This window comes from Electrona antarctica (assembly GCF_951216825.1).
Source record: "Electrona antarctica genome assembly, chromosome: 7".
NCBI classification, from domain to species: Eukaryota; Metazoa; Chordata; class Actinopteri; order Myctophiformes; family Myctophidae; genus Electrona; species Electrona antarctica.
This window is the reverse complement of record NC_136812.1, coordinates 315,829-387,917: the sequence shown is the minus strand read 5'-3', so window position 1 is coordinate 387,917 and position 72,089 is coordinate 315,829. Positions and strand designations below refer to the sequence as shown.

Genomic DNA, 72,089 nt, shown 5'->3' with positions numbered 1-72,089 from the left:
TACTGTTACTATGGGAGTGAATGGGAGTGAATGGGAGTGAATGGGAGGTACTGTTACTATGGGAGTGAATGGGAGTGAATGGGAGTGAATGGGAGGTACTGTTACTATGGGAGTGAATGGGAGTGGATGGGAGTGAATGGGAGGTACTGTTACTATGGGAGTGAATGGGAGTGAATGGGAGGTACTGTTACTATGGGAGTGAATGGGAGTGAATGGGAGGTACTGTTACTATGGGAGTGAATGGGAGTGAATGGGAGTGAATTGGAGGTACTGTTACTATGGGAGTGAATGGGAGTGAATGGGACTGAATGGGAGTGCATGGGAGTGATTGGGAGGTACTGTTACTATGGATGTGAATGGGAGTGAATGGGAGTGAATGGGAGGTACTGTTACTATGGGAGTGAATGGGAGTGAATGGGAGCTACTGGTACTATGGGAGTGAATGGGAGGTACTGTTACTATGGGAGTGAATGGGAGTGAATGGGAGGTACTGTTACTATGGGTGTGAATGGAAGTGAATGGGAGTGAATGGGAGGTACTGTTACTATGGGTGTGAATGGGAGTGAATGGGAGTGAATGGGAGGTACTGTTACTATGGGAGTGAATGGGAGCTACTGTTACTATGGGAGTGAATGGGAGGTACTGTTACTATGGGAGTGAATGGGAGCTACTGTTACTATGGGAGTGAATGGGAGTGAATGGGAGGTACTGTTACTATGGGAGTGAATGGGAGTGAATGGGAGTGAATGGGAGGTACTGTTACTATGGGTGTGAATGGGAGTGAATGGGAGTGAATGGGAGGTACTGTTACTATGGGTGTGAATGGGAGTGAATGGGAGGTACTGTTACTATGGGAGTGAATGGGAGTGAATAGGAGCTACTGTTACTATGGGAGTGAATGGGAGGTACTGTTACTATGGGTGTGAATGGGAGTGAATGGGAGTGAATTGGAGGTACTGTTACTATGGGAGTGAATGGGAGTGAATGGGACTGAATGGGAGTGAATGGGAGGTACTGTTACTATGGGAGTGGATGGGAGTGAATGGGAGGTACTGTTACTATGGGAGTGAATGGGAGTGAATGGGAGTGAATGGGAGGTACTGTTACTATGGGAGTGGATGGGAGTGAATGGGAGGTACTGTTACTATGGGAGTGAATGGGAGTGAATGGGAGGTACTGTTACTATGGGAGTGAATGGGAGTGAATGGGAGGTACTGTTACTATGGGAGTGAATGGGAGTGAATGGGAGGTACTGTTACTATGGGAGTGAATGGGAGTGAATGGGAGGTACTGTTACTATGGGAGTGAATGGGAGTGAATGGGAGGTACTGTTACTATGGGAGTGAATGGGAGTTATTGGGAGGTACTGTTACTATGGGAGTGAATGGGAGTGAATGGGAGGTACTGTTACTATGGGTGTGAATGGAAGTGAATGGGAGTGAATGGGAGTGAATGGGAGGTACTGTTACTATGGGTGTGAATGGGAGTGAATGGGAGTGAATGGGAGGTACTGTTACTATGGGAGTGAATGGGAGTGAATGGGAGCTACTGTTACTATGGGAGTGAATGGGAGTGAATGGGAGCTACTGTTACTATGGGAGTGAATGGGAGGTACAGTTACTATGGGAGTGAATGGGAGTGAATGGGAGTGAATGGGAGGTACTGTTACTATGGGTGTGAATGGAAGTGAATGGGAGTGAATGGGAGTGAATGGGAGGTACTGTTACTATGGGTGTGAATGGGAGTGAATGGGACTGAATGGGACTAGATGGGAGTGAATGGGTGTGAATGGGAGTGAATGGGAGTGAATGGGAGTGAATGGGAGTGAATGGGACTGAATGGGTGTGAATGGGAGTGAATGGGAGTGAATGGGAGGTACTGTTACTATGGGTGTGAATGGGAGTGAATGGGAGTGAATGGGACTGAATGGGAGTGAATGGGATTGAATGGGAGTGAATGGGAGGTACTGTTACTATGGGTGTGAATGGGAGTGAATGGGAGTGAATGGGACTGAATTGGAGGTACTGTTACTATGGGTGTGAATGGGAGTGAATGGGAGTGAATGGGAGTGAATGGGACTGAATGGGAGTGAATGGGACTGAATGGGAGTGAATGGGAGTGAATGGGAGTGAATGGGATTGAATGGGAGTGAATGGGAGGTACTGTTACCCTTTTGCAGAAAGTGCCCTTTCCCTAAAAAAATAAAAAATAAAAAATAAAATGTTTTATTTTTTTATTTTTGTTTAAGTAATGATAATGGGAGTGAATGGGAGGTAGTGTTACTATGGGTGTGAATGGGAGTGAATGGGAGTGAATGGGAGGTACTGTTACTATGGGAGTGAATGGGAGTGAATGGGAGCTACTGTTACTATGGGAGTGAATGGGAGGTACTGTTACTATGGGTGTGAATGGGAGTGAATGGGAGGTACTGTTACTATGGGAGTGAATGGGAGCTACTGTTACTATGGGAGTGAATGGGAGTGAATGGGAGGTACTGTTACTATGGGTGTGAATGGAAGTGAATGGGAGTGAATGGGAGTGAATGGGAGGTACTGTTACTATGGGTGTGAATGGGAGTGAATGGGAGTGAATGGGAGCTACTGTTACTATGGGAGTGAATGGGAGTGAATGGGAGGTACTGTTACTATGGGTGTGAATGGGAGTGAATGGGAGTGAATGGGAGGTACTGTTACTATGGGAGTGAATGGGAGTGAATGGGAGCTACTGTTACTATGGGAGTGAATGGGAGTGAATGGGAGGTACTGTTACTATGGGTGTGAATGGGAGAGAATGGGAGTGAATGTGAGGTACTGTTACTATGGGAGTGAATGGGAGTGAATGGGAGCTACTGTTACTATGGGAGTGAATGGGAGGTACTGTTACTATGGGAGTGAATGGGGGTGAATGGGAGTGAATGGGAGGTACTGTTACTATGGGTGTGAATGGGAGTGAATGGGAGTGATTGGGAGGTACTGTTACTATGGGTGTGAATGGAAGTGAATGGGAGTGAATGGGAGTGAATGGGATGTACTGTTACTATGGGTGTGAATGGAAGTGAATGGGAGTGAATGGGAGGTCCTATTACTATGGGAGTGAATGGGAGTGAATGGGAGTGAATGGGAGGTACTGTTACTATGGGAGTGAATGGGAGTGAATGGGAGTGAATGGGAGGTATTGTTACTATGGGAGTGAATGGGAGTGAATGGGAGCTACTGTTACTATGGGAGTGAATGGGAGTGAATGGGAGGTACTGTTACTATGGGAGTGAATGGGTGTGAATGGGAGTGAATGGGAGTGAATGGGAGGTACTGTTACTATGGGAGTGAATGGGTGTGAATGGGAGTGCATGGGAGCTACTGTTACTATGGGAGTGAATGGGAGCTACTGTTACTATGGGAGTGAATGGGAGTGAATGGGAGGTACTGTTACTATGGGAGTGAATGGGACTGAATGGGACTGAATGGGAGTGAATGGGAGGTACTGTTACTATGGGAGTGAATGGGAGTGAATGGGAGTGAATGGGACTGAATGGGACTGAATGGGAGTGAATGGGACTGAATGGGAGTGAATGGAACTGAATGGGAGTGAATGGGACTGAATGGGACTGAATGGGAGGTACTGTTACTATGGGAGTGAATGGGAGTGAATGGGAGTTACTGTTACTATGGGTGTGAATGGGAGTGAATGGGAGTGAATGGGAGGTACTGTTACTATGGGTGTGAATGGGAGTGAATGGGAGTGAATGGGAGTGAATGGGAGGTACTGTTACTATGAGTGTGAATGGGAGTGAATGGGAGGTACTGTTACTATGGGTGTGAATGGGAGTGAATGGGAGTGAATGGGACTAGATGGGAGTGAATGGGAGTGAATGGGTGTGAATGGGAGTGAATGGGAGTGAATGGGTGTGAATGGGAGTGAATGGGACTGAATGGGAGTGAATGGGTGTGCATGGGAGTGAATGGGAGTGAATGGGAGGTACTGTTACTATGGGTGTGAATGGGAGTGAATGGGAGTGAATGGGAGGTACTGTTACTATGGGAGTGAATGGGAGTGAATGGGAGTGAATGGGAGTGAATGGGACTGAATGGGAGTGAATGGGATTGAATGGGAGTGAATGGGAGGTACTGTTACTATGGGTGTGAATGGGAGTGAATGGGAGTGAATGGGACTGAATTGGAGGTACTGTTACTATGGGTGTGAATGGGAGTGAATGGGAGTGAATGGGAGTGAATGGGACTGAATGGGAGTGAATGGGATTGAATGGGAGTGAATGGGAGGTACTGTTACTATGGGAGTGAATGGGAGTGAATGGGAGTGAATGGGAGGTACTGTTACTATGGGTGTGAATGGGAGTGAATGGGAGTGAATGGGACTGAATGGGAGTGAATGGGAGGTAATGTTACTATGGGAGTGAATGGGAGTTACTATGGGTGTGAATGGAAGTGAATGGGACTGCATGGGAGGTACTGTTACTATGGGTGTGAATGGGAGTGAATGGGAGTGAATGGGACTGAATGGGAGTGAATGGGACTAGATGGGAGTGAATGGGAGTGAATGGGTGTGAATGGGAGTGAATGGGAGTGAATGGGAGTGAATGGGAGGTACTGTTACTATGGGTGTGAATGGGAGTGAATGGGAGTGAATGGGAGGTACTGTTACTATGGGTGTGAATGGGAGTGAATGGGAGGTACTGTTACTATGGGTGTGAATGGGAGTGAATGGGAGTGAATGGGAGGTACTGTTATTATGGGAGTGAATGGGAGTGAATGGGAGTGAATGGGAGGTACTGTTACTATGGGAGTGAATGGGAGTGAATGGGAGTGAATGGAACTGAATTGGAGTGAATGGGAGTGAATGGGAGGTACTGTTACTATGGGTGTGAATGGGAGTGAAAGGGAGTGAATGGGAGTGAATGGGAGTGAATGGGAGGTACTGTTACTATGGGTGTGAATGGGAGTGGATGGGAGTGAATGGGAGGTACTGTTATTATGGGAGTGAATGGGAGTGAATGGGAGTGAATGGGAGGTACTGTTACTATGGGAGTGAATGGGAGTGAATGGGAGTGAATGGGAGGTACTGTTACTATGGGAGTGAATGGGAGTGAATGGGAGTGAATGGGAGGTACTGTTACTATGGGAGTGAATGGGAGTGGATGGGAGTGAATGGGAGGTACTGTTACTATGGGAGTGAATGGGAGTGAATGGGAGGTACTGTTACTATGGGAGTGAATGGGAGTGAATGGGAGGTACTGTTACTATGGGAGTGAATGGGAGTGAATGGGAGTGAATTGGAGGTACTGTTACTATGGGAGTGAATGGGAGTGAATGGGACTGAATGGGAGTGCATGGGAGTGATTGGGAGGTACTGTTACTATGGATGTGAATGGGAGTGAATGGGAGTGAATGGGAGGTACTGTTACTATGGGAGTGAATGGGAGTGAATGGGAGCTACTGGTACTATGGGAGTGAATGGGAGGTACTGTTACTATGGGAGTGAATGGGAGTGAATGGGAGGTACTGTTACTATGGGTGTGAATGGAAGTGAATGGGAGTGAATGGGAGGTACTGTTACTATGGGTGTGAATGGGAGTGAATGGGAGTGAATGGGAGGTACTGTTACTATGGGAGTGAATGGGAGCTACTGTTACTATGGGAGTGAATGGGAGGTACTGTTACTATGGGAGTGAATGGGAGCTACTGTTACTATGGGAGTGAATGGGAGTGAATGGGAGGTACTGTTACTATGGGAGTGAATGGGAGTGAATGGGAGTGAATGGGAGGTACTGTTACTATGGGTGTGAATGGGAGTGAATGGGAGTGAATGGGAGGTACTGTTACTATGGGTGTGAATGGGAGTGAATGGGAGGTACTGTTACTATGGGAGTGAATGGGAGTGAATAGGAGCTACTGTTACTATGGGAGTGAATGGGAGGTACTGTTACTATGGGTGTGAATGGGAGTGAATGGGAGTGAATTGGAGGTACTGTTACTATGGGAGTGAATGGGAGTGAATGGGACTGAATGGGAGTGAATGGGAGGTACTGTTACTATGGGAGTGGATGGGAGTGAATGGGAGGTACTGTTACTATGGGAGTGAATGGGAGTGAATGGGAGTGAATGGGAGGTACTGTTACTATGGGAGTGGATGGGAGTGAATGGGAGGTACTGTTACTATGGGAGTGAATGGGAGTGAATGGGAGGTACTGTTACTATGGGAGTGAATGGGAGTGAATGGGAGGTACTGTTACTATGGGAGTGAATGGGAGTGAATGGGAGGTACTGTTACTATGGGAGTGAATGGGAGTGAATGGGAGGTACTGTTACTATGGGAGTGAATGGGAGTGAATGGGAGGTACTGTTACTATGGGAGTGAATGGGAGTTATTGGGAGGTACTGTTACTATGGGAGTGAATGGGAGTGAATGGGAGGTACTGTTACTATGGGTGTGAATGGAAGTGAATGGGAGTGAATGGGAGTGAATGGGAGGTACTGTTACTATGGGTGTGAATGGGAGTGAATGGGAGTGAATGGGAGGTACTGTTACTATGGGAGTGAATGGGAGTGAATGGGAGCTACTGTTACTATGGGAGTGAATGGGAGTGAATGGGAGCTACTGTTACTATGGGAGTGAATGGGAGGTACAGTTACTATGGGAGTGAATGGGAGTGAATGGGAGTGAATGGGAGGTACTGTTACTATGGGTGTGAATGGAAGTGAATGGGAGTGAATGGGAGTGAATGGGAGGTACTGTTACTATGGGTGTGAATGGGAGTGAATGGGAGGTACTGTTACTATGGGAGTGAATGGGAGTGAATAGGAGCTACTGTTACTATGGGAGTGAATGGGAGTGAATGGGAGGTACTGTTACTATGGGTGTGAATGGGAGTGAATGGGAGGTACTGTTATTATGGGAGTGAATGGGAGTGAATGGGAGTGAATGGGAGGTACTGTTACTATGGGTGTGAATGGGAGTGAATGGGAGGTACTGTTACTATGGGAGTGAATGGGAGTGAATAGGAGCTACTGTTACTATGGGAGTGAATGGGAGGTACTGTTACTATGGGTGTGAATGGGAGTGAATGGGAGTGAATTGGAGGTACTGTTACTATGGGAGTGAATGGGAGTGAATGGGACTGAATGGGAGTGAATGGGAGGTACTGTTACTATGGGAGTGGATGGGAGTGAATGGGAGGTACTGTTACTATGGGAGTGAATGGGAGTGAATGGGAGTGAATGGGAGGTACTGTTACTATGGGAGTGGATGGGAGTGAATGGGAGGTACTGTTACTATGGGAGTGAATGGGAGTGAATGGGAGGTACTGTTACTATGGGAGTGAATGGGAGTGAATGGGAGGTACTGTTACTATGGGAGTGAATGGGAGTGAATGGGAGGTACTGTTACTATGGGAGTGAATGGGAGTGAATGGGAGGTACTGTTACTATGGGAGTGAATGGGAGTGAATGGGAGGTACTGTTACTATGGGAGTGAATGGGAGTTATTGGGAGGTACTGTTACTATGGGAGTGAATGGGAGTGAATGGGAGGTACTGTTACTATGGGTGTGAATGGAAGTGAATGGGAGTGAATGGGAGTGAATGGGAGGTACTGTTACTATGGGTGTGAATGGGAGTGAATGGGAGTGAATGGGAGGTACTGTTACTATGGGAGTGAATGGGAGTGAATGGGAGCTACTGTTACTATGGGAGTGAATGGGAGTGAATGGGAGCTACTGTTACTATGGGAGTGAATGGGAGGTACAGTTACTATGGGAGTGAATGGGAGTGAATGGGAGTGAATGGGAGGTACTGTTACTATGGGTGTGAATGGAAGTGAATGGGAGTGAATGGGAGTGAATGGGAGGTACTGTTACTATGGGTGTGAATGGGAGTGAATGGGAGTGAATGGGAGGTACTGTTACTATGGGAGTGAATGGGAGTGAATAGGAGCTACTGTTACTATGGGAGTGAATGGGAGTGAATGGGAGGTACTGTTACTATGGGTGTGAATGGGAGTGAATGGGAGGTACTGTTATTATGGGAGTGAATGGGAGTGAATGGGAGTGAATGGGAGGTACTGTTACTATGGGAGTGAATGGGAGTGAATGGGAGGTACTGTTACTATGGGAGTGAATGGGAGTGAATGGGAGTGAATGGGAGGTACTGTTACTATGGGAGTGGATGGGAGTGAATGGGAGGTACTGTTACTATGGGAGTGAATGGGAGTGAATGGGAGTGAATGGGAGGTACTGTTACTATGGGAGTGAATGGGAGTGAATGGGAGTGAATGGAACTGAATGGGAGTGAATGGGAGGTACTGTTACTATGGGTGTGAATGGGAGTGAAAGGGAGTGAATGGGAGTGAATGGGAGTGAATGGGAGGTACTGTTACTATGGGTGTGAATGGGAGTGGATGGGAGTGAATGGGAGGTACTGTTATTATGGGAGTGAATGGGAGTGAATGGGAGGTACTGTTACTATGGGAGTGAATGGGAGTGAATGGGAGTGAATGGGAGGTACTGTTACTATGGGAGTGCATGGGAGTGAATGGGAGTGAATGGAACTGAATGGGAGTGAATGGGAGGTACTGTTACTATGGGTGTGAATGGGAGTGAAAGGGAGTGAATGGGAGTGAATGGGAGTGAATGGGAGGTACTGTTACTATGGGTGTGAATGGGAGTGGATGGGAGTGAATGGGAGGTACTGTTATTATGGGAGTGAATGGGAGTGAATGGGAGGTACTGTTACTATGGGAGTGAATGGGAGTGAATGGGAGTGAATGGGAGGTACTGTTACTATGGGAGTGCATGGGAGTGAATGGGAGTGAATGGGAGGTACTGTTACTATGGGAGTGAATGGGAGTGGATGGGAGTGAATGGGAGGTACTGTTACTATGGGAGTGAATGGGAGTGAATGGGAGGTACTGTTACTATGGGAGTGAATGGGAGTGAATGGGAGGTACTGTTACTATGGGAGTGAATGGGAGTGAATGGGAGTGAATTGGAGGTACTGTTACTATGGGAGTGAATGGGAGTGAATGGGACTGAATGGGAGTGCATGGGAGTGATTGGGAGGTACTGTTACTATGGATGTGAATGGGAGTGAATGGGACGTACTGTTACTATGGGAGTGAATGGGAGTGAATGGGAGCTACTGGTACTATGGGAGTGAATGGGAGGTACTGTTACTATGGGAGTGAATGGGAGTGAATGGGAGGTACTGTTACTATGGGTGTGAATGGAAGTGAATGGGAGTGAATGGGAGTGAATGGGAGGTACTGTTACTATGGGTGTGAATGGGAGTGAATGGGAGGTACTGTTACTATGGGAGTGAATGGGAGTGAATGGGAGCTACTGTTACTATGGGAGTGAATGGGAGGTACTGTTACTATGGGAGTGAATGGGAGTGAATGGGAGCTACTGTTACTATGGGAGTGAATGGGAGTGAATGGGAGGTACTGTTACTATGGGAGTGAATGGGAGTGAATGGGAGGTACTGTTACTATGGGTGTGAATGGAAGTGAATGGGAGTGAATGGGAGTGAATGGGAGGTACTGTTACTATGGGTGTGAATGGGAGTGAATGGGAGGTACTGTTACTATGGGAGTGAATGGGAGTGAATAGGAGCTACTGTTACTATGGGAGTGAATGGGAGTGAATGGGAGGTACTGTTACTATGGGTGTGAATGGGAGTGAATGGGAGGTACTGTTATTATGGGAGTGAATGGGAGTGAATGGGAGTGAATGGGAGGTACTGTTACTATGGGAGTGAATGGGAGTGAATGGGAGGTACTGTTACTATGGGAGTGAATGGGAGTGAATGGGAGTGAATGGGAGGTACTGTTACTATGGGAGTGGATGGGAGTGAATGGGAGGTACTGTTACTATGGGAGTGAATGGGAGTGAATGGGAGGTACTGTTACTATGGGAGTGAATGGGAGTGAATGGGAGGTACTGTTACTATGGGAGTGAATGGGAGTGAATGGGAGGTACTGTTACTATGGGAGTGAATGGGAGTTATTGGGAGGTACTGTTACTATGGGAGTGAATGGGAGTGAATGGGAGGTACTGTTACTATGGGTGTGAATGGAAGTGAATGGGAGTGAATGGGAGGTACTGTTACTATGGGTGTGAATGGGAGTGAATGGGAGGTACTGTTACTATGGGAGTGAATGGGAGTGAATGGGAGCTACTGTTACTATGGGAGTGAATGGGAGGTACTGTTACTATGGGAGTGAATGGGAGTGAATGGGAGCTACTGTTACTATGGGAGTGAATGGGAGTGAATGGGAGGTACTGTTACTATGGGAGTGAATGGGAGTGAATGGGAGTGAATGGGAGTGAATGGGAGGTACTGTTACTATGGGTGTGAATGGAAGTGAATGGGAGTGAATGGGAGTGAATGGGAGGTACTGTTACTATGGGTGTGAATGGGAGTGAATGGGAGTGAATGGGAGGTACTGTTACTATGGGAGTGAATGGGAGTGAATAGGAGCTACTGTTACTATGGGAGTGAATGGGAGTGAATGGGAGGTACTGTTACTATGGGTGTGAATGGGAGTGAATGGGAGGTACTGTTATTATGGGAGTGAATGGGAGTGAATGGGAGGTACTGTTACTATGGGAGTGAATGGGAGTGAATGGGAGTGCATGGGAGGTACTGTTACTATGGGAGTGAATGGGAGTGAATGGGAGGTACTGTTACTATGGGAGTGGATGGGAGTGAATGGGAGGTACTGTTACTATGGGAGTGAATGGGAGTGAATGGGAGGTACTGTTACTATGGGAGTGAATGGGAGTGAATGGGAGGTACTGTTACTATGGGAGTGAATGGGAGGTACTGTTACTATGGGAGTGAATGGGAGTTATTGGGAGGTACTGTTACTATGGGAGTGAATGGGAGTGAATGGGAGGTACTGTTACTATGGGAGTGAATGGGACTGAATGGGAGTGCATGGGAGTTATTGGGAGGTACTGTTACTATGGGAGTGAATGGGAGTGAATGGGAGGTACTGTTACTATGGGAGTGAATGGGAGTGAATGGGAGCTACTGTTACTATGGGAGTGAATGGGAGTGAATGGGAGGTACTGTTACTATGGGAGTGAATGGGGTACTGTTACTATGGGAGTGAATGGGAGTGAATGGGAGGTACTGTTACTATGGGAGTGAATGGGAGTGAATTGGAGGTACTGTTACTATGGGAGTGAATGGGAGTGAATGGGAGGTACTGTTACTATGGGAGTGAATGGGAGTGAATGGGAGGTACTGTTACTATGGGAGTGAATGGGACTGAATGGGAGGTACTGTTACTATGGGAGTGAATGAGAGTGAATGGGAGGTACTGTTACTATGGGAGTGAATGGGAGTGAATGGGAGGTACTGTTACTATGGGAGTGGATGGGAGTGAATGGGAGGTACTGTTACTATGGGAGTGAATGGGAGGTACTGTTACTATGGGAGTGAATGGGAGTGAATGGGAGGTACTGTTACTATGGGAGTGAATGGGAGTGAATGGGAGCTACTGTTACTATGGGAGTGAATGGGAGTGAATGGGAGGTACTGTTACTATGGGTGTGAATGGGAGTGAATGGGAGTGAATGGGAGTGAATGGGAGGTACTGTTACTATGGGTGTGAATGGGAGTGAATGGGAGTGAATGGGTGTGAATGGGACTGAATGGGAGTGAATGGGAGTGAATGGGTGTGAATGGGAGTGAATGGGAGTGAATGGGTGTGAATGGGAGTGCATGGGAGTGAATGGGACTGAATGGGAGTGAATGGGTGTGAATGGGAGGTACTGTTACTATGGGAGTGAATGGGAGTGAATGGGAGTGAATGGGAGGTACTGTTACTATGGGAGTGGATGGGAGTGAATGGGATGTACTGTTACTATGGGAGTGAATGGGAGGTACTGTTACTATGGGAGTGAATGGGAGTGAATGGGAGGTACTGTTACTATGGGAGTGAATGGGAGTGAATGGGAGGTACTGTTACTATGGGAGTGAATGGGAGTGAATGGGAGCTACTGTTACTATGGGAGTGAATGGGAGTGAATGGGAGGTACTGTTACTATGGGAGTGAATGGGAGGTACTGTTACTATGGGAGTGAATGGGAGTGAATGGGAGGTACTGTTACTATGGGAGTGAATGGGAGTGAATTGGAGGTACTGTTACTATGGGAGTGAATGGGAGTGAATGGGAGGTACTGTTACTATGGGAGTGAATGGGAGTGAATGGGAGGTACTGTTACTATAGGAGTGAATGGGACTGAATGGGAGGTACTGTTACTATGGGAGTAAATGGGACTGAATGGGAGGTACTGTTACTATGGGAGTGAATGGGACTGAATGGGAGGTACTGTTACTATGGGAGTGAATGGGAGTGACTCACCTGGTGATGCCAAAGGAAAGACCCTTTAGACTCACCTGGTGATGCCAAAGGGAAGACCCTTTAGACTCACCTGGTGATGCCAAAGGAAAGACCCTTTAGACTCACCTGGTGATGCCAAAGGAAAGACCCTCTAGACTCACCTGGTGATGCCAAAGGAAAGACCCTTTAGACTCACCTGGTGATGCCAAAGGAAAGACCCTTTAGACTCACCTGGTGATGCCAAAGGAAAGACCCTTTAGACTCACCTGGTGATGCCAAAGGAAAGACCCTTTAGACTCACCTGGTGATGCCAAAGGAAAGACCCTCTAGACTCACCTGGTGATGCCAAAGGAAAGACCCTTTAGACTCACCTGGTGATGCCAAAGGAAAGACCCTTTAGACTCACCTGGTGATGCCAAAGGAAAGACCCTCTAGACTCACCTGGTGATGCCAAAGGAAAGACCCTTTAGACTCACCTGGTGATGCCAAAGGAAAGACCCTTTAGACTCACCTGGTGATGCCAAAGGAAAGACCCTTTAGACTCACCACACATCATCATGAGCCTGGCTCTGCTTCCAGCTGCTTGCGGAGAAACACAGGAAGCTCAACGGCTACTTCCTGTTGTTGATCCTCCAACGCCTGACTGTTCCTCTGGGGAGAAAACACTAAGCCGACTTCACAACATCCTACTATAAATACTATCTGTCTGCGTGTGTCTCTGTGTGTGTCTCTGTCTGCGTGTGTCTCTGTCTGCGTGTGTCTGTCTGCGTGTGTCTCTGTCTGCGTGTGTCTCTGCGTGTGTCTCTGTCTGCGTGTGTCTCTGTCTGCGTGTGTCTCTGTCTGCGTGTGTCTCTGCGTGTGTGTCTGCGTGTGTCTCTGTCTGCGTGTGTCTCTGCGTGTGTCTCTGTCTGCGTGTGTCTCTGTCTGCGTGTGTCTCTGCGTATGTCTCTGTCTGCGTGTGTCTCTGTCTGCGTGTGTCTGCATGTGTATCTGTCTGCGTGTGTCTCTGCGTGTGTCTCTGTCTGCGTGTGTCTCTGTCTGCGTGTGTCTCTGTCTGCGTGTGTATCTGTCTGCGTGTGTCTCTGCGTGTGTCTCTGTCTGCGTGTGTCTCTGTCTGCGTGTGTCTCTGTGTCATAGCTGGCTCATGCTATGGCAACGATTGGGAGACAGGAGACAGCGTAACAGTATAAGAAACTGTATTTATTCACAAGTAGGCCTATACATACAACTTGGAGTACAACATAACGGATCCTATGAGGTGTGGAGTCAGCAATCAGTGGTGTGGTGGTGATGGATGTGTGGCACATGGTGTGGTGTGTGTGTGGATGGAAAGAATAAGGTAAACATAGTTCTATAAGGGCATGGAGGCAAGCAGGCAGTGGAGGCACAGACAGCAGGTCTGCCTCTTCTGGATCTCTCTGTGGGAATGGCAGGGGGATTGCTTTTATAGAGGCACCGGGCCCAGGTGCTCTCCAATGAGCAATCCAGATGGAATGGAATGCCCCACCCAGGCTCACCTATAGGGAGACAATTAGGCAGGTACTCCCTAACCACTTCACAGTCTGTGTATCTATGTGTGGGGCATCACACTCTGCGTGTGTCTCTGTCTGTGTGTGTCTGTCTGCGTGTGTCTCTGTCTGCGTGTGTCTCTGCGTGTGTCTCTGTCTGTGTGTGTCTCTGTCTGCGTGTGTCTCTGTCTGCGTGTGTCTCTGCGTGTGTCTCTGTCTGCGTGTGTCTCTGCGTGTGTCTCTGTCTGCGTGTGTCTCTGCGTGTGTCTCTGTCTGCGTGTGTACAATGTAGGCATTAATACTAAACCGACTTCACAACATCATTTACATTGTAGGCTTTTAGCAGATGCCCTTAATCCAGAGTTACTGTACATAACACTAAGCTAACTTCACTCTGTTCCACTGGGGACAAAACACTAAGCTAACTTCACTCTGTTCCACTGGGGACAAAACACTAAGCTAACTTCACTCTGTTCCACTGGGGACATAACACTAAGCTAACTTCACTCTGTTCCACTGGGGACATAACACTAAGCTAACTTCACTCTGTTCCACTGGGGACAAAACACTAAGCTAACTTCACAACAACCTGAATGTTCTGTTCCAAAACTAAACCAACTTTACTTCACAACATACTGTAACAACCTGACTGTTCTGTTCCTCTGGGGACTAACACTAAACCGTCTTCCTGACTGTTCCTCTGGGGACTAAAACTAAACCGTCTTCCTGACTGTGGAGAAAACACTGATAATAAACAGGAAGTGTTCCTCATTCATATTAAACTATAACTTCACACCATGAAGGCGTAGCTACTGTTTCTACTGCATGGACTTCACTTGAGGACAGACAGACAGACAGACAGACAGACAGACAGACAGACAGACAGACAGGCAGGCAGGCAGGCAGGCAGGCAGGATGTCACTGATCTTCATCATCTTGCTGTTGAGGTATGAAATTTAATCAATAATATAATGAAATGTGTGTGAGTACGTACTGTATTACTGTAGTACTGTTATAATGTATATTGTACTGTATTACACTGTGTTATAATGTATATTTATATGTACTGTATTAAACTGTATACTGTGTTATAATGTATATTTATATGTACTGTATTAAACTGTATACTGTGTTATAATGTATATTTATATGTACTGTATTAAACTGTATACTGTGTTATAATGTATGTATATTGTATTGTGTATCCACAGTTCAGGTCAGATCAGAGATGTGAACATGAGAGCTGCTGTCTTCAGTCCAGAGATACAACCTTCTGACGGTAAGGAATTATAAGTTATAACTAGACCTGTACGTGGCCGTCGCAGTCGGCCATCGGCCTACTGTACGTGGCCGTCGGCCTACTGTACGTGGCCGTCGGCCTACTGTACGTGGCCGTCGGCCTACTGTACGTGGCCGTCGGCCTACTGTACGTGGCCGTCGGCCTACTGTACGTGGCCGTCGGCCTACTGTACGTGGCCGTTGGCCTACTGTACGTGGCCGTCGGCCTACTGTATGTGGCCGTCGGCCTACTGTACGTGGCCGTCGGCCTACTGTACGTGGCCATCGGCCTACTGTACGTGGCCGTCGGCCTACTGTACGTGGCCGTCGGCCTACTGTACGTGGCCGTCGCAGTCGGCCATCGGCCTACTGTACGTGGCCGTCGGCCTACTGTACGTGGCCGTCGGCCTACTGTACGTGGCCGTCGGCCTACTGTACGTGGCCGTCGGCCTACTGTACGTGGCCGTCGCAGTCGGCCATCGGCCTACTGTACGTGGCCGTCGCAGTCGGCCACGTACAGTAACCAATACAAATACAAAATAGAGCACAAAATATGCTTGCTGAAGTTAAAATACTTTTAACCATGGCAGTATCTGGCTGAGGGGAAGGTAACCCTGTCAGTATCTGGCTGAGGGGAAGGTAACCCTGTCAGTATCTGGCTGAGGGGAAGGTAACCCTGTCAGTATCTGGCTGAGGGGAAGGTAACCCTGTCAGCTCTGAGGGGAAGGTAACCCTGTCAGTATCTGGCTGAGGGGAAGGTAACCCTGTCAGCTCTGAGGGGAAGGTAACCCTGTCAGTATCTGGCTGAGGGGAAGGTAACCCTGTCAGTATCTGGCTGAGGGGAAGGTAACCCTGTCAGTATCTGGCTGAGGGGAAGGTAACCCTGTCAGTATCTGGCTGAGGGGAAGGTAACCCTGTCAGTATCTGGCTGAGGGGAAGGTAACCCTGTCAGTATCTGGCTGAGGGGAAGGTAACCCTGTCAGTATCTGGCTGAGGGGAAGGTAACCCTGTCAGTATCTGGCTGAGGGGAAGGTAACCCTGTCAGTATCTGGCTGAGGGGAAGGTAACCCTGAGGGGAAGGTAACCCTGTCAGCTCTAGCCCTAATGCACAACAGCACCAGCTTGTTTGGAGCTCCACCTCTCAGAGGCGGAAGGCCAGCCCAGACCATCGTCCCCCCAGCATATGAAACTACCACACTGTGGCATGATGTTTCACCATCTAAAGCTGCCAGCAGCCTTGACACGCCAGTCTCCCACAAGGCAAACAGAGACATTACACATTTTAACAATCAGCAACACAAAAGTGCTATATGTCAATTCATTATTATTATTTTTAAGGATGGGAACTGTGGGGGGGTGGAACGCGTGTGTCGAATGTGAAGTCGGTGGGTCAAACGGTTCTCGAGTTACGTGCATTACTCATCATAATGCTCTGAGCTCATCATAATGCTCTGAGCTCATCATACATGCTCTGAGCTCATCATAATGCTCTGAGCTCATCATAATGCTCTGAGCTCATCATACATGCTCTGAGCTCATCATACATGCTCTGAGCTCATCATAATGCTCTGAGCTCATCATAATGCTCTGAGCTCATCATACATGCTCTGAGCTCATCATAATGCTCTGAGCTCATCATAATGCTCTGAGCTCATCATACATGCTCTGAGCTCATCATACATGCTCTGAGCTCATCATACATGCTCTGAGCTCATCATACATGCTCTGAGCTCATCATACATGCTCTGAGCTCATCATACATGCTCTGAGCTCATCATAATGCTCTGAGCTCATCATAATGCTCTGAGCTCATCATACATGCTCTGAGCTCATCATAATGCTCTGAGCTCATCATAATGCTCTGAGCTCATCATACATGCTCTGAGCTCATCATAATGCTCTGAGCTCATCATACATGCTCTGAGCTCATCATACATGCTCTGAGCTCATCATAATGCTCTGAGCTCATCATAATGCTCTGAGCTCATCATACATGATGCTTTACTAGAGCCTACTGTAAACATGCCTATCTGCTACACAGAGGAATAATTCATTAAATAATGTGAGAGCTTCTTCAACCCCAGTTAAGCCCAGCCCAGCCCAGCCCAGCCCAGCCCAGCACAGCCCAGCACAGCCCAGCACAGCACAGCACAGTACAGTACAGTACAGTACAGTACAGTACAGTCAGAATGGGTTCTCTCTTTTTGACTTCCCAGAATAAATCACTGAATCATTTTCCTTCTTCTCTTCCTGTCTTTGTTCTCACGGCTTCCTTAATGTTTCACACATTGAGCTTTTATTGTGATGTAATCTCTCTATAAATGCACCATTTATTTACCACCTGTTCTTTAAGGTTCACACATTGAGCTTTTAAGTGTTTTTTGTGGCTTTTGCCTTTATTTTATATATTTTATGGAGGGACAGACAGTAGGCTGACAGGAAATGGGGAGAGAGATGGGGGGGGGGGGGAAGAAGACATGCAGTGAAGGCCGTCGGGATCGGGAGTCGAACCCGCGGCACACTGCCAGACTGGGTTACCAGCCAAGGTGCCTGGACCGCTGAGCCACGGCCCAGGATGGACCGCTGAGCCACGGCCCAGGATGGACCGCTGAGCCACGGCCCAGGATGGACCGCTGAGCCACGGCCCAGGATGGACCGCTGAGCCACGGCCCAGGCCACACGTTGAGCTTTTATTGTGATGTAATCTCTCCTCTTCAAGACCCTAGCAAATTTAGTCGACTAAAACTAGACTAACACTAAAACATCCCAGGTGACTAAAATGTGACTGAAACTAAATGAAAACTATTCAAGGGACTAAAACTAAAATAGAAATTTGCTACCAAAAACCACACTGGTTGCTACTGTACACACTGCACACACTGTACACACTGTACACACTGTACACGATGTACACACTGTACACGCTGTACACACTGTACACACTGTACACACTGTACACACTGTACACGATGTACACACTGTACACACTGTACACGCTGTACACACTGTACACACTGTACACACTGTACACGATGTACACACTGTACACACTGTACACACTGTACACGATGTACACACTGTACACACTGTACACACTGTACACACTGTACACGATGTACACACTGTACACACTGTACACACTGTACACGATGTACACTGTACACACTGTACACACTGTACACACTGTACACACTGTACACGATGTACACGATGTACACACTGTACACACTGTACACACTGTACATACTGTACACACTGTACACACTGTACATGATGTACACTGTACACACTGTACACACTGTACACACTGTACACACTGTACACGCTGTACACACTGTACACACTGTACACACACTGTACACACTGTACACACTGTACACGATGTACACGCTGTACACGATGTACACACTGTACACACTGTACACACTGTACATACTGTACACACTGTACACACTGTACACGATGTACACACTGCACACACTGTACACGATGTACACTGTACACACTGTACACGCTGTACACACTGTACACACTGTACACACTGTACACGCTGTACACACTGTACACACTGTACATACTGTACACACTGTACACACTGTACACGATGTACACACTGTACACACTGTACACACTGTACATACTGTACACACTGTACACACTGTACACGATGTACACTGTACACACTGTACACACTGTACACGCTGTACACACTGTACACACTGTACACGATGTACACTGTACACACTGTACACACTGTACACACTGTACACGATGTACACTGTACACACACTGTACACACTGTACACGATGTACATGCTGTACAGTACAGTAATATGTTTTTAGACTCGGCCCTAAAGGGTTCAGGTTAGACTAGGTGTTCTTGTTGCTACTGTACAGTACAGTAATATGTTTTTAGACTCAGCCCTGACGCTGACGGTTCAGGTTCAGGTTGTGTTTTCATTCTGATTGTAATCTGTTCTTTCCTCTTTATTCTCTGTAAACAATAGAGGATGTTGGAGCTCTTTCAGAAACGCTCTGCTCCACGCCGCGCCACTCCCCTCCCCTCCCCTCTCCTCTCCGCCAAATAATTACAGGCCAGGAGATTCTTCTAGAAGTTCTAGGGTTAGGGTTAACTAGGGTTAGGGTTAACTAGGGTTAACTAGGGTTAACTAGGGTTAGGGTTAACTAGGGTTAACTAGGGTTAACTAGGGTTAGGGTTAACTAGGGTTAACTAGGGTTAGGGTTAACTAGGGTTAACTAGGGTTAACTAGGGTTAGGGTTAACTAGGGTTAGGGTTAACTAGGGTTAGGGTTAACTAGGGTTAACTAGGGTTAGGGTTAAATAGGGTTAGAGACCAGGAGATTCTTCTAGAAGTTCTCAGGCGTGCGGCGGCGTGTGGCGGCGTGCGGCGGCGTGCGGTGTGCTCACGTCTAACGAGGGAAGGAGCTCGTTCATTTATTGATAACGAGCACCTTATCGATCAGGAAAGACGGGAGACAATACACTGTAAACAGAACCAGTATCTTTAACAGGGCCTGTAAATACAGTAGAGACAATACACTGTAAACAGAACCAGTATCTTTAACAGGGCCTGTAAATACAGTAGAGACAATACACTGTAAACAGAACCAGTATCTTTAACAGGGCCTGTAAATACAGTAGAGACAATACACTGTAAACAGAACCAGTATCTTTTACAGAACCAGTATCTTTTGTGAGATCTTAGGATCTCACACAAATAGCATCTGGAGTGGGACTGACAGAGCGGTCAGCAGAGTGGGACTGACAGAGCGGTCAGCAGAGTGGGACTGACAGAGCGGTCAGCAGAGTGGGACTGACAGAGCGGTCAGCAGAGTGGGACTGACAGAGCGGTCAGCAGAGTGGGACTGACAGAGCGGTCAGCAGAGTGGGACTGACAGAGCGGTCAGCAGAGTGGGACTGACAGAGCGGTCAGCAGAGTGGGACTGACAGAGCGGTCAGTGGAGTGGGACTGACAGAGCGGTCAGCAGAGTGGGACTGACAGAGCGGTCAGCAGAGTGGGACTGACAGAGCGGTCAGCAGAGTGGGACTGACAGAGCGGTCAGTGGAGTGGGACTGACAGAGAGGTCAGTGGAGTGGGACTGACAGAGCGGTCAGTGGAGTGGGACTGACAGAGAGGTCAGTGGAGTGGGACTGACAGAGCGGTCAGTGGAGTGGGACTGACAGAGAGGTCAGCAGAGTGGGACTGACAGAGCGGTCAGTGGAGTGGGACTGACAGAGCGGTCAGTGGAGTGGGACTGACAGAGGTCAGTGGAGTGGGACTGACAGAGCGGTCAGTGGAGTGGGACTGACAGAGAGGTCAGCAGAGTGGGACTGACAGAGCGGTCAGTGGAGTGGGACTGACAGAGAGGTCAGTGGAGTGGGACTGACAGAGCGGTCAGTGGAGTGGGACTGACAGAGAGGTCAGCAGAGTGGGGCTGACAGAGCGGTCAGTGGAGTGGGACTGACAGAGCGGTCAGCGGAGTGGGACTGACAGAGAGGTCAGCGGAGTGGGACTGACAGAGAGGTCAGCAGAGTGGGACTGACAGAGCGGTCAGTGGAGTGGGACTGACAGAGCGGTCAGCTGAGTGGGACTGACAGAGAGGTCAGCGGGGGGGACTGACAGAGCGGTCAGCGGAGTGGGACTGACAGAGCGGTCAATGGAGTGGGACTGACAGAGCGGTCAGTGGAGTGGGACTGACAGAGCGTTCAGCGGAGTGGGACTGACAGAGCGGTCAGCAGAGTGGGACTGACAGAGCGTTCAGCGGAGTGGGACTGACAGAGCGGTCAGTGGAGTGGGACTGACAGAGCGGTCAGTGGAGTGGGACTGACAGAGCGGTCAGTGGAGTGGGACTGACAGAGAGGTCAGCGGAGTGGGACTGACAGAGCGGTCAGTGGAGTGGGACTGACAGAGCGGTCAGTGGAGTGGGACTGACAGAGCGGTCAATGGAGTGGGACTGACAGAGAGGTCAGCGGAGTGGGACTGACAGAGAGGTCAGCGGAGTGGGACTGACAGAGAGGTCAGCGGAGTGGGACTGACAGAGCGGTCAGTGGAGTGGGACTGACAGAGCGGTCAGCGGAGTGGGACTGACAGAGAGGTCAGCGGAGTGGGACTGACAGAGCGGTCAGTGGAGTGGGACTGACAGAGCGGTCAGCGGAGTGGGACTGACAGAGCGTTCAGGCAGATATGTTGTAAATACATTGGGTCTCTTCCTTACCTCCTTCACAGGTGTTAGCCATGATGACGCTAACGAAGGCTCTGCAGTCCGCTCCGGTTCTTCAGAAGCGGTCCAGTCACTCCGGTCCACTTCTCTAGATCCAGTCCAGCTAGTCCGGTCCAGTTCTCCAGATCCAGTCCAGTTAGTCCGGTCCAGTTCTCCAGATCCAGTCCGTTCCGGCCCTCGGGTCCAGATCCTGTCTTCCATGCAGCCAGATGAAGGGTCCACGCACTACTTCCTGGTGTGCGTGGTGACTACATTACCCAGAGTTCCCTGCAGGGTGGACGTGGTGTGGTGGGTGGATGACAGCGTGGTGCAGGTGGAGCGCCACAGCGCCTCCTCTGTCCTGGAGGTGTTAGTGTCCTCAGGGAGTTCAGTGAGGTGTGGAGTCAGTCTGGGAGGAAAGCTCTACACAGACCAATACACACTACAGTACCCCTAACCCTAACTACACACACACACACTGTAGACACACACACACCACACACACACACACACACACACACACACACACACACCACACACACACACACACCACACTGTAGACACACACCACATACACACACGCACACACACACACACACACACGGTAGACACACACCACACACACACACTGTAGACACACACACCACATACACACACTGTAGACACACACCACATACACACACACACACACACATACACACACACTGTACACACACCACACACACACCACATACACGCACACACACACACAGGAGGAAACGTCTACACACACACCACATAGACACCCTGTAGGCACGCACGCACGCACGCACGCACGCACGCACGCGCACACACACACACACACACACACACACACACACACACACACACACACACACACACACACACACACACACACACACACACACACACACACACACACACACACAGCAAATCATCTTCATCGTCTTCATCATACTCTCGCGGACGCTCTGAAGATCCCAAAAAGTTTCATAATTTCCCCACATTTGTTTTCCAGATTTTCACCTTGTGAGCTATTTTTTTTAAGCAGCCATTGTTTTAAATAATTAATAATTATCCTAAGTAGTGTTTAAATCTGCTTATTGTAACTATACATACAACATTGTTACATTGTAACATCTTATTGTAACTGCTTTGTTGTAAAGAAATAAAACTTTGATGTGTTCAAGATGTCTAACATTTTTTATTCTTTAGTCTAATTCATGTATTTGTGGAACTCCTGCCTGCCAATGTAAAGGCAAAATATAGGCTTTGCTGCCACCTTGTGGTGATAACGGTACATAGCAGAATGCATTTTAACAGTTGGTGGAAAAAGTGCTCAATGTTTTTACTTAAGTAAAAATATCAATACTGTAATATAGAACTAGTCTACTTCTGTACAAAGTCCAGAAAAGAAAATACAAAAGTATTGAAATTAAACTTTACTTAAGACTGCAAGAGGTTTGGGTTGTGTAGTTACCTTATAGACCACTATGGGGTTGTGTAGTTACCTTATAGACCACTAGGGGGTTGTGTAGTTACCTTGTAGACCACTAGGGGGTTGTGTAGTTACCTTGTAGACTACTAAAGGGGGTTGTGTAGTTACCTTGTAGACCACTAGGGGTTGTGTAGTTACCTTATAGACCACTAGGGGGGGTGTAGTTACCTTTTAGACCACTAGGGGGTTGTGTAGTTACCTTGTATACCACTAGGGGGTTGTGTAGTTACCTTGTAGACCACTAGGGGGTTGTGTAGTTACCTTGTAGACCACTAGGGGGTTGTGTAGTTACCTTGTAGACCACTAGGGGGTTGTGTAGTTACCTTGTAGACCACTAAAGGGGGTTGTGTAGTTACCTTGTAGACCACTAGGGGGTTGTGTAGTTACCTTATAGACCACTAGGGGGTGTGTAGTTACCTTGCAGACCACTATGGGGTTGTGTAGTTACCTTGTAGACCACTAGGGGGTTGTGTAGTTACCTTGTAGACCACTAGGGGGTTGTGTAGTTACCTTGTAGACCACTAGGGGGTTGTGTAGTTACCTTGTAGACCACTAAAGTGGGTTGTGTAGTTACCTTGTAGACCACTAGGGGGTTGTGTAGTTACCTTATAGACCACTAGGGGGTGTGTAGTTACCTTGTAGACCACTATGGGGTTGTGTAGTTACCTTGTAGACCACTAGGGGGTTGTGTAGTTACCTTGTAGACCGGTAGGGGGTTGTGTAGTTACCTTGTAGACCACTAGGGGGTTGTGTAGTTACCTTGTAGACCACTAAAGGGGGTTGTGTAGTTACCTTGTAGACCACTAGGGGGTTGTGTAGTTACCTTGTAGACCACTAGGGGGTTGTGTAGTTACCTTGTAGACCACTAGGGGGTTGTGTAGTTACCTTGTAGACCACTAGGGGGTTGTGTAGTTACCTTGTAGACCACTAGGGGGTTGTGTAGTTACCTTGTAGACCACTAGGGGGTTGTGTAGTTACCTTGTAGACCACTAAAGGGGGTTGTGTAGTTACCTTGTAGACCACTAGGGGGTTGTGTAGTTACCTTGTAGACCACTAGGGGGTTGTGCAGTTACCTTGTAGACCACTAGGGGGTTGTGTAGTTACCTTGTAGACCACTAGGGGGTTGTGTAGTGTAGTACTTCACCTTGCCATGAAGTACCTCCAAATGTGGACAATAAATCAGAAATAATTGCTCCAGTGATTAGAAATCGATAATTCAAAATATTCTCTTCCTCGACAACAACATATTCTTATGTTTGGGAGAGAGTGTCGTCCCCATAATGTAATCCAGAGCCAATCAGACTCTCTGAATCCAGAGCCAATCAGACGCTCTGAATCCAGAGCCAATCAGACGCTCTGAATCCAGAGCCAATCAGATGCTCTGAATCCAGAGCCAATCAGAGGCTCTGAATCCAGAGCCAATTAACATCTATTTGATTCACCCAAAGTTAAATAAATACAATATTGTTGGAAAATATCTGTGTATATATTAGGTATCTGATTGGCTATAGATGCACTCTGCTATCCGATTGGCTATAGATCCACTCTGCTATCTGATTGGCTATAGATCCACTCTGCTATCTGATTGGCTATAGATGCACTCTGCTATCTGATTGGCTATAGATGCACTCTGCTATCTGATTGGCTATAGATGCACTCTGCTATCTGATTGGCTATAGATCCACTCTGCTATCTGATTGGCTATAGATCCACTCTGCTATCTGATTGGCTATAGATCCACTCTGCTATCTGATTGGCTATAGATCCACTCTGCTATCTGATTGGCTATAGAACCAAACAGGTTATTGCCATATAAGGCTGCACAATTTATTTTTATACAAACAAAAAAAGATCACTACCTCTGTAAATAAAACGACCAATCACATCATTCAGATTATTTATTGAAATGAACAGCCAGTCTCAACAGCCAATCAGAAATCAGCACACACGGGGTAAATAGTCTGTTGTTGTTTTTTTTAGGGAGGGGCAAAAACAGTCACAAGCCCCGCCCCCATTGCTGTGATTGGCCGACGCATGCGTCAGAAGCGCCGTTATGCTGATGACATCACCAGAACAAGACCCTCCCCCTCCACACATCACAGCCAATCACAGCGTACGAGCTCAACTGGCATCACATCAATAACCGCGCACACGCACGCACGCGCACACACACACGCACACACACACACGCACGCACACACGCACGCACGCACGAACACACACGCACGCACACACACACACGCACGCACGCACAAACACACTGAGATGATTGGTCATATCTAAGTCTTTGACCCGCCTCCTGGGACCAGCTAATGGATTTGATTGGACAATTCCTCTGTGTTAACAGAGATAAACAACAGGATGAGAATTCACATCAACTAAATAACAGAATAATATATGATAGAATATGATAATGAACACAAATGATACAAAACCATTTCTGTAGCACCAACACTGACAGAATAGTCTCGCGTTGCCAGACTGTTGCCTCTCGCAGTGTTCAAATGCTCCCAGTCTGGAGCAACGGAAGCTCTGATCATGAGTCAAATATAAATGCTTCCGTCGTACAGTCTGGAGCAACGGAAGCTCTGATCATGAGTCAAATATAAATGCTTCCGTCATACAGTCTGGAGCAACGGAAGCTCTGATCATGAGTCAAATATAAATGCTTCCGTCATACAGTCTGGAGCAACGGAAGCTCTGATCACGAGTCAAATATAAATGCTTCCGTCATACAGTCTGGAGCAACGGAAGCTCTGATCATGAGTCAAATATAAATGCTTCCGTCATACAGTCTGGAGCAACGGAAGCTCTGATCATGAGTAAAATATAAATGCTTCCGTCATACAGTCTGGAGCAACGGAAGCTCTGATCATGAGTAAAATAAAAATAAAATATATTTTTTTGTGAACGGAAATGACAAACGGATCACTCGGATTTGGGGAGGTGTAGTTGGAGAATCTATTTAGCGTTCAGAGATTGTGGAATAGTTGTCTGGCTACGCAAGACTACTGAGACACAGTGTTGACAGACAGACAGACAGACAGACAGACAGACAGACAGACAGACAGACAGACAGACAGGTCATCAGGAGTGTCCATTGTCTCAAATAAAACAATATAAAGTATTGGTTAATGAATAAAAAGATAAATGATAATTAATACATTTTGCATTGGTTGTGTTTTTTTTTGGTGCTACTTCGTAAGTCACACCTTAGTGGAGTTTGTCAACGCAGCATAACACGTCATATCCCGTTTGTCAACATAACATGTCACTTCCTGTCTAGTAACCGTAGTACCTAGCATGTCAAGCTAAATAAAAACATGAGTACATTATAATAGTGTACTAGAAACTAGTACATTACTGTATAAACAGAATACTAGAAACTAGTAAACTATTAACTAGTACATTACTGTATAAACAGAATACTAGAAACAGGTACATACTCTAGTTAGTACATACTGATACAATACTGTAGTGCATACTGTATAGTGTATTAGTACATTAGTGTTGAAATGAAACAGAGCCGTTTGGTCAAACAAACAATAAAAACGATAAACAGTGGTTTTCAAATAGTGGAGCAACACATTTCAAAATAAAATGACTGAATACTAGTAACGTATACTAGAATATAGTACACCACAGAATGATGTACATTGTAGTGAAGTACACAGTTCAATACTGTGTTTGTAACGCCACAATCTGTAACTTAACACTTTCCCTGCAGAACCCGACATTCCCAACCTTTTCATTGATAAGGAACTTAAGGAACTTCTCTGCGGATCACGACATTCCAGACATTTTGTTTCCTGGGACAGAGTGACGCGGATGGCGCGTTGGGATGACGTATAACCTGGCATCGATGAGTCACACTGGCTTGCTGCTAGGGCTTATGGGAAACTGTCTCGTAATGGCCGCCGCGTCCGCGCGCTTCTGTTCTGTGTCCACGGGATGTTTCTGGAAACTATTTACAAACGATTACAACCTTTAAGGAGGATTTTCATGAAACGTAACGATGATCGTTACGTTGATGATCGTATGATCGTAGCGCGGTGGTTATTCAACGGTTAGTGAACGTAACGATGATCGTAGCGCGGTGGTTCTTCAACGGTTAGTGATCGTAACGATGATCGTAGCGCGGTGGTTCTTCAACGGTTAGTGAACCTAACGATGATCGTAGCGCGGTGGTTCTTCAACGGTTAGTGAACGTAACGATGATCGTAGCGCGGTGGTTCTTCAACGGTTAGTGAACGTAACGATGATCGTAGCGCGGTGGTTCTTCAACGGTTAGTGAAAACATCGGCAGGGAACGAGTTGACGATTCATTTATAACGCAGTCAACGTGTTAATGTAGTGAATACAAGGTTATCTGTTAAGGTACATTATGTTAATACAACTAGTATATTAACTGTATAGTATACATTATGTTAATACAACTAGTATATTAACTGTATAGTATACATTATGTTAATACAACTAGTATATTAACTGTATAGTATACATTATGTTAATACAACTAGTATATTAACTGTATAGTATACATTATGTTAATACAACTAGTATATTAACTGTATAGTATACATTATGTTAATACAACTAGTATATTAACTGTATAGTATACATTATGTTAATACAACATAACTAATATTATCTGTACGGTTAACTCCAGACTTGGAGGAGACTCGACTTAATTAAGACTCAACTTAATTAAGACTCGAGTCACAGATCTGAAGACTTTAGACGTACTTGGAGGTCAAATCAGACAACTCAAAATTGATTGACAGGTGTCTTGCCTTGACCTCAGCCTCTCTTCAAGTCTTTACAAGTGACTTGGTACCTAAAAATCACACCCGTGTATGCGTGTAAAGTGAGTGGTGCAACTCCGTGTGGGGGTCCCTGGAGGTTTCCCTGTGTGGGGGTCCCTGGAGGTCCCCCAGGAATGCGCCCAGGGTACCGGCCCAGTTCCAGCACCCCACGTCCGAAATGGTTGAGAAATGACAGAGTCCCTCTACTGTACTGTATTGTACTGCAACACCCCAAATCATACAGTTAATATGTGTGTGTGTGTGTGTGTTAGGCTGTGCAACAGTCACACTTGGTTGTGAAAACCAACCAAACGCTATTTCGTGCTCGGACAGACCCAGCCAGGGACCCAGGGACAGACCCAGCCAGGGACCCAGGGACAGACCCAGCCAGGGACCCAGGGACCCAGGGACAGACCCAGCCAGGGACCCAGGGACAGACCCAGCCAGGGACCCAGGGACAGACCCAGCCAGGGACCCAGGGACAGACCCAGCCAGGGACCCAGGGACAGACCCAGCCAGGGACAGACCCAGACAGGGACCCAGGGACAGACCCAGCCAGGGACCCAGGGACAGACCCAGCCAGGGACAGACCCAGCCAGGGACCCAGGGACAGACCCAGCCAGGGACCCAGGGACAGACCCAGCCAGGGACAGACCCAGCCAGGGACCCAGGGACAGACCCAGCCAGGGACCCAGGGACAGACCCAGCCAGGGACAGACCCAGCCAGGGACCCAGGGACAGACCCAGCCAGGGACCCAGGGACAGACCCAGCCAGGGACCCAGGGACAGACCCAGCCAGGGACCCAGGGACAGACCCAGCCAGGGACACAGGGACAGACCCAGCCAGGGACCCAGGGACAGACCCAGCCAGGGACCCAGGGACAGACCCAGCCAGGGACACAGGGACAGACCCAGCCAGGGACACAGGGACAGACCCAGCCAGGGACAGACCCAGCCAGGGACAGACCCAGCCAGGGACCCAGGGACAGACCCAGCCAGGGACCCAGAGACCCAGGGACAGACCCAGCCAGGGACAGACCCACCCAGGGACAGACCCAGCCAGGGACAGACCCAGACAGGGACAGACCCAGACAGGGACAGCCAGGGACAGACCCAGCCAGGGACAGACCCAGACAGGGACAGACCCAGACATGGACAGACCCAGCCAGGGACACAGGGACAGACCCAGACAGGGACAGACCCAGCCAGGGACACAGGGACAGACCCAGACAGGGACAGACCCAGACAGGGACAGACGCAGCCAGGGACACAGGGACAGACCCAGCCAGGGACAGACCCAGCCAGGGACACAGGGACACACATAGCTGTCTATAGGAGTGGTTGCACCGGCTCCGTAAGTCTCGTTTGGGACTTGAAAGGTTCAGGACTTGGACTTTACTTTAAGACTTTATGTCAGTCTGAGACTGAGACGGATTGGACACTAGACGCACCGCCATCTTTATTGTAGTTCTTTTAGCTGCATTATTATTGTAGTTCTTTAGCTCCGCCATATTTATTGTAGTTCGTTTAGCTCCATCTGCGTTGTAGTTTTTTTTAGCGCTCTGCTTCAGGAGACATACAACTTACAGATTGTAGCTTTAGTTTAAAGTGCAGATGAGATGATCATTATTGTTAATTAACTAATTAATTAAACATGAGCCACACTTTGACTGGATTGGCCGAGGCGTCGTGGGATAGAAGTCATGGGACCAATCAGGTTGTATTTCTGGTTTGTTTCCTAGCAACAGAAAACTGTCACTCAAAGGAGAGCTGGGCGGTGACTGAGAACGTAAACATGACATGTTGTAAACATCGCATTATTCCTTTAACATTAAACGATGAATGTAAACATGACATGTTGTAAACATGATATGTTTATGTTGTAAACATCGCATTATTCCTTTAACATTAAACGCACAACATTCATTCATTATTTAATATTTTAACGTGTCAATAATTAATTAACTGCTGCATAATTAAGGGACATTTGGAGTGTCAACAAAAGCATGTTTTGATTATTTATGGGTGAAAAAAGATAATAATAGAGCTACAAGATTGAGTGTTCTCATTATCTTTTAGAAGAAAAAAACATTTAACACTTCCTGTGTTTGAAATGCATTGTGTTTTACTGTGTTTAAAATGTATTGTTTTTACTGTGTTTATAATGTACATTTTTCATTAATATATTCTGTCCTAATTAACCCGTAAAGTATTGTAATGTAATGTTCATTAATAAACTCTGTCCCGTCCAAATAAACCAATAAAGTAAAATAACATGTTGAAATATTTCTGTAAGGACTATTCAGTTCAGTCACGTCATGTACAGTAAACGTTACGAAAATAATAAACTCTACGAGTGGAAGGAAAACCGTTTTAAGATCATTAAGCCTTAGAACCGTGATCACGTGATCACAGCCGCATTCATTTCAGTAATTTAGTTGTAAATGTACTGCCTTTAAGTTATTTCATGTTGTAACTGTACTCTGATTGTTGCCCCCGCGACCCGACTGTGGACAAGCGGTTGAGGATGGATGGAACGACTCTTCTATTCGGTAAATTAACCTGTAATGGATGGTGTTCTATGAAACGTTGTAAACGAGGGGTTTCCTCTCAACTCTAAATAAAGGTGGTGATGCTGCCCTGCTGGACCCTGGATGATGGGAGATGTAGTCTTGAACTCATTACTAAGCCCGGATGATGGGAGATGTAGTCTTGAACTCATTACTAAGCCTGGATGATGGGAGATGTAGTCTTTAACTCATTTCTGATCTGAATTCATTTCTAAGCCTGAGAATTGTAGTCATTTCGTAGGCGACGATTTATCTTCTTACATTAGTACCTTTCCACCATCAGCTAATGCTTCTCATATATATATATATATATATATATATATATGTATATATATATAGTTTGTAGATCAGGTGCGCAGGTGTATGAGGGTTTGTAGATCAGGTATTTAGGTGGATGAGGTCTTGTAGATCAGGTGGCGAGGTCTCGTAGATCAGAGAATGAAGAAGAGCAGTAGAACAACAAAGAGGATCCCCAGCAAGACTCCGATGGCGCACCACTGTCTGCGATCTGCGAATAAATTAGCATAAGTTTGGATATATTAGCACCTCTGTCTATGATCTGAATGACAACATATATTAACACTTTTTATGCTAAGGACGTGTATCCTGGGAATAAAAACCACGGGTTCCTTGGACGTGTAGTTTCACTATTAGTGGTTTTACTAGTTGAACAGTCCACTACTGCAACTCACTATTATCAGGCTGCCCAAGTAAGTCAGAAAAGCCTACAGCTAGTTCAAAATGCTGCGGCGCGTGTGCTGACAGGAACCAGAAGAAGAAACCATATCACTCCTTCACTGGCCTCTCTACACTGGCTCCCGGTTAAATACAGAATAGAGTTCACAATCCTCCTCCTCACCTACAAAGCTCTCAATGGTCAGGCACCACAATATCTCAAAGAACTCATCACAGTATGGAAAAATGCTTACTGTCCCAGAAATATCAAAAGTTACAGTAGGAGGCAGGGCGTTTAGGTCTCAGGCACCTCAGCTGTGGAACCTTCTCCCGGCTTCGGTCCGTGGGGCTGACACGCTCTGCACATTCAAGACTAGGTTAAAAACCTTTCTCTACGACAAAGCCTATAGCTAGACTTGTCTTCAGTACTCGGTCACCTGACAAAGTAGTGCAGCTCTCACTGGTTCTGGTTAGTTCTGGTTGTTGCATTGCAGCTCTCACTGGTTCTGGTTAGTTCTCTCTTGTTTGTTTTGAGGACTAGGCTTATTTTCTCAGCTGCTGTTGCTAGTCATGGCTGCCAGTTCCTATTGGCTTTTGCTAGTCATGGCTGCCAGTTCCTATTGGCTGTTGCTAGTCATGGCTGCCAGTTCCCACCTGATGTTGTGTAGCACTGATCCCACCTCCTCCTGCCTCCAAATACAAACATCTTTGTCCCGATGATGGTGGCAGAGTGACATTGTGTAGCAGGAGGTGGAGTTCCTCTGGTGTTAATTAAAGACCAGACCATTGTGGTGGTGTCCAACTTGTAGATGTCATCTGTGGATCCAGTCTGGACCCATCCTCCATGAATGAACATGACCTTCCCCAAAACACAGGCTGAGTGGTCCATCCTCCCCTTTGGAACAGTCCCAGAAACCTGTGGTTTGAACCATCTGTGGGCGTCGACATCAAATGCATAAAGCACATTGCAGTAAGGATAACCTCCCCAGAGGTAGACAGCATATTATATCAGCACAGCTGTGTGGCCCTCACGCCTGGAGGGAACCTCAAGGTGAGGTTCTCCTGTTCCAGGAGTCACTGGGGTCAACTTCCTCCAGGATAAAGACACTGTGTTGAAGACGTGTACTTCAATGTGATCTTTTCCCCTTTGGTTTCCATCTCCTTCAAAGCAGTAGATTTTAGATTGTTTTTTTAGTAATAATACAACAAACATTACAGAGACTTTAGTTGTCACTGTGCAATACTTTAAAACAGTTGTCATGTTGCACACATGCCTAAAATTGCTGATAATTGTGCAGCCCCTAGTTGAAAACAATGTATTTCCAACTCCAGCTTGTCTTTCTTTTTTCCATGAGTGAAGTCATGACCCTCAAATGTATTTCTACTGGTTTGAGCCTAAATATCACCACTCTGATGTCACCACTCTCATGTCACCACTCTGATGTCACCACTCTGATGTCACCACTCTGATGTCACCAGTCCATGATGTCACCACTCTGATGTCACCACTCTGATGTCACCAGTCCATGTAATTTCTGTCTGGCTTCTAAAGCACTTTTAGTACCTACCTGTTCTGAGACAAATACAAACAGACAGACAGACAGACAGACAGACAGACAGACAGACAGACAGACAGACAGACAGACATACCGCTGGTCATGTGTGAAACCTTGGCCAGTTTCTTCATAACGTTGTCCAGTCTGGACTGAGTGTTGTCCACCTCATGGGTGAAGTCATCCAACATCCTACAATAATGACATCATACATCATTACATCATCATTTCATCATTAATATAAATGATAACATCTCATAGTGAAGTCATCCAACATCCTGAAAAATAATTAAAATATTAAAATGAATGCATAATATTAATACCCAGGGAGCAAACCACCTTTTATTTTGGAAACCTGCATTTGCCATGACCTCAAAGGTTGTCCACCAGAAATAATATCTATGACCCCGTAGGATCACAACCTATATGGACAACCCGGTCAATCTTTTGCTGGAAATCCAATATGGCCGCCCCAATATTAGCCCCTATTAGTTATAATGGGGGGTGAATAGGGCAACATTTTAAACTGAGGGATATTTCCACGAAACTTCACAAGTTGATCAATGATATAAATACGAAAACATTTTGTATTGCAAGTTTCCATGAAATACAATATGGCCGCCACAATATGGCCGCCATAATATTAGCACCCAGAAAATAGGTTTGGCTCTAACTTCTGAACGAGATGAGCTAGAAACGCAAACTTGGTGTCTATTTCATGGTTTCTGACCATGATAGACTCAATGGAATACCGATTTGTATTATTGGGTGTGTCTGGACCCTTATTGTGCATATTTACAAGATGGTGGCTACCCGGAATAGTGCTTTACCATGATTTCTACCATGATTGTTGACTGTTTTGGCAAACACAAGCAATATTAATCCATTGGCTAAGATTCATTGTACAGAAGGGACATATATTCTTGAGCTTGCATATTGTCAAAATGGCTGCAAACGTGAAAAAGAAAAGAGACATTACTTTTCCTGTCAGATCCTATTATACCCAGGGGGCAAAACACCCCTTTTTTGGATACCTGCATTTGACATAACATCAAATTTTGTCCACCAGAAATAATATCTATGACCCAATAGAATCACAACCTATATGGACACACCGCTATGACCCAATAGAATCACAACCTATATGGACACACCGCTATGACCCAATAGAATCACAACCTATATGGACACACCGCTATTTCTTTTTGCTGGAAATCCAATATGGCCGCCACAATATTAGCCCCCATTAGTCTATACAGTATATAATGGGGGTGAATAGGGCACGTTTTTTAACTGAGAGATATTTCCACAAAACTTTACAGGTTGATCAATGATATGAATACAAACATTTTTTGCATTGCAAGTTTCCATGACATCCAATATGGCCGCCACAATACTAGCACCCAGAAAATAGGTTTGGCTCTAAATTCTGAGCTAGATATACAAACTCATGGTTTCTGACCACGAGAGACTTAAATGTGATATAGCCTATATTTCAAAGTATTTAAATATTTTAGTCATCATTTCCCTCTATCAGTCACTATATTATTGTGCTGGGGTGTTTCTTTGCAGAAAGACATCCCTCTGATTTTTTGGTTTTGTTCTACTGTTTACAGTATGTTGGCATTTCCTCCGTTTATGTTGACATTCATGCCTGGCAGGGACGTGCATCGCCAAGCCGGACATCCCTTCCTTCACTTTATGGATGGTCTTTCAGTGATGGGAATGCAGTCCCCTGTCCATCTACAGAGCCAGCCTGGCCTATGTCAATGAACAAGGCAATATCATGTAGCTGTATCAAAGGCTACCAGAAATTCTGTTCATGTGCCAGGGACTGGAGACAAGATGCAGCAGGAGCTTCACTCCATTCCTGACTGGGAATGGCTCAGATACATCACCATGTGCACCATGTGCACTTTTCTTGCCGCTGGCGAATGGCAAAGATCATGTCACAGGTACCTCTGCCTGCGCGGAAACCACATTGGGATCTAGGGACAACATTCTTAGCTACATGGCTGATGAGCCGGTTGAGGATGATTCTCACTAAGATCTTTCCTGCGATGTTCAGGAGGGATATACCGCGATGGTTATCACAGGATGCCCTGTCCCCTTTCCTCTTGTTAACATGCACTATGGATACGTCCTTGAAGTCTTGAGGGAGATCACCCATCTTCCAGATTACCTGGTACAGGGACATTAGCTTTTCTACTAGTGCCATGCCTCCATTCTTGTAGATGTCTGCGGGCAACCCATCACATCCTGGTGCCTTTCCAGTGCTGCTGCTGGTGGACAACCTTTGAGGTCATGGCAAATGCAGGTCAACCCTCTTCGCTCCCTGGGTATAACCCATTTTGTGCAGGAACCCCTTTTGGGGTTCTGTACAGTAAAAAAAACAAAAATTGATGCTGCTATAAATATAAATATTTGAAGTTTTTCAGGAAACTTAGGTCAGGATTTAGAATCGGCCTCAGTCCAATACTGATAATGATCTGATGTGATAGGACTTTTCTGATTGGATGTATGAGATGTCAATCAGATAGGACTTTTCTGATAGGACTTTTCTGATTGGATGTATGAGCTGTCAATAAGATAGGACTTTTCTGATTGGATGTATGAGCTGTCAATCAGATAGGACTTTTCTGATTGGATGTATGAGCTGTCAATCAGATAGGACTGTTCTGATTGGATGTATGAGCTGTCAATCAGATAGGACTGTTCTGATTGGATGTATGAGCTGTCAATCAGATAGGACTTTTCTGCTGGAGGCTGCACGATGACAGGCTCTGGTCAATGATAATAATTCCTATGAATAATTATATTAATTCATATAAATGGTAATAATTCATATTAATAATTATATTAATTCTTATAAATCCTAATAATTCATATGCATAATAATATTAATATATATTAGTATAATGTATATTTACACAGATTGTTCGTCCAGCTCCATGCCATATTAATAATAATATAATGTATATTTACACAGATTGTTCGTCCAGCTCCATGCCGATGCGTTCAGACATGTTCTTTAAAACTCCGATGGTTCCAGAAACCAACTCCAGCTGTTCATCTTGTTGATCTGAGATCAGCTGTAACACACACACACACACACACACACACACACACACACACACACACACACACACACACACACACACACACACACACACACACACACACACACACACACACACACACACACACACACACACACACACACACACACACACACACACACACACGGCAATTTTACAGAGTGCAACAGTGCACTTTAAAATGAATACAGATTATAATAGATACAATTAAAATAAGATATAGGAGCATATCAATTACAACAAATACCTTTGATAGAAATAGAAATAGAAAACACAGCTAATTTAAAGCCCAGGCAAGACCTAGACCAAGACCTAGACCAAGACCAAGACCAAGACCAAAACCAAGACCTAGCTGTTATTAGACATCACTGGGATAGGCAAAGTTAAATAAATACGTTTTACACACACACACACACACACACACACACACACACACACACACACACACACACACACACACACACACACACACACACACACACACACACACACACACACACACACACACACACACACACACACACACACACACACACACACACACACACACACACACACACACACACACACACACACACACACACACACACCCTAAACTGTGCTTTTGAATATTCAATCAGTGTGTGAGTGTGTGATCATGTGTGTCTCTCTCTGTATCTCTGTATCTCTGTACACTGTGCGTTCTGCAGAGAAATGAACTGACTGGTGTGATAGTTTACACCATGAGGCCAAATGAACTGACTGGTGTGATAGTTTACACCATGAGGCCAAATGAACTGACTGGTGTGATAGTTTACACCATGAGGCCAAATGAACTGACTGGTGTGATAGTTTACACCAGGGGCCAAATGAACTGACTGGTGTGATAGTTTACACCATGAGGCCAAATGAACTGACTGGTGTGATAGTTTACACCAGGGGCCAAATGAACTGACTGGTGTGATAGTTTACACCAGGGGCCAAATGAACTGACTGGTGTGATAGTTTACACCATGAGGCCAAATGAACTGACTGGTGTGATAGTTTACACCATGAGGCCAAATGAACTGACTGGTGTGATAGTTTACACCAGGGGCCAAATGAACTGACTGGTGTGATAGTTTACACCATGAGGCCAAATGAACTGACTGGTGTGATAGTTTACACCATGAGGCCAAATGAACTGACTGGTGTGATAGTTTACACCAGGGGCCAAATGAACTGACTGGTGTGATAGTTTACACCAGGGGCCAAATGAACTGACTGGTGTGATAGTTTACACCATGAGGCCAAATGAACTGACTGGTGTGATAGTTTACACCATGAGGCCAAATGAACTGACTGGTGTGATAGTTTACACCAGGGGCCAAATGAACTGACTGGTGTGATAGTTTACACCAGGGGCCAAATTAACTGACTGGTGTGATAGTTTACACCAGGGGCCAAATGAACTGACTGGTGTGATAGTTTACACCATGAGGCCAAATGAACTGACTGGTGTGATAGTTTACACCAGGGGCCAAATGAACTGACTGGTGTGATAGTTTACACCAGGGGCCAAATGAACTGACTGGTGTGATAGTTTACACCAGGGGCCAAATGAACTGACTGGTGTGATAGTTTACACCATGAGGCCAAATGAACTGACTGGTGTGATAGTTTACACCATGAGGCCAAATTAACTGACTGGTGTGATAGTTTACACCATGAGGCCAAATGAACTGACTGGTGTGATAGTTTACACCAGGGGCCAAATAAACTGACTGGTGTGATAGTTTACACCAGGGGCCAAATTAACTGACTGGTGTGATAGTTTACACCAGGGGCCAAATTAACTGACTGGTGTGATAGTTTACACCATGAGGCCAAATGAACTGACTGGTGTGATAGTTTACACCATGAGGCCAAATTAACTGACTGGTGTGATAGTTTACACCATGAGGCCAAATGAACTGACTGGTGTGATAGTTTACACCATGTCGCGCCGCTTACTATCAGCGTGAGATGATTGTTGAGTCACAACCTAAACAACGACGTTCTGAAAACACAATAGAGAGTTGGCAGCTTGGCTGGCAATGTATGTTGATGTGCAACTAGGCACGACCGCACGTTCTGCCAGGTTTACTCTGTGGTACAACGGTGTCGTCAGTGTACAGAGGACAGATTTACTTTGTGGTACAACACTGTGGTACAACGCTGTGGTACAACGCTGTGGTACAACGCTGTGGTACAACGCTGTGGTACAACGCTGTGGTACAACGCTGTACCACAACGCTGTACCACAACGCTGTGGTACAACGTTGTGGTACAGCGCTGTGGTACAACGCTGTGGTACAACGCTGTGGTACAGCGCTGTACCACAACGCTGTGGTACAACGCTGTGGTACAGCGCTGTGGTACAACGCTGTGGTACAACGCTGTGGTACAACGCTGTGGTACAACGCTGTGGTACAGCGCTGTGGTACAGCGCTGTACCACAGCGTTGTGGTACAACGCTGTGGTACAACGCTGTGGTACAAAAAATAAATTGCCAGCCAGCGGATTAGGGTCTGGCGAGGCTCAGTAGCACGCCTCTTTCCTACAACCGAGAACAGGTCGGGCCAATCGGGACACGGTATGCAATATGGGCGGGCTTTGGTACAGTGACGTTCAATGCTTGAGACCTTTGACTGACAGTAGCTCTGACCAATTGCGTCAAAGAGAAAATGTTTGAACCCGCCCCCCGGGAAATGAAATCCAAGTGGAGCCAGCCCAGACTAATATACCGCGACAGTGTTGTGTGATATTAGTCTGGCTTATTAGCCAGGCTTATGAAGCACGCCACACCGCCGCATCGTTAAATAAAGGTGTTGGGTGAAATCAGCTCTGGGATTTAACTTGTCCTCCTGCGAGGAAGTTTGGTAATCAAATCAAGCGGCTGCCCTACTGTGTTGTGGGGCTTCATGCTCAGCTGGGCTTCATGGCTATTTGCATTCACCGACGTTGTCAACAATAAATCCAAAAAGCCGACATGTTCGCATTTGAGGGGGGTGAAGGAAGGAAGACAGATTCTCAATCACACGCAATTCACGTGCACAGTTGACGTGCAGATTGCGTGCACTGTGAGAATACATGGTCAGTCGGCCCGCGGGCCGTACAATGCCCAGGTCTGATTTAGACTGACCTAGGATCAGGTCAGTGAATCAGCGACATGAATGGCTGTGATCATTATGCTGACCTGGGATCAGTTCAGTGTTACTGGTGTGATCATTATGCTGACCTAGGATCAGTTCAGTGTTACTGGTGTGATCATTATGCTGACCTGGGATCAGTTCAGTGTTACTGGTGTGATCATTATGCTGACCTGGGATCAGTTCAGTGTTACTGGTGTGATCATTATGTGTGTGTGTGTGTGTGTGTGTGTGTGTGTGTGTGTGTGTGTGTGTGTGTGTGTGTACCTGTTGCTGTGTGTGAGTGTCCTCTATAAAGTTAGCGTTAGCGGTGTGTAACGTTCGATCCAGACCAACGTATTTATCAGCAGCAGGTTCAGAGGTGACCCCTGACCCCATGACCCCCGACCTCTCGCCCAGGAGACCCTGAAACACAAACAATGTTGTTCATATAATAATATATATTATAATAAATGAGAGCTTTTAGACTAGATCTAGACTAGATTAGATGATCTTACCTGTCGGGTCTTCAGGTCGCTCATGGCCGCAGCCTGAGGACTGCTCATCTGGTCCTTCATCTCCTACGAAAACAATAACATTATATTTCATTTAACTTTTATAAAATAATGCAGTGAAGGTGTCCGATTACAACCTAAAAGTGGAATATCTATATAATGAAACTCTGAGTCTACACTATAGTGTTATGTCTATAAAATGCTATCTAAGTTACATAAGTTGAGTCATTGCATTCGCCTGTAAGGTCGTCGAGGCTGTAGTTCTGACTGCAATGGGAAGTTCATTCCATAGTTTAGATTGGGAGTGAGTCTGTAGTTCTGACTGCAATGGGAAGTTCATTCCATAGTTTAGATTGGGAGTGAGTCTGTAGTTCTGACTGCAATGGGAAGTTCATTCCATAGTTTAGATTGGGAGTGAGTCTGTAGTTCTGACTGCAATGGGAAGTTCATTCCATAGTTTAGATTGGGAGTGAGTCTGTAGTTCTGACTGCAATGGGAAGTTCATTCCATAGTTTAGATTGGGAGTGAGTCTGTAGTTCTGACTGCAATGGGAAGTTCATTCCATAGTTCTGCTAAATAGTAATACTTACTCTAACAGTATTTCTGGTAGTAGTAATAGTAATAGTAGTAGTAATACTTACTCTAACAGTATTTCTGGTAGTAGTAATAGTAATAGTAGTAGTAATACTTACTCTAACAGTATTTCTGGTAGTAGTAATAGTAATAGTAGTAGTAATACTTACTCTAACAGTATTTCTGGTAGTAGTAATAGTAATAGTAGTAGTAATACTTACTCTAACAGTATTTCTGGTAGTAGTAATAGTAATAGTAGTAGTAATACTTACTCTAACAGTATTTCTGGTAGTAGTAATAGTAATAGTAGTAGTAATACTTACTCTAACAGTATTTCTGGTAGTAGTAATAGTAATAGTAGTAGTAATACTTACTCTAACAGTATTTCTGGTAGTAGTAATAGTAATAGTAGTAGTAATACTTACTCTAACAGTATTTCTGGTAGTAGTAATAGTAATAGTAGTAGTAATACTTACTCTAACAGTATTTCTGGTAGTAGTAATAGTAATAGTAGTAGTAATACTTACTCTAACAGTATTTCTGGTAGTAGTAATAGTAATAGTAGTAGTAATACTTACTCTAACAGTATTTCTGGTAGTAGTAATGAATGCCTTCCTCTTAGATAACTCAACTGCATCAAGGTTGAACTTCTTTGGATTTGATTCAACAATACTTAAAATGTTAAGTTAAGAATGATTCAACAATAATTAAACATTTAAGTCAAGAATGATTCAACTAATAAAATGTCTTCTAAATCTGATACAGTTTTCTGAAAAGCCCTGTTTCTATATCAGTGATTTTCAAATAATTTCATGTCAAGAACCCCAAAAAATATATGTAATTGGCTGTCGAGTTCCAGGGACCCCCCCCCCCCCCCCCTCCCCAGAAGCAAAGATTTGAGTTAAAAACGTTCGCTGTGAAAGAATATATATCCAAAGATTTGCGTCACATTTTCATGATTCTTCAAAAATAGCAGATCTACAAGCTCATAGCGCGGCACTCGGTGCTGCGCTATGAGCTTGTAGATCTGCTATTTTTCAATAGCTAAAGTATAACATAATGCTTAAAGGGATAGTTCAGATTTTTTTTAACTTAAGATTTAGCATTTTTTTTAATTGATTGCCAGAGTCCCGTAGTGGGAGTTCTGCTCTGGTTTTGGTGAAATATTAGGTAGATTTTGTGGGGGGGCACTGGGGGCCACGCAGTAAAAGGGGGGCCCAGGGGGCCCAGGGGGGCACAGGGGGCCACGCAGTAAAAGTACATTAATTCACAAAACTAACGTCATTTGTGTTGTTGACCTATTTCTAAAATATTAGTGCTACTTTCATTCATTTTTTACCCCTCTATCACACAGAACTGTTTTTTGTGTCCATATCACTACGCCCAAAAAATAGTTCCGTGTGATAGAGGGGTCAAAGTTGAACAAGAGTTGCACTAATATTTTAGAAATACAATGACTTATAATACAACAATACAAATGACTTTAGTTTTGTGAATTAATTCACTTTTACTGCGTGGCCCCAGTGCCCCCCCCCCACAAAATGACCGGAACTACTTAATATTGACCAAAACCAGAGCAGAACTCCCACCACGGGACTCGGGGCAATCAATGAATACAGTTGCAACCACTATATTAATGGCAAGTATTTCATACAACTTAAGTTAAAAAATTGTGAACGATTCCTTTAAACACCAAAAGGGGTTCCCGTCCTGAATGGGTTAATAAGGATATAATAATAAACATTAATAAAGGATATTAATTGTCTCGTCCAGGTCCTCCAGATCCCATTCGATGGACCTCAGGCTGTTTCGAAGCTCATTGGTCGTCCAGTCCACTTCCTCCTTGGAGGCCCCGGCTCCGTCCTGTAGAAGCTCCGCCCATCTCTGATGGAGGCCCTGAGCCGTGTTCACTGCCTTCTGCACCTCCCTACGAAGGGTTAACGTAACACACATCAATGACCCAAAATACACACAAATGACCCACACACTGCCTTCTGCACCTCCCTGCGAAGGGTTAACGCAACACACATGAATGACCCAAAATACACACCATATGACCCTGAGCTGTGGTGGTGCGCGGGTTGACCCGCGGGCCGGCCCGCTGAAACCATCACCTGCTCTCCTGTGTCTACTGTCTCCTCCTCCTGCTGAAACCATCACCTGCTCTCCTGTGTCTACTGTCTCCTCCTGCTGCTGAAACCATCACCTGCTCTCCTGTGTCTACTGTCTCCTCCTCCTGCTGAAACCATCACCTGCTCTCCTGTGTCTACTGTCTCCTCCTGCTGCTGAAACCATCACCTGCTCTCCTGTGTCTACTGTCTCCTCCTGCTGAAACCATCACCTGCTCTCCTGTGTCTACTGTCTCCTCCTCCTGCTGAAACCATCACCTGCTCTCCTGTGTCTACTGTCTCCTCCTGCTGAAACCATCACCTGCTCTCCTGTGTCTACTGTCTCCTCCTGCTGCTGAAACCATCACCTGCTCTCCTGTGTCTACTGTCTCCTCCTGCTGCTGAAACCATCACCTGCTCTCCTGTGTCTACTGTCTCCTCCTCCTGCTGAAACCATCACCTGCTCTCCTGTGTCTACTGTCTCCTCCTGCTGCTGAAACCATCACCTGCTCTCCTGTGTCTACTGTCTCCTCCTGCTGCTGAAACCATCACCTGCTCTCCTGTGTCTACTGTCTCCTCCTCCTGCTGAAACCATCACCTGCTCTCCTGTGTCTACTGTCTCCTCCTCCTGCTGAAACCATCACCTGCTCTCCTGTGTCTACTGTCTCCTCCTCCTGCTGAAACCATCACCTGCTCTCCTGTGTCTACTGTCTCCTCCTGCTGCTGAAACCATCACCTGCTCTCCTGTGTCTACTGTCTCCTCCTGCTGCTGAAACCATCACCTGCTCTCCTGTGTCTACTGTCTCCTCCTGCTGCTGAAACCATCACCTGCTCTCCTGTGTCTACTGTCTCCTCCTCCTGCTGAAACCATCACCTGCTCTCCTGTGTCTACTGTCTCCTCCTGCTGCTGAAACCATCACCTGCTCTCCTGTGTCTACTGTCTCCTCCTGCTGCTGAAACCATCACCTGCTCTCCTGTGTCTACTGTCTCCTCCTGCTGCTGAAACCATCACCTGCTCTCCTGTGTCTACTGTCTCCTCCTCCTGCTGAAACCATCACCTGCTCTCCTGTGTCTACTGTCTCCTCCTGCTGCTGAAACCATCACCTGCTCTCCTGTGTCTACTGTCTCCTCCTGCTGAAACCATCACCTGCTCTCCTGTGTCTACTGTCTCCTCCTGCTGCTGAAACCATCACCTGCTCTCCTGTGTCTACTGTCTCCTCCTGCTGCTGAAACCATCACCTGCTCTCCTGTGTCTACTGTCTCCTCCTGCTGCTGAAACCATCACCTGCTCTCCTGTGTCTACTGTCTCCTCCTGCTGCTGAAACCATCACCTGCTCTCCTGTGTCTACTGTCTCCTCCTCCTGCTGAAACCATCACCTGCTCTCCTGTGTCTACTGTCTCCTCCTGCTGAAACCATCACCTGCTCTCCTGTGTCTACTGTCTCCTCCTGCTGCTGAAACCATCACCTGCTCTCCTGTCTCCTCCTGCTGAAACCATCACCTGCTCTCCTGTGTCTACTGTCTCCTCCTGCTGCTGAAACCATCACCTGCTCTCCTGTGTCTACTGTCTCCTCCTGCTGCTGAAACCATCACCTGCTCTCCTGTGTCTACTGTCTCCTCCTGCTGCTGAAACCATCACCTGCTCTCCTGTGTCTACTGTCTCCTCCTGCTGCTGAAACCATCACCTGCTCTCCTGTGTCTACTGTCTCCTCCTGCTGAAACCATCACCTGCTCTCCTGTGTCTACTGTCTCCTCCTGCTGCTGAAACCATCACCTGCTCTCCTGTGTCTACTGTCTCCTCCTGCTGAAACCATCACCTGCTCTCCTGTGTCTACTGTCTCCTCCTGCTGCTGAAACCATCACCTGCTCTCCTGTGTCTACTGTCTCCTCCTGCTGAAACCATCACCTGCTCTCCTGTGTCTACTGTCTCCTCCTGCTGAAACCATCACCTGCTCTCCTGTGTCTACACAACGTTTGGGCCTATGCAGCCTTCATCAGGATATCTTTATGAACACAGCAACGTTTGGGCCTATGCAGCCTTCATCAGGATATCTTTATGAACACAACGTTTGGGCCTATGCAGCCTTCATCAGGATATCTTTATGAACACAACGTTTGGGCCTATGCAGCCTTCATCAGGATATCTTTATGAAACAACAACGTTTGGGCCTATGCAGCCTTCATCAGGATATCTTTATGAACACAGCAACGTTTGGGCCTATGCAGCCTTCATCAGGATATCTTTATGAACACAGCAACGTTTGGGCCTATGCAGCCTTCATCAGGATATCTTTATGAACACAAATGAGAAAGCATCCTTTTTGTAGGCTGTCTGACCTAATGGTAAGCCTATCAGGTCAAACCAAGAGTCATATAACAGTCATATAAAAGCTACACCAGTGCAAAGAAAAAAGAAAAAAACATAATATAATAATCATGATAGTATGCTGCGCCGTCCTTGTGGTTTAGTGTGGTTTAGTGTGGTTTATATGCTGCACCGTCCTTGTGGTTTAGTGTGGTTTAGTGTGGTTTATATGCTGCACCGTCCTTGTGGTTTAGTGTGGTTTAGTGTGGTTTAGTGTGGTTTATATGCTGCACCGTCCTTGTGGTTTAGTGTGGTTTAGTGTGGTTTATATGCTGCACCGTCCTTGTGGTTTAGTGTGGTTTATATGCTGCACCGTCCTTGTGGTTTAGTGTGGTTTAGTGTGGTTTATATGCTGCACCGTCCTTGTGGTTTAGTGTGGTTTAGTGTGGTTTATATGCTGCACCGTCCTTGTGGTTTAGTGTGGTTTAGTGTGGTTTATATGCTGCACCGTCCTTGTGGTTTAGTGTGGTTTAGTGTGGTTTATATGCTGCACCGTCATTGTGGGTTAGTGTGGTTTATATGCTGCACCGTCCTTGTGGTTTAGTGTGGTTTATATGCTGCACCGTCCTTGTGGTTTAGTGTGGTTTAGTGTGGTTTATATGCTGCACCGTCCTTGTGGTTTAGTGTGGTTTAGTGTGGTTTATATGCTGCACCGTCCTTGTGGTTTAGTGTGGTTTAGTGTGGTTTATATGCTGCACCGTCCTTGTGGTTTAGTGTGGTTTAGTGTGGTTTGTATGCTGCGCCGTCCTTGTGGTTTAGTGTGGTTTAGTGTGGTTTGTATGCTGCGCCGTCCTTGTGGTTTAGCCTATGTGGGCAAAACCACTAGGAAACTAAAACTAAGGATAAGCGAGCATAAAAGCTCTATACGGAGAAATGATAGAGACTACCCAGTGGCATTGACAGATATATATATCATATAGGTATATTGATAGAGACTACCCAGTGGCATTGACAGATATATATATCATATAGGTATATTGATAGAGACTACCCAGTGGCATTGACAGATATATATATCATATAGGTATATTGATAGAGACTACCCAGTGGCATTGACAGATATATATATCATATAGGTATATTGATAGAGACTACCCAGTGGCATTGACAGATATATATATCATATAGGTATATTGATAGAGACTACCCAGTGGCATTGACAGATATATATATCCTATAGGTATATTGATAGAGACTACCCAGTTTTTTATGAAGCTTCAACCTACAAAATGTTTGCTTTATCGTCATGATCATGATTTTTGTATACCCTATTATTTAATAATGTTACCTAATGTATACCGTCATGATTATTATTATGTTTTTTCTATTTTATTTGCACTGGTGTATTGAGCTTTTATATGACTGTTTGTTCTCTTTTAACCATATGAGAGCACCTGTCACCTTAAGTGAGTGATGTAATTTCTTGGTTTGACCTGATAGGCTTACCATTAGGTCAGACAGCCTACAAAAAGGATGCTTTCTCATTTGTGTTCATAAAGATATCCTGATGAAGGCTGCATAGGCCCAAACGTTGCTGTGTTCATAAAGATATCCTGATGAAGGCTGCATAGGCCCAAACGTTGCTGTGTTCATAAAGATATCCTGATGAAGGCTGCATAGGCCCAAACGTTGCTGTGTTCATAAAGATATCCTGATGAAGGCTGCATAGGCCCAAACGTTGTGTTCATAAAGATATCCTGATGAAGGCCACATAGGCCCAAACGTTGTGTTCATAAAGATATCCTGATGAAGGCTGCATAGGCCCAAACGTTGTGTTCATAAAGATATCCTGATGAAGGCTGCATAGGCCCAAACGTTGCTGTGTTCATAAAGATATCCTGATGAAGGCTGCATAGGCCCAAACGTTGTTGTTTCATAAAGATATCCTGATGAAGGCTGCATAGGCCCAAACGTTGTGTTCATAAAGATATCCTGATGAAGGCCACATAGGCCCAAACGTTGTGTTCATAAAGATATCCTGATGAAGGCTGCATAGGCCCAAACGTTGCTGTTTCATAAAGATATCCTGATGAAGGCTGCAAAGGCCCAAACGTTGTTGTGTTCATAAAGATATCCTGATGAAGGCTGCATAGGCCCAAACGTTGCTGTTTCATAAAGATATCCTGATGAAGGCTGCATAGGCCCAAACGTTGTGTTCATAAAGATATCCTGATGAAGGCTGCAAAGGCCCAAACGTTGTGTTCATAAAGATATCCTGATGAAGGCTGCATAGGCCCAAACGTTGTGTTCATAAAGATATCCTGATGAAGGCTGCATAGGCCCAAACGTTGTGTTCATAAAGATATCCTGATGAAGGCTGCATAGGCCCAAACGTTGTGTTCATAAAGATATCCTGATGAAGGCTGCATAGGCCCAAACGTTGTGTTCATAAAGATATCCTGATGAAGGCTGCATAGGCCCAAACGTTGTGTTCATAAAGATATCCTGATGAAGGCTGCATAGGCCCAAACGTTGCTGTTTCATAAAGATATCCTGATGAAGGCTGCATAGGCCCAAACGTTGTTGTGTTCATAAAGATATCCTGATGAAGGCTGCATAGGCCCAAACGTTGTTGTGTTCATAAAGATATCCTGATGAAGGCTGCATAGGCCCAAACGTTGTTGTGTTCATAAAGATATCCTGATGAAGGCTGCATAGGCCCAAACGTTGTTGTGTTCATAAAGATATCCTGATGAAGGCTGCATAGGCCCAAACGTTGTGTTCATAAAGATATCCTGATGAAGGCTGCATAGGCCCAAACGTTGCTGTTTCATAAAGATATCCTGATGAAGGCTGCATAGGCCCAAACGTTGTTGTGTTCATAAAGATATCCTGATGAAGGCTGCATAGGCCCAAACGTTGTTGTTTCATAAAGATATCCTGATGAAGGCTGCATAGGCCCAAACGTTGTTGTTTCATAAAGATATCCTGATGAAGGCTGCATAGGCCCAAACGTTGTTGTGTTCATAAAGATATCCTGATGAAGGCTGCATAGGCCCAAACGTTGTTGTGTTCATAAAGATATCCTGATGAAGGCTGCATAGGCCCAAACGTTGTGTTCATAAAGATATCCTGATGAAGGCTGCATAGGCCCAAACGTTGCTGTTTCATAAAGATATCCTGATGAAGGCTGCATAGGCCCAAACGTTGTTGTGTTCATAAAGATATCCTGATGAAGGCTGCATAGGCCCAAACGTTGTTGTTTCATAAAGATATCCTGATGAAGGCTGCATAGGCCCAAACGTTGTGTTCATAAAGATATCCTGATGAAGGCCACATAGGCCCAAACGTTGTGTTCATAAAGATATCCTGATGAAGGCTGCATAGGCCCAAACGTTGCTGTTTCATAAAGATATCCTGATGAAGGCTGCATAGGCCCAAACGTTGTTGTGTTCATAAAGATATCCTGATGAAGGCTGCATAGGCCCAAACGTTGCTGTTTCATAAAGATATCCTGATGAAGGCTGCATAGGCCCAAACGTTGTGTTCATAAAGATATCCTGATGAAGGCCACATAGGCCCAAACGTTGTGTTCATAAAGATATCCTGATGAAGGCTGCATAGGCCCAAACGTTGTGTTCATAAAGATATCCTGATGAAGGCTGCATAGGCCCAAACGTTGTGTTCATAAAGATATCCTGATGAAGGCTGCATAGGCCCAAACGTTGTTGTGTTCATAAAGATATCCTGATGAAGGCTGCATAGGCCCAAACGTTGTGTTCATAAAGATATCCTGATGAAGGCTGCATAGGCCCAAACGTTGCTGTTTCATAAAGATATCCTGATGAAGGCTGCAAAGGCCCAAACGTTGCTGTTTCCCTATTAAAAGTTGGCTCACTGCATTTGAACACAGTGTGCTGGTGTTTGTTCCTTTTTCATTGTTGGGCACCGTACCCTCTCCTACGCACCAGTAGCCTTGCTTTTTATTGAACTGTTGGAACCGATGGAATACAACCACCCTAAGAGCTACTATCTGTACGCAGTAGAACTACTGCACATGAAAACAATGGAATACAACCACCCTAAGAACTACTGTACATGTAAACAGAGCTGCTACCTGGTCCTTTAAACTCATCTTAAATCTGAGGGGTTTTGTATGCTATTAAAATAGTCTTGAGAAAGAAATGTTGCCATAATTTTGTCCCAAAGGGCCTGCAGAAGAAATGCTGCTATTTATTTCAGTGAAACTTTATACCCTGTTTATTTATATAATTATAATAATAATATAATGTGCAGCATTTTGTACAAAACGGGCCACTCCTGAAGACTTTGGAAGGCAATCTTAGCCAATCAGTGTAGAATCTGAGAAATCAAACAGACTCGTCTTGATCACATGACTACAGAGATCATGTATACCGATTTGCATGAGATTTGGATGAAATCTGTGCGACTAATATAAACAATGTGTTTTGCAGAAATCGGCCTCATGGTGGCGGTATAACCGGCAGATGTGGAGGGATGCAGGGAAAATGTTTTTCCATGGCCTCTAGGGAGTGCGCATACAAAGTTGTACACAGATCGATGCAGTTATAGGTAAAAACAGGAATTGCCCTGTTATAGCGCCACCATGAGGCTGGTTTGGAAAATAAATTGTGTCATGTCGTCCTCAGCCTAGTGGAAATGTGCGTGTATAATTTCACGGAAATTGCACACTGTGTTTGTGATTTGTGGCATTTTGTTCGAAACGGACCAATCATGTGAGCTTTGGAAGCGAATCTTAGCCAATCAGGAAGGAAGATGGGAAATGGTGCAGATCCGTGTTGATCACATGACTATGGAGATAGTGTATACCGAATTGTGTGATGTATGGATAAAATGTGTACGAGTAATCTACAGAAATGTGTTTTGCCTAAATCGGCCTCATGGTGGCGCTATAACAGGCCGTTGAGGAATATTTGGGGCAGAGGTTCGTCGTTGGCATCCAGAGAGTGTGTGTGCAAAGTTTGGCATGGATCGGGCCAACGGTGCCGGAGATTAGCTGGTAACAGACGGACGGAAGGAAGGAAGGACGGACGGACGCACACACACACACACACAGTCACACACACACGGACGGAGTGCAAAACATACTCTCTCCCCATGCCTTCGGCCTGGTGGAGACAATAAGAACAACATGCACAAATGAGACTGACGAGCTGAGTTGTCGGTACCGGGATTTGAACTCACAACCTTGTGGACTGAAGGCGGGAGCTCTACTGATTGAGCTACACAGAGACAATCAGTGACTATATTGTAAACAGTAAAACCATTCAGTGATTTGGTAACAAGAAGGTGTGTCCTCATTTTGGGCATGTCTTTATCTATTACTACAGTGTGTTTTCACGCACAGTTAAAGTGTGCGTGCGTGCGTGCCTGCCTGCCTGCCTGCCTGCCTGCCTGCGTGCGTGGCTGCGTGCGTGGCTGCATGCGTGTGTGTTAAGGTTGGGCGATATGCCAATGTTTTTCAATCGCCCATCGTCTGTCCAAAAATCGCCGATGGACGATATATTCGTGTCATAAAAGTAAAGTGAGAACAGCTCACTACAGGTCGCAAAAAAGCCAGATCTACAAGCTCTCAAGGCGCCGCGTCCTGCCTGTTTTTGCAGCGCCGTTCGCTACGCGTTGAGAGCTTGTAGATCCGTCTATTTTTGCAGCGCAGCTGCGCAGCCAGGGTAACAAAATAAGAAATAAGTTACAGGTGGAGATGAAGTGAAGTTGGAACGGACAAGCAGCTGCAAGCCACGCTAACATCACAATTCACAACCACTGGCTGGTGACAGTGTTGTTAGCCGCAGCAACATGTAGCCTGCCCTAGTAACTTCTCCTCCTCCCCGGATAAATCTTGCCTCCCTCCCCTCGGAGCGCCGGCCCCCATGCTGCTGCGGCTGATCCACAAGCTCTCAAGGCATCGCGTCCTGCCTGTTTTTGCAGCGCCGTTTGCTACGCGTTGAGAGCTTGTAGATCTGTCTATTTTTGCAGCGCTGGTGTCGGGGTTCGTTCACGTTGTCAATAAAAAAATAACCTAGATTACAGGCGGAGATGAAGTTCAATCAGTGGGTTGAATCAGTAGCTACACGCTAAGCTAAGCGCTAAGCTAGCCTCCCTCGGCTCGGTCCCAGCCTTTACTCTGGCCGTTTCCCGATGCTGCGTGCGGGGACTCTGGGACCATACCATTATAACGAGGGGATTTCCACCCGGCCGCTGTTACTACTTTGCTGGCCCAAATTAATTCACACGTTGCTCACACTTTACAGGTTAATTGGGCCAATATTTTGCAAAAGAAAAAATCGTCCCGAAAAATCGCCTAATAAAAATATTCGGCGATTGGACTCGTACATTCGCGATTGACGATAGATTCGTATCGTCACCCAACCCTAGTGTGTGTGTTAGGCAGACAATCGTTCATAACCATGGATTTGGATTGAAGATCATCTCTTTAGTTTTTGTGGTGTTTAACATAAGGTGGCTATTATCACACCAGTCTTTAAAGTTATTGATCTCACTGATATAGCCCACAGGGCGTTCAACAATATGTCAAATGTAATCTACTTCAATATTTCTATAGTTGAGTCATCACAAATCTTGCAGCACACAATGCATACACCGAGTTGTCTTTACCCGGATTTGAACACACAACCTTGTGGTCCAACGGCGAGAGCTCTACCAACTGAGCTATGCAGACACAGTCAGTTGACTCATTATAAACAGTAACATCATTCAGTATTCATATAGGTATTAGGTGCAGAAGAAGATTCACAAAACAGCAATTTTCATTGGTTCATAAAAACTTCATTTTTTCACTTAGAAAAAATGTGCTACGATTATTTGTCCGTTCATGCATTTTGAGCAAAGATTCTGGGAGGAGTTACATTTGAACTGTTTTTCATATAATTCAAAATGGCGGGTGATCTAAAGGTCAGAGGTCAAAAGTCAGAACACGAAAGTTGTTCGGCATGAGGAGACACATATGTGTATCAAAGTGTCATTGCCAACGGTCGAAGTTTGCAAGTTTGCAAGTTTTGCATCAATTGAGTGCTATAGCGCCACCATTTGGCCAATCATGATGGGCTTCGCATAGTCACCGTTTGGCATGGTCCTCCATCATGTTGACAAGTTTTGCGAAAACCGACTGCACGGTTCAGTCAGAACAGCTATTTTTGGCGGAAGGAGAAGGAGAAGAAGTACTGATCATATAATTCAAAATGGCGGGTGATCTAAAGGTCAGAGGTCAAAAGTCAGAACACGAAAGTTGTTCAGCATGAGGAGACGCATATGGGTATCAAAGTGTCATTGCCAACGGTCAAACGGTTCATGAGCTATGCACGTTCAAAGTTAGCATTTTCAATTGAGCGCTATAGCGCCACCATTTGGCCAATCGTCTTGGGCTTCGCATATTCACCGTTTGGCATGGCCCTCTACCAGATTACCGCGTTTCGCGAAAACCGACTGCACCATTCAGTCAGAACAGCTATTTTTGGCGGGAGAAGAAGGAGAAGAAAAATAAACACAAAAACAATAAGTGACCAAAGTCACTACGTGACTTCTTGGTCCCTAACAAGAGATGGTCACGGCCACCCAGCCAACTCAAGGTACGGCCACGGAGCCGACTTGGGGACCCAACGCAGCTCCTCCAAGGAAAACAAACAAATGAACGGAGCTGAACGTGAATCCCCCCCACCGTCCACCCCTTTTTTTCCCTCACTGTATATGTTTATTTTCCCTTTTTACCTCCTTTATGATGAATTCCTGTTCTGTCCTTTGTCTATATAGAAGTGTCTATTTGTACGTCTCTAAATGTTTTTGATGAATTGAACATTGTGGACCCTATTGGAAACAAGTGTAATGCTTAATTGGGTCGTCCACTCATAGTTAACAGCCTTTGTATTGAGTTTGTGCTTGAAATGTACTGTAATTCTGCAAACTGTTAATACATTTTTCAATCAATCAATCAAACTGTATATACTTTATGTTTACACAATGCTGTACCTCCAACTGTATATACTTTGTTTACACAATGCTGTACCTCCTCCAACTGTATATACTTTATGTTTACACAATGCTGTACCTCCAACTGTATATACTTTATGTTTACACAATACTGTACCTCCAACTGTATATACTTTATGTTTACACAATGCTGTACCTCCAACTGTATATACTTTATGTTTACACAATGCTGTACCTCCAACTGTAAATACTTTATGTTTACACAATACTGTACCTCCAACTGTATATACTTTATGTTTACACAATACTGTACCTCCAACTGTATATACTTTATGTTTACACAATGCTGTACCTCCAACTGTAAATACTTGCCAATAAATTGATTGAAGTATTTACTTTTACAGAATTACAGTAAATGTCAAGCACAACTCAATACAAAAACTGTTAACTGTGAGTGGACGACACCATAAAGCATTACACTTGTTTACAAGAGGGTCCACCATGTTCAATTCATCAAAAAGCTCCTTTGAATGTAAATATATTATAATAAGTATTCCTCTATTGTTCCCTGTGTGCATCCTGCTAGCATCCTGCTAGCAGCTTAGCCTCCTCCTCACCAGATAAGATAACATATCTATAAAACATGTGTTGAATAAAAAGCATTCCTCACCCTTTGACCACGAAGAAAGGGTCTTCCATCGACATGTTGTCAGATCCGCAGGATTAGTTCAATTAAAGGAATTAAATTAAGTCTAATTTAAACTACATGTTGTTTTGTTCAACACTGGCTTTGTTTACATGCGACCATCACAGGCACACAGACAGCATCCCATAGCCCGGGGGGACAGGTCGGCGCTGTGATTGGCTGGTTGGTTATAGCATCCCACAGCCCGGAGAGACGGGTCGGCGCTGTGATTGGCTGGGCTGGTTGGTTTGTTGGTTGCCAGGGAGACGCAAGTCACACAGCATGTGAATCTTTATTGACACCTCCATGATGCACAGCAGACAGACGAAAATAATACCTCCATGATGCACAGCGGACAGACGAAAATAATACCTCCATGATGCACAGCACACAGACGAAAATACCTCCATGATGCACAGCAGACAGACGAAAATACCTCCATGATGCACAGCAGACAGACGAAACACCTGCATGATGCACAGCAGACAGACGAAAATACCTCCATGATGCACACACAGCAGACAGACGAAAATACCTCCATGATGCACAGCAGACAGACGAAAATAATAATTTATTTTGTTTCTCCTTTATTTTACTGTTTGTTTGTTTCCGTTTTCTTTGTTTCTTTTGGGGTTTTTTCCTTACATTTATTGTAATTTTAATGTATTGTATATACAAAATCTTAACGTAAACATTCCTCTCAAAGCACAGTTGTCTTTTATTGATTGATTGATTGATTGATTTATTAACAGTTTTCAGAATTACAGTACATTTCAAGCACAACTCAAGAGTGAGTGGACGACACCATAAAACATTACACTTGTAGAGGGTCCACCTTGTTCAATTCATCATAATATTTAGAGACGTTCTATAATCTATAGCCAAAAAACAGGAATTCATCAAAGGTAAAAAGATGAAAGAAACATATAGCCTACAGTGAGGGGGAAAACTGGGGGGATTCAGATTTTTAAGGGGCCAGTTTCGAATTGCAGCCTACATTAGGACTGTGTAGCGCTCCGAAAATAGCAGATCTACAAGCCCACAACACGTCGTGGATGCAATGTGTTGTGGGTTTGTAGATCTGCTGTTGTTTTCAACGCTTTGAGCCGCACTTGTGATGCAGAATGCATTGAAACGTGGACAATAGCGCCATCTGGTGGTGGATCTAGCGGCTGGCGGATGAACGCGGCACCGTCGTACGGTCGAAGTATAAACTAGGTTTTGTGTATACTGAGCATGCGCAGATTGCGTTAGCTTTAGCTATTGTTAGCTTTATTTTATCTTCATGGCTATTATTAACGTGTCACGTGTTTAAATGTTGTTCTAAAGGACAGACGATTATTTAACACTTTATTTAACATTTCTTTGATTCAATAAAAAACGTTTTAAAACAAATAGTTTGTTTGAGAAGCTGAAAAGCCACGTAGCTAGCTAGCTGTGTGCTAGCTAAGTTGTGGCGGAAGTAAACACAACCACGTCACATTATGAAATTGAGACTTCCGGTATGTTACAGTGAAACCGGCGACCTGTAGAACTCTGTGACTCAGTACTGCGCATGCGCCCTCATTTTGTGGCTGTGTGGGGTGTGTCATGTGTCATTAAATGGTCTTTGATGAGCTTCAGTCATGCTTACGTCATTGTGTTCAGTGGTTGAAACTAACTAACATTTTTTACTCAAGTACTTTATTTCCACAACTGTATTGTAACCAGACTGTAAACAATAATCCACTGTAGACATTATGAGCTTTAAAATATATTCTAGTTCCATAAAGATGTTTAAGAACAAATAAACTCATCAATTGTTCTCATTATAAACACCAGTAGATTAATCGTTTTATTAATATTAATTATCATTATAAACACCGGTAGATTCATAGTTATAGAATAGTTTTGTTTACATCAAGGTCCTCAGAACAAACACTGCAATTAGTTATTAATGTATAAGTTATTAATTAGGTCCCATAATAATCACAAGTAGGATTCATGATAACGACAAGCGTTGTTTATTGGATCTTGTTTAGTCGATACACTTAATTGTTTTAGCTCATGCTCATTTGATTTAGCTATTTTGTCTCATCTGGTTAAGGAAATAGGTAGCTGATATATTGCACTTTTACCTTAGCGCTAGGTATACTCTTGGTTGCTTGTTTTTTCAGAAAATGCACTAAAGACTTCTGGTGATTAGTAGTTTTTGTTCCCTACCTATGTTGAATACACTTATTGTAAGTCGCTTTGGATAAAAGCGTCTGCTAAATGACTGTAATGTAATGTAATGTAATGAACAATACTAGTGTCGATGCATTCTGCGACTGTCCGTCGTCACCACCAGATGGCAGCAAAGCCTACATTTAGCCTGTATTTCACATCGAGCCGTCACAATGACTGAGATAGAGTATTATACTCTAATCTGAGAACCCATCGTCAAAATATAAAGGAAAAACAGCGGCCTCGTTTCCTCTGAGTGACGGAGTCAACAGTCTAAATGTCTCCAGAGACTAGTATTAAACAAAACGAGGCTATGATAATAATCAATGACAGTTTTATTCAAAGCTGTTCCATATCAAATTAATGATGTATTTCACTTAAAGGTTCAGGTCATATTGTTGTGGTCGAAGTGTTCATTATGCTGCTGTGTTGATGTGCGCCCATTACGTTAGGACTCTTTAGTCGACTGGTAAAGCACGAGCCTTACGCCAGGGCTCCCCCGGACGCGTTGCGTCTCCGTCGCGTGCGTCAAAAAACGCACAGGTTCAATTGTAATGCACGCGTCGCGTCTCCGTCAACGCAACGCAACGCGGGCAGTGGAGCAACCCTTCATTGATAAAAAGGGAACATTCCCTGACGGTGACGGAGACGCGACGCTGACGCGCCCGGTGTAGCCCTGGTGTTAGGAATATACGGTCCGGGTTCGCCTCCCGGCCGAGGCTACATTATCATAAGTGATATTCAAAACAATTCTTTATCAAATTCATGATGGATTTTTCTGTTGAACCATTTCAAAATGTTTTTTTGTAAGGTTTAGTCTTATTTGTTTTGTCGGAAATAGCTGAAAATATCTGCAAGCTCACATGGTATTAATTAAAAGCTTGACTGTATTTTAATGCACTTAAAACATGTATTCAGTGATTACTCATTAAATAGTCTTTACTGAGCTTCATGCTTACAGCATTGTGTTCAGTGGTTGAAACTAACTAAGATTATTTCCACAACTGCATTGTAACCAGACTATAAAATATAATCCACTGTAGACATTATGAGCTTTTATTTGAGCTACTTTCTGTCAACAAAGTGGAGTTTGGTTTAGGGCTTAGAGGTAGTCTGACTCTGAAGAGGTTTAGGGCTTAGAGGTAGTCTGACTCTGAAGAGGTTTAGGGCTTAGAGGTAGTCTGACTCTGACTCTGAAGAGGTTTAGGGCTTAGAGGTAGTCTGACTCTGAAGAGGTTTAGGGCTTAGAGGTAGTCTGACTCTGTTTAGGGCTTAGAGGTAGTCTGACTCTGACTCTGAAGAGGGTTAGGGCTTAGAGGTAGTCTGACTCTGAAGAGGTTTAGGGCTTAGAGGTAGTGACTCTGAAGAGGTTTAGGGCTTAGAGGTAGTGACTCTGAAGAGGTTTAGGGCTTAGAGGTAGTCTGACTCTACTCTGAAGAGGTTTAGGGCTTAGAGGTAGTCTGACTCCGACTCTGAAGAGGTTTAGGGCTTAGAGGTAGTCTGACTCTACTCTGAAGAGGTTTAGGGCTTAGAGGTAGTCTGACTCTGAAGAGGTTTAGGGCTTAGAGGTAGTCTGACTCTGAAGAGGTTTAGGGCTTAGAGGTAGTCTGACTCTACTCTGAAGAGGTTTAGGGCTTAGAGGTAGTCTGACTCTGAAGAGGTTTAGGGCTTAGAGGTAGTCTGACTCTGACGAGGTTTAGGAGTTAGTCTGACTCTGACTCTGAAGAGGTTTAGGAGGTAGTCTGACTCTGACTCTGAAGAGGTTTAGAGGTAGTCTGACTGACTCTGAAGAGGTTTAGGGCTTAGAGGTAGTCTGACTCTACTCTGAAGAGGGGCGACTGCAGACAGCAGTTGAACAAATTGATCACAAGGAGCTCTAGCGCCTCCCTGTGGACACAGCAGGGACTGCAGACGGCAGTGAAATGAACATTGATCACATGTTGTTGTTGCTCATGAACAAACTTTAATGGACCAGAAAACAAAACAAATATAAAACAAAAACAATCTCGTCGTCAAAACGCTTCAATTTAAAAATAATAATAATGAAAACACCTTAAAAAAAGAAATACATGGTTTAAAAACCAAAATGCAACTTTTCTTTTTAATTCACATGAAGTGTTTGAGAAGATGAACGCTCAGGATTTAGACCTGAAGGTCTTTTTACTTTCATTTCCAGGATACAAAAGGAACCAAATGGACCCGTAAGGTTTGTACAGAGCTGTAAGAGTCCATTTGGAACCGCCTCAAGGACCCCTGAGGGTCCCCGGACCACACTTTGGAACCCCCTCAAGGACCCCTGAGGGTCCCCGGACCACACTTTGAGAACCACACTAATTATTTAATTTGAGTCAATAAGCACCATTTCAAAAGATGTTTAAAAAAACAGCTGATGTACAAGTTCACAGCGTGCTGTGTGAGCTTGTAGATCTGATACTACGGGGGACATAAAAATACACATGTTGTAAAATGGACCATAAATGGCATGTGGGGGCGTGGCTCTACTGTATGTGGGGGCGTGGCTCTACTGTATGTGGGGGCGTGGCTCTACTGTATGTGGGGGCGTGGCTAACCAACCGTGCGTTTTTAAACAAACACTTTATTTACATGGGGAACGGATGCTGTTCCACTGGCTTCCACTAGAGGGCGCTGGAAACAACGAACAAGTGTAAAACCAAAAGTCAACGTTTTAAACAAAACGAAAGGAAAAAAAAGAGAAATTTAAACGACTGGTTCCTAAACTTTGACCCAAAACAGAAACTAAGATATTCGCCCTGGACCCAAACTAGTGAAAATAGCAGATCTACAAGCCCACGACGTGCCGCGTCACGCCACGTTGTGGGCTTGTAGATCAGCTATTTTCATTAACATCAGTTCTGAGTGTACAAATGTAACTAAATGGACCAGTTAGGGTGTAAAATTAACATTGATTTTACAATAAAATTGGGGGTCCCAGAGATAGAAATGCCATTAAATGGGGGTCCGTAGACTAATGCATGTCAAATTGGGGGTCCTTGAAATTAAACGGGTTGAGAATCACTGCTAGAGCCGTAAGAATCTTCTCTTATGGGGGTCCCTGGCATGTCTCTTCAAATGGGGGTCCCTGGCATGTCTCTTCAAATGGGGGTCCCTGGCATGTCTCTTCAAATGGGGGTCCCTGGCATGTCTCTTCAAATGGGTGTCCGCGGGGCTAATTAGTGTCAATTTGGGGGTCCTTGTCATGAACAAGTTTGGGAACCAGTGGCTCTAAACCAATCCCGTCAGCTCAGAAAATAAAAAAAAACAAAACAAAGAAAAACCCCTAAATGTACAGTAAAAGAAGCTGTGCTCCTCCTGCCCACCAGAGGGCAGTAGTGAGTCTACTTGTGTCCCTGCTTGCTGGTCTTAAAGGACACCTGGAGGACTTTGTCTCCCAGACGGTATCCGTTGAGCGAAGTGATCGCCATCGCTGCTTCCTCGTAGTTGGTCATCGTCACGAAGCCGAAGCCTTTACACTTGTTGGTGTTGAAGTCGCGGATCACCTGGAACACATTATTATTATTATTATTAATTAATCACCTGGAACACATTATTATTATTATTATTCATTCATTTACTGCCCGATTTATTTCACCGTCCCGTTCGGGGTTCAGTTTAGGATGGCTCAGGGTAGAAGACAATATCTATGTTGTATGGCTTAGAGACAGACAGGCTTAGAGACAGGCTTAGAGACAGGCTTAGAGACAGACCGCTATGAAGACAATATCTATGTTGTATGGCTTAGAGACAGACCGCTATATAGAAGACAATATCTATGTTGTATGGCTTAGAGACAGACCGCTATATAGAAGACAATATCTATGTTGTATGGCTTAGAGACAGACCGCTATATCAATATCTATGTTGTATGGCTTAGAGACAGACCGCTATATAGAAGACAATATCTATGTTGTATGGCTTAGAGACAGACCGCTATATAGAAGACAATATCTATGTTGTATGGCTTAGAGACAGACCGCTATATCAATATCTATGTTGTATGGCTTAGAGACAGACCGCTATATCAATATCTATGTTGTAGCTTAGAGACAGACAGACAATATCTATGTTGTATGGCTTAGAGACAGACCGCTATATTGTATGGTTTCTGATCGGTGAAACAATATTTTTCCAGCGCTTGCTCCATGAAAAACCAGAAAGCATGCTGGCTGGGCCAGGCTACCCGCCCCTCTAGCCCAGAAAGCACGCCCGCCCCTCTAGACCAGAAAGCATGCTGGCTGGGCCAGGCTACCCGCCCCTCTAGACCAGAAAGCACGCTGGGCCAGGCTACCCGCCCCTCTAGACCAGAAAGCACGCTGGCTGGGCCAGGCTACCCGCCCCTCTAGACCAGAAAGCACGCTGGCTGGGCTACCCGCCCCTCTAGACCAGAAAGCACGCTGGCTGGGCCAGGCTACCCGCCCCTCTAGACCAGAAAGCACGCTGGCTGGGCCAGGCTACCCGCCCCTCTAGACCAGAAAGCACGCTGGCTGGGCCAGGCTACCCGCCCCTCTAGACCAGAAAGCACGCTGGCTGGGCCAGGCTACCCGCCCCTCTAGACCAGAAAGCACGCTGGCTGGGCCAGGCTACCCGCCCCTCTAGACCAGAAAGCACGCTGGCTGGGCCAGGCTACCCGCCCCTCTAGACCAGAAAGCACGCTGGCTGGGCCAGGCTACCTGCCCCTCTAGACCAGAAAGCACGCTGGCTGGGCCAGGCTACCCGCCGAAAAGAAAAGAAGAAGAGGGTAGAAGACAATTTGTTTTTTATAAAGAGTGAAAATAGCAGATCTACAAGCCCACTGACCTTAACGTTAGTGACAGATCTACAAGCCCACTGACCTTAACGTTAGTGACAGATCTACAAGCCCACTGACCTTAACGTTAGTGACAGATCTACAAGCCCACTGACCTTAACGTTAGTGACAGATCTACAAGCCCACTGACCTTAACGTTAGTGACAGCTCCAAACGGTCCGAACATCTGCCAGAGGATTCCTTCGTCCACATCCTGTCCGAGGATGAAGAAAATACAGTAATTCAGTACAGTTTACAATGTAGTCATTTATCAGACACTCTTAATGCAGTAAGACTGTAAGACTTACAGCAAGCAGAGACTTACAGTAAGACTTACAGCAAGCAGAGACTTACAGTAAGCAAGCAGAGACTTACAGTAAGACTTACAGCAAGCAAAGACTTACAGTAAGACTTACAGCAAGCAGAGACTTACAGTAAGCAAGTAGAGACTTACAGTAAGCAAGAACAACACACATGGCAATAATGTCACATGCATAAAAAGTAGTTATCATGAATCATACGTAAGCTAAGAACGTAACAGTGGAATATCTATGATGAAACTATGAGTATAGAGTGCTTTGTCTACATAAAATCCTATCTAGCGCCAAGTAATTTAGTAAGAGAGTGGAGACAATAGCCTTGACTCCCATTGTAACAATGGAATGGGGAAGTGCTAATTCTATCTCAATGTGATAGTTCCAATGTGTGGAACTATAGCCCACAGCAGCCTGCTGTCTCAATGGGATAGTTCCAATGTGTGGAACTATAGCCCATAGCACCCGCTTTGTCTCAATGGGATAGTTCCAATGTGTGGAACTATAGCCCATAGCACCCGCTTTGTCTCAATGGGATAGTTCCAATGTGTGGAACTATAGCCCATAGCACCCCGCTTTGTCTCAATGGGATAGTTCCAATGTGTGGAACTATAGCCCATAGCACCCCACTTTGTCTCAATGGGATAGTTCCAATGTGTGGAACTATAGCCCATAGCACCCCACTTTGTCTCAATGGGATAGTTCCAATGTGTGGAACTATAGCCCATAGCACCCCGCTTTGTCTCAATGGGATAGTTCCAATGTGTGGAACTATAGCCCATAGCACCCCGCTTTGTCTCAATGGGATAGTTCCAATGTGTGGAACTATAGCCCATAGCACCCCACTTTGTCTCAATGGGATAGTTCCAATGTGTGGAACTATAGCCCATAGCACCCCACTTTGTCTCAATGGGATAGTTCCAATGTGTGGAACTATAGCCCATAGCACCCCGCTTTGTCTCAATGGGATAGTTCCAATGTGTGGAACTATAGCCCGTAGCACCCCGCTTTGTCTCAATGGGATAGTTCCAGTGTGTGGAACTATAGCCCATAGCACCCCGCTTTGTCTCAATGGGATAGTTCCAATGTGTGGAACTATAGCCCACAGCACCCCGCTTTGTCTCAATGGGATAGTTCCAATGTGTGGAACTATAGCCCATAGCACCCCGCTTTGTCTCAATGGGATAGTTCCAATGTGTGGAACTATAGCCCACAGCACCCGCTTTGTCTCAATGGGATAGTTCCAATGTGTGGAACTATAGCCCATAGCACCCCGCTTTGTCTCAATGGGATAGTTCCAATGTGTGGAACTATAGCCCATAGCACCCCGCTTTGTCTCAATGGGATAGTTCCAATGTGTGGAACTATAGCCCATAGCACCCCGCTTTGTCTCAATGGGATAGTTCCAATGTGTGGAACTATAGCCCACAGCACCCCGCTTTGTCTCAATGGGATAGTTCCAATGTGTGGAACTATAGCCCATAGCACCCCGCTTTGTCTCAATGGGATAGTTCCAATGTGTGGAACTATAGCCCACAGCACCCCGCTTTGTCTCAATGGTATAGTTCCAATGTTTTACAGTACAGTACAGTACACTAACAGTCTTTGAACTGACCTGTCCGAGGTTATAGATGAATATACACCACCCAGCTGTAGCTCCGCCTCCTGATCCGCCTCCTCCTCCACCACCCATGTGCTCTCCCATTGGAGAGAACCTTAACGAGACATTAATATATGTTAGCATACTGCTCTCCCATTGGACAGAACCTTAACGAGACATTAATACATGTTAGCATACTGCTCTCCCATTGGACAGAACCTTAACGAGACATTAATACACGTTAGTATAGGGAAAGAGCGAGGTGACGAGATGGTTGACATTCGGGCCGACGGCGGCATAACTCGGCCGCCATGTTGTTGGTTACGTCACTCTGTAGTCAAAGCAAGCACTGAATGCACTGAACTCGGGCAGTGTACACGATCTTCCATCAATCCACTATCTATGTTTAGCAAAAAACTACAACTTGGATTGTGTATAGGCCTACCATCTTCCATCTCTTTACTATCTTTGACGTCTCTGTTTAGATTGTACTCGACCGCATACCATACGGCAGTCCAGCGTTGTGTTACTTGTGTCGGATGCAATGCAAAGTGGAAGCAAAACCAAGGACATGAGTCGGAGTTATCAAAGAAACGTCGTATCGTATGACTTGGAACATAACTTTCAACAACATTTGTGTGTTTATGGCATTTTCAGACCAGGTATAAGTTAGAATCCAAACATTAATGCTACACGCTGTTGTTTACATATAACGTGGTTCTAGCCTTTGTTTACACAACAGTGCTACTGGGCTAGCCTAGCTTGGCTCATGAGACAGCTCATGTCCCGTTTACTTATTCAGTGACTCCTGCATGGATAATAATCCCATGATAATAATCAGTACTTGAGATAAACTGTGTTTATGTAGCCAAAATAAAATAAAAAGTTATCAGCGATATTGTTTGGTTGTTGTGGTTCTAGCCATGGTTCAGTGGTTCTAATGCTATCGATGCACTTAAAGGGACAACATCACGTTTAATCAGATCATTGCACTGCAGTAGCTACACTAAATCTAAACAACTCTAACGTCATTATTAAACGGCCACGTAAGTGGTTCATGAGACGTGAGGCATCATGCCCCCTACTACACGAAATAATGATAATAATATGCACTCGAGATTACTTTTGTTTTGTTATTTTGCAACAAAACTGTGCCATGTCGCCGTAAGGATGACATGTTATGCTGTAAGGATGAGCAGATCAACTACATGTTGGCTGAGGAAAGGAAAGGGGATTATTTTTGTCTGCACCAAATTGAAGTACTTCTGACTGTTTTTACCTTGTGGGTCTAATAAAAGTTGTTTTTAATCCATAGCAGTTGTGTTCTTATACTGCATGCATGCTCATTGATGGCCTAATGTGCCATAGTGTGTTGTATAAATCAGTGTCATGTGTATTCTGAAGAAAACCTGGAGACTGACATTCAATTAATACATTTTGTCTGCATGTATCACTGAAGGTACAGCAAATGCAGACGAGGATCTGTAACATTAGCTGATAATAATGACAGCCAGTGACACAAATTAAGCTAATTTCCCAAATTATTAGCACAGTTGAAAATGGCAGATCTACAAGCTCACAAACTGAAGGTGGTGGTATTTTGACAAGTTTTGGTAAGTGTTCAGTTTGAGTGAACAAATAATATATTTACAGAAAGTACAACGTATTGATATTGTATTTATGAATAAAATCTGTGTTAGTCATGCAAATAAAGTTGAACTTGGCATTAAAGACAGCACATAATAATAAACATGTCTGCTTGTCAAGCCACCATAGCACCATGTCCATTATCTGGCTTGGTTCTGGCTGTTTTGTTGTTCAAGTCAACAAGGGTGCAAAACCTCATTCCATAAACAAGATAGTGATAAATTGCTCGATCCATCTTGTCATTACCAATGAGTATTAATCTGTTGTGTCGTGAGTCTAGCTTTCAATGGTGTCTAGCTTTTTTTGGTGTGACAGCTTCTGTTTACATGCTGAGTAACGGCAAAGATTGACAGATTTTGGAGAAGACTGATAGTTTATCATTTAGTAATTAGGCTGTGGTTTAGGGTTCGTATTCACAGTACTTTAACTGATAGTTCGTCCTGGGTTAGGGTTAGTATTCACAGTACTAGGCTGTGGGTTAGTATTCACAGTACTAGGCTGTGGGTTAGGGTTAGTATTCACAGTACTAGGCTGTGGGTTAGTATTCACAGTACTAGGCTGTGGGTTAGGGTTAGTATTCACAGTACTAGGCTGTGGGTTAGTATTCACAGTACTAGGCTGTGGGTTAGTATTCACAGTACTAGGCTGTGGGTTAGGGTTAGTATTCACAGTACTAGGCTGTGGGTTAGGGTTAGTATTCACAGTACTTTTGGATTCATTGGGGAAACGAGGAGATCAAGCTACAAATTGGGTTGGCTTTTTTTCCTTTTTTCATCTCTAGTGATTGGCAGTGGTAGTCATGTGATTGGCTGTGGTAGAGTCATGTGACCCACCTGAACCTCTGTGATTGGCCGTGGTAGAGTCATGTGATTGGCCGTGGTAGAGTCATGTGACGCACCTGAACCTCTGTGATTGGCCGTGGTAGAGTCATGTGATTGGCCGTGGTAAAGTCATGCGATTGGCTGTGGAAGAGTCATGTGACGTACCTGAACCTCTGGGCCTGGTGATGGACAGGTCCTCCGAAGCCGCGTCGTGATTGGCCGTGGTAGAGCTGGGTCAGCAGGTGGGGGTTCTTGGCCTGCTGATTGGGGTTGGCAGCAAACTTCACCGTGATTGGCTCAGAGCAGCCGGGCGGCTTCTGGCCGTTCAGGTCTTTGATCGCGTCCTCCGCTTCGGCGCGCTTATCGAACCGGATGAAAGCCACGCCCCTCGACAGGCCTGAGCCAATGAAAACACAGTATTAACATGAAAGCCATGCCCCTGGAGAGCTCTGGGCCAATGAAAACACAATAATATGAAAGCCACGCCCCAATATGAAAGGCTTGGTCAGCTTTCAGTAATTATATGCAAATTCTAAACAGGTGTTCGCTGTTCAGTGACTATCCAACAGGGGGCACTGTGTACACAGGGCTGTTCAGTGACTATCCAACAGGGGGCACTGTGTACACAGGGCTGTTCAGTGACTATCCAACAGGGGGCACTGTGTACACAGGGCTGTTCAGTGACTATCCAACAGGGGGCACTGTGTACACAGGGCTGTTCAGTGACTATCCAACAAACACTTCCAAACTCCAACAATGTCTTGACAGGAAGTAGCTCAGAACATGTTCTACGGTGGATTTTTATGAAACTAACACTTTGCAGACAGAAAGAGGATAATTCAAGCTTTCCGTACAGCTGCAATGTTGGTGAGTTTGAAGTTGTTTAATACAATTAGAGGACTTTGTCTGTTTGGATGTATGGGCGGACAATGGAAAATTGCGGCTAGTTTCCACCCTGCCATTAACTTATGGCAAGATGGCCGCCGTGTCCATCTCAGAACATCTGTAGCTCCAACGGTTTAGAAGATGTTTGAAGTAGAGGTTATTTCAAAAGGGCGTGAGTATTTTACCCCGGATAGAGAAGTTGTCACATTTCCTAAGTTGCTCGTGGGTTAGGGTTAGTCACATCAGACAAGAATAGTTGAGATATTCTCTCCTAAATGAAGTGCATACATCTCTTAGCCAGGTCCTAGACTACCTTGGATAAAGCGTTTAAATGCACCGTTCAGGGTCGACTCGACTGGCGCTACTTTTAAATCTTATAAATGCACCGTTTAGGGTCGACTGGCGCTAGTTTTAAATCTTATAAATGCACCGTTTAGGGTCGACTGGCGCTAGTTTTAAATCTTATAAATGCACCGGTTAGGGTCGACTGGCGCTAGTTTTAAATCTTATAAATGCACCGTTTAGGGTCGACTGACGCTAGTTTTAAATCTTATAAATGCACCGTTTAGGGTCGACTGACGCTAGTTTTAAATCTTATAAATGCACCGTTTAGGGTCGACTGACGCTAGTTTTAAATCTTATAAATGCACCGTTTAGGGTCGACTGGCGCTAGTTTTAAATCTTCCAGGATGTGCCCGTGGCTGTCGGAGGGGTTTGTTATGATTGGACAAATAATTTGGGCAATAATTGGCGCAACAGAGCCCGGGCTGCGTCTGTGTTAATATCATAGAATGATTCAAAAGAGAGAAAATGTAGCAAATCACTTTGATTAGAAATAGTGTCATTGACAGAATGGAAATGGAAGGCCATGTCATAAAATAATGCACATTGCACTTGTCTTTTCATACAAAGTGGAAATAAAGCAAATAAGAGATACGTTATCATTAGTGTTGTCATTTTATCAACTGCATGGTTGTGGCCCCTAGTGTGGCCCCCAGGTTGATTAGCCCTGGTATGGCCCCTAGTGTGGCCCCCAGGTTGATTAGCCCTGGTATGGCCCCTAGTGTGGCCCCCAGGTTGATTAGCCCTGGTATGGCCCCTAGTGTGGCCCCCAGGTTGATTAGCCCTGGTATGGCCCCTAGGGTGGCCCCCAGGTTGATTAGCCCTGGTATGGCCCCTAGTGTGGCCCCCAGGTTGATTAGCCCTGGTATGGCCCCTAGTGTGGCCCCCAGGTTGATTAGCCCTGGTATGGCCCCTAGTGTGGCCCCCAGGTTGATTAGCCCCTAGTGTGGCCCCCAGGTTGATTAGCCCCTAGTGTGGCCCCCAGGTTGATTAGCCCCTAGTGTGGCCCCCAGGTTGATTAGCCCTGGTATGTAGTATAGGTATAGTGTGTACATTGTGTATAGGAGTGTGTACAGTGTGTATAGGAGTGTGTACAGTGTGTATAGGAGTGTGTACAGTGTGTATAGGAGTGTGTACAGTGTGTATAGGAGTGTATTCGAGGATTAGTGTCTGTACTTGAAGCCTAGTCCACCAGGATGTACTATATGTACTAAATATAGTATACCATGTGTATAGAGTGATGGTACAGTGTGTGTACTATAGTGTACAGGGTGTGTACTATAGTGTACAGGGTGTGTACTATAGTGTACAGGGTGTGTAGAGTGATGGTACAGTGTGTGTACTATAGTGTACAGGGTGTGTACTATAGTGTACAGGGTGTGTACTATAGTGTACAGGGTGTGTACTATAGTGTACAGGGTGTGTACTATAGTGTACAGTGTGTGTACTATAGTGTACAGTGTGTGTACTATAGTGTACAGTGTGTGTACTATAGTGTACAGGGTGTGTACTATAGTGTACAGTGTGTGTACTAGGGTGTGTACTATAGTGTACAGGGTGTACAGGGTGTGTACAGGGTGTACAGGGTGTGTACTATAGTGTACAGGGTGTGTACTATAGTGTACAGTGAGTGTACTATAGTGTACAGTGTGTGTACTAGGGTGTACAGTGTGTGTACTATAGTGTACAGGGTGTACTATAGTGTACAGGGTGTGTACTATAGTGTACAGGGTGTGTACTATAGTGTACAGGGTGTGTACTATAGTGTACAGGGTGTACAGGGTGTGTACTATAGTGTACAGTGTGTGTACTATAGTGTACAGTGTGTGTACTAGGGTGTACAGTGTGTGTACTATAGTGTACAGTGTGTGTACTAGGGTGTACAGTGTGTGTACTATAGTGTACAGTGTGTGTACTATAGTGTACAGTGTGTGTACTATAGTGTACAGTGTGTGTACTATAGTGTACAGGGTGTGCAGGGTGTGTACTATAGTGTACAGGGTGTGTACTATAGTGTACAGTAGTGTACAGGGTGTGTACTATAGTGTACAGGGTGTGTACTATAGTGTACAGGGTGTACAGGGTGTGTACTATAGTGTACAGGGTGTGTACTATAGTGTACAGGGTGTACAGGGTGTGTACTATAGTGTACAGGGTGTGTAGAGTGATGGTACAGTGTGTGTACTATAGTGTACAGTGTGTGTACTATAGTGTACAGGGTGTACAGGGTGTGTAACTGTGTACTATAGTGTACAGGGTGTGTAGAGTGGTGGTACAGTGTATTTGTACTATATTTGTACTATATCTTACCAGTAGTATTTTCTGTACCTGAAGCCTGGTCGACCAGGACTCGGCTGTTGATGATGCGTCCGTATCTAGAGAACATGTCCTCCAGGTCTTTCTGCGTGATGCTCTTCGGGAGGCCAGAGATGTACAGGTTGGCGTCCTTGATGGTGTCGGAGGAGGGTCGAGCAAACGACACCTGGACGGGTCAACACACGCAGAACGACAGACAGTCACCACACGCCCTTATAAGGAGCGTCACACCAGCAACCATCTATACCACAGTTATCATCAACCATCCATCTACACCACCATGGCATTAGTCCCTTTATGGACCGAGGTTTAACCCATTTTGGGACGGGAACCCTTTTTGGTGTTTAAGAATTATGTTATACTTTAGCTGTTGAAAAATAGCAGATCTACAAGCTCGTAGCGCAGCACCGAGTGCCGCACTACGAGCTTGTAGGTCTGCTATTTTTTGAAAAATCGTGAAAATGTGGGCACAATATATATTCTTTCAGAACGTTTTTAACTCAAATCTTTGCTTCTGTGGGGGGGGGGGGGGGTCGGTGGCCATTTACATATATTTCTGGGGGTCCTTGACATGAAATATTGAGCACCACCGATATAGAAACATGAGGTATTTCAGAAAACAGTTTCGACATCAGGCCTAAATGGTTTAAACTCATCTATACCATGGCATTAGTCCCTGGTTTGGACCGAGGTTTAAACTTGGTCCCTCGAGGTTCTCTCCCGTTCGGCACTTTGTATCTTAAATAGATCAACTGTACTAGTCCATACCCGTTGGGGCCTAAGATCCCTAGCCCAAAGAACAGCCAAACGTTGAGCTGTTATTGTCAAATAGCCAATTTAAGCCATGCGGCTTGTTTTCAAAGGGATTTGGGCTTGTTTTCAAAGACCTGGATGCTAGCAAAAGCTAACCTGTTCATGATCGAGCAGATGCGTCACAACAAACCGTCCAAATTTGTCAAATTTGCATTAATGAAACACTAAACAGGATTATTGTTTCATGTTGACAATAGAGTTCAACTCTCAGAAGACGTAAACAAGGTCCATCTGTCTGTCCTATCAGCTCACTTTGAAAGTAACGAGTACAAGTTAACTATCAGAAGACGTAAGCCGGGTCAACTCACTTTGAAAGTTTAACTAAGGTTTTCCACCTGTCCAAAGTCATTCCTGATACAGATCATGGGACCACCCCCAATCCAATTTCTACTTGCTCTGATGAAGGCCTTGCGCAGAAATGCGTCAGATTAAAAATGATTAAAAAAAAGCCTTGTGTCAAAACGGAGAAACATTGATGGAGGCACTCCGTTTAAAACTCTCTAGTCTCTAAAAGCTAAAGTGCAGGTGTAAAGGGGGCGGGGCTAATTAAACTGCAATAGGGGCGGGGCTAATGCCACGGTTAGTCAAACTAAACGTTTCAAAGGAAAAAGTAAAAGTAAAAAAATAAAAAACGAACATTACACCATGAAAAGTTCTATTGATGTACAGTTTGAAAAAGCCAAATAAACTTCAAAATAAAACTACTTAAATAAAACATTCAGAGATTTGTTACAATACAAATTTAAAAAAAAAAATCAAGATAAAAAAAGACATTTTAGAGCTTCGACTTGTTGAACATGTTGAATAAATGCAGAGTTCAATTTAAAATCAAAAACACAATCCAACGTGTTCCTCACCAGCAGGTGGCAGTACAGGAGCATGAAGGCGGCTGTGTACTCATTACGTTACTTTTACGTGAGTGTCATCATTAACACATTTAACTTGACGATTCATTGTCACAAATAATTGTGATTAACGGTTTTGTTTTTGGCGTCGACGTCGGACGAAAAAATAATCAGATTGTCTTTAAGGCCTCGTAATCAAAGATTGCACAGGGCAGATATGACAAATAACTAACGTATACTAAGAAATTAGTAATTACTGACACTTTTAATAATGGTTTAGACCATGTGATCTGGTCTAGACTCTAGGCGTGGTTTAGACCATGTGATCTGGTCTAGACTAGGCGTGGTTTAGACCATGTGATCTGGTCTAGACTTTGTTTTGGCCCAGCGTTTGTTTTTAGTCTCGCCAGTCGATACACGTTGGAATAAAAGATGGATAAACTGAACAAACTATTCCAAAAAGTACTTAATGCAAATGATAATCTCGCCGCATCAAGGCTTTTATTGGGGAGGCTCTAAGTGTATGAGGCCCTAAGATTATGATCACGTGGAATTTTGGGTATGTCTTATTCCGGCCTGACGACTACAACAAGATATCATCCACTCCCGACCGGATCATGAACCCGAAGAGGAATATTTCCCAGGCTAGTCACATGCAGTAAACAGCCGCCTTTCATCCTTATCCGTAAAATAAAGGTCTTCCTGAAGAGTTTACCTTGCTGCTCCATCTCTGGATCATTAGATTAGGAACAGAACGTCATCAGCGTAGAGTTTACCTGTTGATGCTTTTAGACTGCAGTCTCAGCATCATTAGATTAAAACGTAACGTCATCAGCGTAGAGTTTACCTTGATGGTTTTAGACTGAAGTCTCAGCATCATTAGATTAAAACATAACGTCATCAGCGTAGTTTACCTTGATGGTTTTAGACTGTAGCCTCAGGCCATTGAGGGTACTGATAGCCCTCTCTGCATCATTAGCGTTAACAAAGTTAACAAAGCCGTAACCTAAACTGTGGCCTAGAGAGGAAACAAAACAAACAGGAAACAAACAAACAAAATAAAATAAACAAAACAAAACCTTTGACATTACGTACAGGCTCTTTAAAACATCCTGGAGAGAAAAGAAACAACATTACAGCCTCTTTAAACACCCTGGGAGAAGAAAAGAAAAACCATCAGGTGAAAACATGGTTCAGAACAGCGGCCGACCCTCGTTAGCGTTGAGCTTTGGAAGGATGAAAAAAGAAACACAGTAGAGATAAAACAAAATGTAGAAGAAAAGGTTCCTGCTCTACGGGAGTGTTTTCTGTTTCAGTTTAGGATGAAACAGACTTATAAAACTGTGTACCGATACACTGGTGTCGGTACTGGGCCCCGATACCATCCTAGAGATGTACCAATACATATACTGGTGTCGGTACTGGGCCCGATACCATCCTAGAGATGTACCAATACATATACTGGTGTCGGTACTGGGCCCAATACCATCCTAGAGATGTACCAATACATATACTGGTGGTGTCGGTACTGGGCCCAATACCATCCTAGAGATGTACCGATACATATACTGGTGTCGGTACTGGGCCCGATACCATCCTAGAGATGTACCAATACATATACTGGGCCCAATACCATCCTAGAGATGTACCGATACATATAGTGTATCAGTACTTGGGCCCGATACCATCCTAGAGATGTACCGATACATACTGTAGACTCATACTGGTGTCGGTACTGGGCCCGATACCATCCTAGAGATGTACCGATACATATAGTGTATCAGTACTTGGGCCCGATACCATCCTAGAGATGTACCGATACATACTGTAGACTCATACTGGTGTCAGTACTGGGCCCGATACCATCCTCAAGTGCTCGTACTCGGTACCAAAACAGTCGATTCACACTAGTCTGAACGAATGCAATGTGATGTGATTACAACACTGCAGCAAATCGCCAAAAAACTGCTGATCTACAAGCATAAATGACACCGTCAAGTGTAGGTCCATCTGCATCGATGTAATAAATAACTTATATTCAGCGGGCAACTATCAGAACACTTTTTTGCCTCAAGCATAATTAAAGAAAGTGAGCGGGATTTTTCCTTGAAAACGATGAAAGGTAGACGACACTAGTTAGTGTCTGAACAGAGCAAAACGTTGTATTGCTAATAAGAAAAATAAAGAGAACATTTTGGAATTAGATTTTTTTCTCAAAATTGTTTCAGGCTATAACTATTGTGGTAACAGCATCAGTACAAAGGATGACAATGAAATGAAACTGGAGAAAAAGAGTGAAATAAGTGGTTACTCAACAAAATGTACTCGTATCTGTAACAGCGAGGGCTGGTATGAAAACAATGGTATTGGAACATCTAATTAAATCTCTGATAGAAGTCTAAATATTATCTAATAAAATCTCTGGTTTGATATGAAATATTGGGGAGCGTACCTATATTCCCGAGGTTCTATGTTCCCCACCATGCAAAAAAGGTTCTTTGTTCCCCACTTAGAATAAACCTAAACCAGAAACCTAACCTAGTAATTTTAGTAATTCTAGTAAGACTAAAAGTATTTTAGCAACTTAGTCTTAGTGTTACTTTTAGTAGCAAATTCAGATTTAAGCTCAG

At 45.0% G+C, this 72,089-nt stretch overlaps 2 protein-coding genes across 3 annotated transcripts in view; both read right to left on the bottom strand.

Annotated features, from left to right (window-relative positions):
* Positions 1–30,589: 30,589 nt before the first annotated feature.
* Positions 30,590–52,981, bottom strand: stx6 (syntaxin 6). The gene is made up of 8 exons (XM_079505157.1): positions 52,853–52,981; positions 41,541–41,711; positions 40,363–40,456; positions 39,215–39,277; positions 38,985–39,122; positions 35,456–35,562; positions 32,568–32,662; positions 30,590–30,750 (listed from the first exon to the last, which is right to left on the bottom strand). Exons 1-8 carry the CDS (start codon positions 52,885–52,887, stop codon positions 30,674–30,676), a joined length of 780 nt encoding a protein of 259 aa, XP_079361283.1. The 5' UTR covers positions 52,888–52,981; the 3' UTR covers positions 30,590–30,673.
* A 4,031-nt stretch (positions 52,982–57,012) lies between these two features.
* Positions 57,013–72,089, bottom strand: part of LOC306927219 (ELAV-like protein 1) — a 22,328-nt gene continuing 7,251 nt past the window's right edge. The window contains exons 5-10 of one of the 2 annotated variants that reach the window (XM_079506918.1): positions 70,374–70,477; positions 67,796–67,967; positions 64,424–64,655; positions 61,806–61,905; positions 60,028–60,090; positions 57,013–58,590 (exon numbers count right to left, since the gene is read on the bottom strand). In XM_079506918.1, the coding sequence (XP_079363044.1) occupies positions 58,429–58,590; positions 60,028–60,090; positions 61,806–61,905; positions 64,424–64,655; positions 67,796–67,967; positions 70,374–70,477 (833 nt within the window). In that variant the 3' untranslated portion in view covers positions 57,013–58,428. The remainder of the gene's footprint in view (positions 58,591–60,027; positions 60,091–61,805; positions 61,906–64,423; positions 64,656–67,795; positions 67,968–70,373; positions 70,478–72,089) is intronic. The other variant, XM_079506919.1, reaches the window with a different exon arrangement.

Coding starts and splice junctions, on each gene's coding strand:
- stx6 (XM_079505157.1), bottom strand. CDS start 52,887: ATGTCGATGGAAGACCCTTTCTTCGTGGTCAAAGG. Junction 40,457..41,540: donor GACCTGGACGAGACAATTAA/TATCCTTTATTA, acceptor TAACATTTTAAG/TATTGTTGAATCAAATCCAA. Junction 32,663..35,455: donor GAGCTGGACGAACAATCTGT/GTAAATATACAT, acceptor TCATTATTGTAG/GATGTTGGATGACTTCACCC.